Source organism: Cyanistes caeruleus, chromosome 16, assembly GCF_971803275.1.
Source record: "Cyanistes caeruleus chromosome 16, bCyaCae1.hap1.1, whole genome shotgun sequence".
Lineage (NCBI taxonomy): Eukaryota > Metazoa > Chordata > Aves > Passeriformes > Paridae > Cyanistes > Cyanistes caeruleus.
This window is the reverse complement of record NC_141716.1, coordinates 2,994,626-3,065,036: the sequence shown is the minus strand read 5'-3', so window position 1 is coordinate 3,065,036 and position 70,411 is coordinate 2,994,626. Positions and strand designations below refer to the sequence as shown.

At 48.6% G+C, this 70,411-nt stretch overlaps 1 protein-coding gene across 4 annotated transcripts; it reads left to right on the top strand.

Moving 5' to 3' along the window:
• The first annotated feature begins 27,137 nt into the window (after window positions 1-27,137).
• PMEPA1 (prostate transmembrane protein, androgen induced 1) lies at window positions 27,138-69,957 on the top strand. Of its 4 annotated transcripts, none has more exons than XM_023939590.2 (5): window positions 27,176-27,337; window positions 42,252-42,290; window positions 61,054-61,208; window positions 67,028-67,081; window positions 67,174-69,957. In XM_023939590.2, the coding sequence occupies exons 1-5, from the start codon at window positions 27,235-27,237 to the stop codon at window positions 67,729-67,731; spliced, it is 909 nt and encodes a 302-aa protein (XP_023795358.2). In that variant the 5' UTR covers window positions 27,176-27,234; the 3' UTR covers window positions 67,732-69,957. The 4 variants fall into 4 exon arrangements, with proteins under 4 accessions (XP_086708768.1, XP_086708767.1, XP_023795358.2 ...); XM_023939589.2 differs by having other exon boundaries at window positions 67,171-69,957; XM_086852642.1 differs by lacking the exon at window positions 42,252-42,290 and having other exon boundaries at window positions 27,138-27,337.
• Window positions 69,958-70,411: the final 454 nt, after the last annotated feature.

Sequence of the window (70,411 nt, the reverse complement as noted above, 5' to 3'; positions counted from 1 at the left end):
AGTCGTGTATGGAAAAAAAAAAAAATTAAAAAGGTGAAATGTTTTTGAAGGTATTTTTAAGCAAGCTGCCAGTTTGCAATTTCTCCTTTATAAGTGTTTAAAACCCACTTAAAATATAAGACCCTTTTTTTATTTATAGTCAAACTGTATCTTTTATTTGACCTTAGATCTGTTCCATTTTTGACAATCATTTAAAGTTTCTCTGAAATGGAAATGCAGATGGGAAACCAAGCAGCTGGGGCTTACTGAGGAGTCAGGGAGTCTGCTGCAGGTAATGGATTCACAGTCCCCCAAACATCAGTCCAGCACCACTGTCATAATACCCTTTTCTTCATGCAGTTAAGATGAAAAATACAGATGATAAATTGTACTCCTACATAGCAAGGGATGGTGGGGTCCTCAGAGACCAAGCATTGGTTGAAATGCAAGATATAACTTCTTGATTCCCCACTCTGTTTTATGGTGTGGCAAATTTATTATGGAGATAATATTCAATGCCCACACTTTTCTGAATTTAAATCAAGGAGAACTTATCCAGGTCAGGGTTTTTCTTTTTTTCCCCCCTCATCACTTTTAATGTCTGCAAACATCCTGTCTGTGTGAGTGCCTGGAGCAGCGTGTCCGTGTTTGCCAAGGTACAATGGAGGGAACACTTGGGTGCCACACGGTAAATGTTTCATGAAAAGAGTATCTAAAACCATCCGAGACTGTCTGCTCTGCACTCAAATGCAGGACATTATTTCATGATTCCCTGTGATCCCTTTGGCATTGTAATTCTAAACTGTGCAAAGAGAAGTGGATGAAGGTGGATTACAAATTCTAGGCCGTATAAAGAACCTGTAATTATTTGTTAAACTGCTGTGTTTAGTCTCCTGTTCTGCTGTCTCCAGGCTGGAGTGTTTTCCAGTTTAACTCCCTGGTTGTTTTACTGGTGTACAAGGACACCATGTGCCTCCTTCTGCTTTCTCACAGGCCTGCAGATAAGATTTCTCCTTCAAATCCCAGGGATGGCCTGAGAGTGTCTGCAGGCAGAGGATAATTGCCTGTGGGATACAAGCTCCAGTCCCACGCTGGGCTGATTGGACACTTTTTGACCTGCCAGCAGACATTTCTGTATGAGCACAATGTCTCCAGACATCTTCTCATGGTTTTTGTTGGATTTTTTGTTGTTGTTGTTCTTGTTTCCCCTTAGACACAATTGAATTTGTTTTGCTTCAAGGTAGAATTTCCCCTAAAATGCAAAAATAAAAAGTATCTGCTTCTCTGTCCACCCTTCCTTTCTCACACCATGAGTTCTCTGTTTCATCTGGAGATGTGTGTGTATGTATCTATACCTATGTATGGATTTACCTACATGTATATTCTTTCTTTACCCTGTTCCACTGTGATTTAAAATAGCAACCCTTTGCCAGTCTCTCCTCTCCCACCAGAGACAGGTAGGGTTATTTTGGAAGGTGCGAGGGTTGTTTGTTTTAACTTTTCTTTAAGTCACCAGAATGGTGTTAAATATAATTTCCATGAAATGCTCCAAACCCACTGCATTTGCCTGGGTGTATTGTTTTTCAGGCTCTCTCCCACCTCTAATCAGCTATGATTCGGCACAGTTGGCAGTCTCTGCTCAGCAAGCAGACTGTCTGAATCACAACTCAGCCCTAGAAAGGATGGTCTTTCTAGGTCAGGGCTAAATATACTGACTATGGGGGTGAGCATGGAAAAGTTCCCATTCCAGCTGCTATCCTGCACTGAGTCTGCAGGGATAAAACTCCCCACCTCGACAGCATCTTGTGAGGCTTCACTCACTGGGGTGTGAAAGGGGAAGAGGGAATGTCCTGTGGAGTCCCTGCCCCACAGCAGCGAGGGCCTTTGGGGCCGTGGCATCCGGGAGCGGCTCCCAGCAGCCTCGCCAGGGCTCTGAGCTGGGTGGAAAAAGGGCATGGGAACAGTCCCTGTCACCTTGGCATGAACTGGGCCCTTGCCTACACTTTACCTTGCTCTTCCCTAGGGCTGACAGCTGGTGGGCTCAGCAGGGCTGGGTTCCCCTCCTGTCTGTGCCCTGGAAATGCGCTGCCTGCGGGGTGTTCTCCATCCTCAGGCAGGGAGGGACAGCTACCAGAGCTTTCCCTGATCTGAAGGACACTCCCAGGATGGCAAGGGAATGAAGCTGTGTGCTGCACAGGGGGTTATGGTGACATCCTCGGGGTGAGGATGGCCCGGAGCCGGGGCAGCGCTTCCCTGGCGGCTGAGGGTGCCCGGAGCCCCGGCAGCTGTGGAAACAGAGCGCTCAGCACATCTCCTCCAGCCTGCTCCAGCTCCTCCTCCAGCCCAGGGCTGACACTTGGAAATCTGGATGGAAAAATTAGAGCGCAAATCCATGTGCTGTTTGAAGTCAGTAATGAAACAAACTCCCGTTTCCAGGAGCGGGGCTGCATTTCCATTGGCCCCTTCCTATTAATTCTGTAATACCATCTTTCATTTTTATATAACACAACCAGCCTCCTGCAAGAGTTTTCTTTCCTTTTAGAAGATGAAGCTTCAAGATTGTTACAGTTGCTAGAGGCAACTATTCTGCAAAATCTTTTTATAAAATGTATTTATCTAATTAAAAATCTTTTAACAGCACCATGCCTGTAGGATCAAAAATCTCATTTATACTGTGCAGGACTGGAGCAAGTATTTGCTGCTTCTGTAAAGCCACAGATAAACAGGGACTGGAGGGGCATAAAATGACTGCTCCAACCCAGCTAATCCTAATGCACTTTTTCCAATAAAAAAGTGGGCTCTAAGACCTCTCTGGTTTATTATTGGAAGAAAAGTAATGGGGAGGGGGAAGGAGTAAGCTTATAATGGAGTCAATTCAATGTAGTTGGCAACAAGAGTAGAACAGCCTTACATCAGTGACATTTTCCAGTGAAACAAACCTGTTGTACAGAGAACAATTTTTAATTAACTCTATATCTCATGTGTCGAGGAACGTGAGCAAACTTCTTTATGACTTTACTTTTGGCTGCAAAGTATATCCCAGTTTTTATTCTCCAGGAATAGATCCATGAGGTGAGTGGCAGGGAAGAGAGGGTTTCTAAATATGCATGTGAGACGGTACAAAGCAACTTTGCAGGCACTTTATTGATTTTATCTGTTTCTTTTTCATGAGGCAGAGCATTTATTAAGCACTAAGTGGTACTCAGAGAGTCTTTAGGAGGACAAGGCTTGTTGAAGTTAGGAAGGAGTTTGGACAAACCAAGTAGTTGTTACTCAGCCTTGACAAGAAGAGCCCAGGCTGCACAAGTTGGTGGCCAGGGTGGCCCTGTGATTGTGGCAGTGCCACTGACCTGCCATGGTGGCTCTTGTGGTTCTAGGAGTGTCCCAGGAGCTGCTGGTGGCCATCCCTCTGCTCTCTGTGCCCACTGCAGAGCCCACTCTGGACTCTGATCTAATCAAGGGAGCTTTTTCCTTGTGGTGTCATCACCATGTTCTGGCACTCCTCTGGTGGGGTAAGAATGATACCTGGTAAAATGGGACAAAGTTCAGGTGGGGAACCAGAGGAGATGACTCTTTTGAGTATTGGGTTGGCATGAGAGACTTCTCAGGGGAAATCAAGAAGAGACTGGAAGTGTCTGTGCCATGTCTGTGCTGTGCTGCAACCACACCAAAGCTCAGTGTAATGTTTGGAGATGTTTCTCCAGAAACCAAAGCTACCAAATCACAAAATTAAACACTTGCTCGGTGTATTTTTTAACCTATCTAGTTAAAAATAACTTCTGCTCTTAATTAACTTACCCAATCAACACCATCAGCCAGCCCCTGCCAGCTGTTTGGCTGTGTTTCTTCTCGGTGCTGGTGAAGATGTGCTCAGATCAGGGCAGGGACTTGCACTGGCTGCAGTCTGAACTGGTGTGAGACAAAAAACCAGAGAATGGGTGTAAAAATGAGCATCTCTTTGGCTTTGCCCATGTTTTGATTCCAGGAACTTTGTTCAAAATAGGCCACCAAAGGAGCTTGATGATTTCCAGTCAAGCTGAAGAAATGAGTATTTCATGGGGAGTTGAAAAGGAATTTAACAGAGCTACCTATAAACCAATTGGTTTCACTTCTGGTCCCATGGCTCACCAGAGCTCAGGTATTTCTCTCAGTGGGGGTCCCTGCTTGGCCTGTACCCCCTCACTGCTCCTTCCACTGATGTGCAGAGATCAGAGCAGCGTTGCAGACAGAGGAGTGGGGTGTTGAACAGCATAGATCATAGGGGAGCCGAATTTGTATGCTTTAGCACAAATTAGATTGCATTTCTAAAATCCTAATAAGCATAGAGATGGATCCAGTGGGATTGTTACAAACCAAAGCAGAATAATAAGCTCATCCAGAATTTAGCTAATGGACAGAAGGAGAGACAGTTCTCAAGTAATGGGCACATCAAATGAAGCAGAGAGCATCTCTCTAAGAAATACGATCTATTCTGGGATGCTGGGGCCTGCAGTGGGACATTGCAAATTGAAGCTGTGCTGGGGAGAGGTGCTGATGAGTGGGGAGCAGAGTCTCACTCTTAAATATGAGAGTCAAAGAAGTACTTTAGGTATTGATGAAAAATTGCTTTTAGGAGACCAAGTTCTTCATTGAAACTAATGGAGAATTTGTCTTTGATTGCAGTGGGATCTGCACTAGACCTGTAACAAGAAAATAATAATGGTCTTGTCTGAGAAATAAGAAAAAAAAAAAAAAAATAAAAGCCAATATTCAGAGCAGCCAAGAGTGTTCTGTGTGGCTGTAGGAACACTGTACTTGGTGAATCATTTCTCTGTTAGATAGAGCATTTGTTCGGCTCCTGATTTATCTCCAAGCAAATTTAGACTCCTCAAAATCGATTTGCTCGTTATAATTTTTCAATGCCTATAGGCAAACTCTTGGCTTCTGCTGTTCCCTGTTGTTGTTGCTGCTGAGCATTGGTTGCCTGGCTCACGTGGGCCTGTGCCCCCTCCCTGCTGTGTGATGAAATGTTATAAATAGAGGCTGGGGAAAATCACAGCGCCCCATTTCACAGGGGTGGCATTCATGGCTCAAAAGGGCTCTGTTACACCACTATTAAATGGTTAACCCCAAAATTCTGATTTCCTTTTTTTTAGAGTCTGTTCAAAGCACCTGTTCTTTAAAAGAACTGGGTGCACATGTTAATGGGCAATAAAGAAAAGCAAAGCACGTCAGGCAGCAGCTAAAGAGACCTTAAAAGGCTTCCCTGAGAGCCATTGAGCCAGGAACCTGCAAATACCCATTAATGAAAGTTATTTTGCTGATGCAGGTTTCTCACAATAATTTGATTGGGTTGGATTGCTGTTTGGGAGGAGGGGACCTAAGGAACATCCCTGGACATTATCCCAGGGAGCCTTTTAAGGCAATCCCAGCCCAGCACATTTTATGGACACTGCTGCAGCTCCTCTAGCTACTCGCTGGATGGGATTCAAGCAGTAGCCTGGAGGGGATTTTACAGACCTCTGGCCTTTTCTGTTGAAGCTGCTGCTTACCCAGGATCCTGTCCAAATTTTATTTAGATATTCCTATTTGGCCTCCCTGTTCAGAATTTTAATTACGTTTGGCTGTTCCGCATGCCGTCAATCCAGTTTCGTGCTTCGGTGGGTGCTCCTCAGCTCTGAGAATTCATTACCTGTGGGGGCACTGAGGGATCCTTCAGCCTTTAGCACTTGCACTTCCTCTGAAATTCTGGGGTTTGCAGCCCTGCCTGTCCCAGAAGAGCTTTCACAGGAGCAGATGTGCAGGTTTTAACCTGTGTAAGCTCTGTTCAGCTGCAGGAGCAGCCCAGGCTGAGCTTAGCTCTGTTATCAGGAGATTCTGTGATCCTCTGTACAGGAAAGCTGCTGTTTCTAACTCACACAAGTGACACACAGGTTTGTCTCACGTCAGACTCAGCAGCTCCTCCGATGTTGGGTTTAGCACTGAGCCATCCTTGCCTTCACTGGGATCCTTTGTTCTTGCAGCACCTTACACCAAACGCATTTTTTGGAAATGCTAAGAATTTGCATGATATTAAAATGCATGTTCCACTGGGTTTTCCAGATAATTCTTACACTTTTTTTTCTTTTTTTTTTTTTTTTTTAACAAATAGGGACTCAGTTTTACCATTGTTCAATTTTTTTTCTTTTATTTAAGCAAAATCTTCAGCCATTCAGTGCCTCTGTTGAGATTTTTTTCTTTCATTACTTTATGGCAGATGAAAGTTAAGAGGTCCAATTACTAACATTTTATGATAGCACAGAATATTATTAAAGCACTTAAGAGGTTATTAACACCTTTTATGTACCTCATTATTTAAAAGCCTGCCATATTTAATCATTTTAGCACCATTAAATTGGCATTAACAACAACCCTATGACTTACACTCAGAAATGTCACCATTTGACAACACTAATGTAATAAAATATCTCACAGAAACCTGCAGGCACCAGGTGAACTATTAAAAAAAAAAAATTGGGATTTTTTTCATGTGTTCCAACCACAGAGATCTGCAAGGAGAGGCACAGGGGTGCCCACCCTGCTGGCTCCCAGGGAATGTGGTTGGCAGGAAAAGCTGGGTTTGCTGTAGGACCCTCTGCAGAGGGTGGGGGACACTGGGGACACTGAGACCTCCCTGTGCAGAGGAGCTGATCCTCAGCCAGTCCTCCCTGGAATCCAAGTGCAGCTGAAGGTCAGGGGTCCTGCCTGGGCAATGGGAGTCCTGGCAATCCTTCTGTGTCCCCGTGGCTGCTGGGGCACCTTTGCTGTGTCGCTGCCACAGCACAGGCTCAGCCTTTGAGAGCCTGAACTCAGTGACTGTCACACTCCTCCCTGTGCCTGGGGATGGGTGAGCCCCTCTGACAGCTGAGGGAACAGCAAAGCCCTTCTTCATTCCCTGTCCTGCCAGGGCCCCTTGTTCACAGGACTTACACATGTGCTGTTCCCTCTCAAAGCTGTGTAATTATTTCTCCTGTGACTCTCCCCTTGGATCTCTTTCTTTTTTCCCCTCTGTCTGTGCTGGGGGGCTGACTGGTGACTGGTGATTGCACACTCAGCATCTGCCTCTGCCCTCTGATTACCAAGGACAAAACCCAACAGCAGACTGGAACATCACGTTAATCAAGGCAGAAATATTATTTTTACAGCCTTCTGATTATTTCTAACAACCTGCTAAAAGCCAGTGGGACTGGGTGGGTCGGAAAAGCTCTGGAAACATTGGGAGTGTTCCAGCCCCTGGAGTTTTTCCAGCTCCTGCAGTTTTCAGCTCACCAGCTGAAGGTTCAATCCATGTGGGACTTTTCCACAGCAAAATATGGGATGAATTGTGTTTTCTCTGTAAGGTTTACAAATAAATCCCTTTCCTATAATCATTATTTTCATAGACAAGTGTTATTAATATATTTTGGCATTTTAAAGCACATCCTTGAATTTACCCTGGCAACTGCTGTACAGCTGAACACACAATCAGGGAAATCTATTCCATGACTTTAGCAGTGTTCGCATTCTTTGCGATGGTCTAACAAGGAAAAAAATGGAAAAAGTCCCAAAAGCCTCAAATTTAGAGCCATAAAAGGCCTCCTGAGTTATTTTTCAGATGTTGGCACTCAGACAAGTGACTGTGTCAAAAACCCCAGCAGGTCCATGTACAAAACCATCTGCTGGAAGAGCGCCAGCAGCACTATCAGGATATTAGTTCAGCCTTTTGGGGAGGGTAAATGTCAGTGTTTGTAGCTGGGAAGGGTCGGGGTGTTCGGTGTTAATGAGGCTGCCTGTCCACAGCCCAATCCCCCCTCTCTACATGATCTGTGGGATCTTCCCTGTTTCCATTGCCCTTGCAGGGATGGATTAATATTCCAGCCCAGCCTCGCTTGGGTTTGGTTTGCTGTTTGTAACACATCGATGTCTGCAGCAGTTAAATGCTGGTAAGTATTCAGGTCTGTTAAACAAATGATGGGAGCCTTTCAACATCACTGCACTGGGCTTCATCCCCCACAGGCAGCATGCAGATCCCTGAGGTGCGAGTGGAGAGGAGGGAATGGGGCTTCCTGCCAATCCCCCTCTCCAGCAGAGCCAACTCCCTCCTTATCTGGGCAGGAGGGGAGTTAATCAGCATGTCTTGGTGTAGGGTTTAACAGCAGTGCCCCGGCCCTGGGGATAGAGCTGTGTCCTGTTTTCTCCCCCAGGTCTGGGTCTATCTCTCCAGGTGTCTCTGCTATCTCTCGAGTTCCCTGGCTCTCCTTCCTCCTTCCCCACTCTTCCCAAGGGTATTTTTGTGTGTTTGTGTGCTGTAGCACCCTTCCCTTGAAGCTCTGCCATGGGGATGGAGCCAGGCCGTGTCCTTGGGACCTGAGCCACGGTGTGCACCCCTGCAGGACCCTGGGGAGAAGGAAGGCTGTGGCTGGCTGTGTGTGTGAGAGCTCCCTGCCCCAGCTGCTGCTGCCAGCTGGGCTGTTTGGGACAGGAGTGTCTCTGCAGGGCCAGCAGCAGCTCCCCTTGCCACGGGCAGTGTGGGTCTGATGCTCCTGCAGGGGCTGTGCCAGCAAAGTGAGTGATCACACTGGGCAAGGGTGGGCACCAAGGGGAAGAGCTGCTATACATTTATATATTATGATGCTATTCTGAAAATGGCAAAGCCCAGATCCTGCCTATAGGAGCAAGTTTTATCTGTTATATCAACAGAGTTGCAGCAACAGGTAACTATTGCATTCAGTGCTGTGGAATAGCTCCCAGTGGCTTTTCTTACCAAGTCTTCACTAGCAAAAGAGGTGTGACCTTTTTTTTTTTTTTTTTATCTTTATGGGCAGATAGCTAAAAAATAAAATAAATATATAAATAAATAGATAATTTTGATAAATAAACAAATAATTTAAAGTATTTGAAATAATAAACAAATAGATAAATGAATAAAAAGGTAACTATTTCCCTGTAACACCAGGGGGTGATGAGACTCCAGACCCAAAGGCCACACTGCTGGGTGACAGTAGCCGTGGGTCACTTGGCACTGGCCAAGGGAAATGGTTCACTCCCCGTGGTTATTTCAGACTCACCACTGCTCTTTATTTGCTGAGTTAACTTAAAAACCTTTTTTCAGCGCTTGTTCTGCTCGTGCCTAGGACCTGCCCTGGAACATTCATGCCAGCCTGTGTAGCCAGGCCAGCAGAAGTTTCTAGCTTAGCCTGCCCTTCCTGGCCTGAGGGGACCATCTCCTCAGCGAGCAGAGCTGGACAATTTGGCTGTGTTTTGCAGAGCATCATCAGCCCAGGCTGGTGCAAACCCAGGATCATTTATCATCGGGGCTGTGATGGATGAGGTGAGGTGAATTGGTGGCTTTGCTCCATTAGTGTTGGAACCAGCTGATCTCCTTGTTGGCAGCCTCAGCTGGAAAGACTCTTGGTGCCCTGTGGCACCTCTCCCTCTTTGGAGAAGGCCTCTGTCCTTCTGGGGGGCTGTGAGCCATCAGCACGGTCACCCCTGAGATTTTGCTGCCTCTGCTTTCTGCAGCTCTTTCCTCCCCTGCCAGGGCTGAGTGGATTCTGCAATTGCTGCTGCCAGTCTGAGTCAGCTCCCTGGGGACAGTGGCCAGGACCCCCAGGCAGGTGAGGCAGGTCCCACAGCAGCTGCAGCAGCCTGGGATTTGCGTGTCTGCACCGTGGCTGCTCTGCAGCACCGAGTTATTTGAATTTGTGTGGGGTTTATTTTCTGCCCCAGATCCCACAGCGAGCTCTGCTCGGAGCTGCTGCCTCTCGCACGCAGCCCAGCCCAGGCTGGCTCACTCCTGCTGCTCACCTGTGCCTGCCACACGTTCTGCAGTCCAACTTAAAGTTAGCCCTGGCTTTTAAGGTCTATTCCAACCCATTTAACTCCTCGGCTTTGTGTGAAAAACGAATGGGAAATATAAAAGCTTACATCAGCTCTTGCAACTTGCAAAGTGAATGGGAAAGCTGCAATAAATTTACAGTCAGAAAAAGAACTGTGTGTAAACTCTCACTTTGTTCAAAGACAGTTTATTATCAAAGGATAATTTTAGGTGACAGTTGTTGCTGGGGCATTTTGTGCTTTTTTTTTTTTAAATTATTACTACTTTTTAGTTATACAGTGTAATTCTTGAGCAGATACTCAAACAAGCGAGATTGGCTCATCATTCCTCTTTAATTCCACATCATGTCACTTTGGAAGGGAAATGGCTTGGTAAAAGCCAGAGAGTTCAGATACGATGCTGGCAGATCGTTATGAAATATTCACAAGACATTTAGTTTAACTTGGTGCTAATTGAACACTGACAGCACAAGTTACTCCTGCCTGCAGCAATAGTCTATCACGTTTAGGCAAGTGGCATTCCTTCCCCTTTGATGCTCTCCGAGACTGGAGGCTGTGAGGGAGCACAGTAACATCCAGCAAACACTCGGGGGGCAGCACTGGAGATCCTGCATGGAGAATCCTGCAAGAAGTGGAGGGAGTTTATCTGCACAGGGGCTGCGATAAGGCTTCCACTTTGTCAATGAGATTACTCAGTGTTAGGTGAGGGGTGACTAAATTGACACAGTTTTATATTATTTTTTTTAAATATCCTCCTGAGAGGATAAGACACTTAAAAGAGAGACTATTTGCAGACTACCTAATTTCTGGAGCTGTGGCCCAAAAGGCCTCCTTGCCCTGAGATGAGAGGTTTCCAGGGCAGTTATAGCTGTACTGGTGTAAGTAATTTGCTATGGAGACATGGCCTTGTTTACTTCTTTCCTCTTTATTTCTATAGCTAAACATGCTGTTTACTGATACTTGTGAATTTGTTTCTTATTTGTCATTTCAGCTACCCTGTGGACATTTAATAACAGGAATTTTCCTACCATTTTAATTGTCTCCTTTTCCAGAGCCAAGCAGAGTTTGAAGCAGAGTATTGATGCCATCATTTTAGTCATCAGACATGATGTGTGGTCTAAATAGCTTGGATCAAAACTCAGTGCCCAGCTTTGCCTGAAACCCTCTGGCCATCTGTGGCTTAGATGCAGTCATCTGCCTTGGGTGCCTCAGTTTCCCAGCTATGGAGAAAGGCCAAGTTGTTACTCAAGGACTTTTCTCATCTTCCCATTTGGAGGAGTTTGCTGCAGACTCCTCCTGTGTGGCCAGCACATGGGGTGCTCAGCAGGAATGTGCAGGAACAGCTGCCTCAGCAGGGACCCTGCTCCCCCTGCACTGCAGCCCGTGCCAAGCACATTTTGTCACTCTCAAAGGAGCTGAAGGATTGAGTGACTTCCATGTGCAGCAAAATATTAGAGAAGTGACCCAGAACATTTTTAATCTACCAGGGGAAATGTCCTGGTCTGCCTAACTCACCTGTCCCAGGGAGTTCAACTGGAGACTGTCACGTAGGAGAAGGTGTTAATGAAACTGTCCCTGAGTACTGAGGTGACAGTGGCTTTGATTTCATGAGTCCCTCTAGCACATGGGGTGGGGACTGAGCCCTTGCTGGCTGTAGAAAGGCAGTCAGTAGTGCAACCACCGTGACTGACCAAAGTAATAGTACTACAACTGGTAGTAACCATCTAAGAGCTCCAGCAGCTTGGAGTAAAGCCCTGCTGCTCAGTGCTTGCACAAATGCGAGGAAACTGGGCATCCTTTTCCCCTAACCCTGATGGGAAGCTACAAGTGGGTGTAAACAGCCAAGGAATATGAGTTAAAATGTGAGGAACATTGCACAGGCAGCAGCCACACTGGTGATGAGGCTGTGTTTTTCCCTTTTGAACAGAAATCATTAGAAATTGGGAGTGCTAAGAAAGGATTTAAACGAGGTATCTGTGATTTCTTTGAAGCTTGGGGTAGGGTGGAGGGTGAAGGATGGTATCTGAGCTGGAAACAGCAGCTGAGGACACTGCTCAGGGTGATCCCCACTCCACTTGCCTCCAGTGCCAGTCATGGTGAAAGAGGGATCACCCCAGAAGAGCTTCTTTCTGTCTGAGGTGGGGGACACCCAGCTGGGATTGAGAGGAGGGACCAGGTAAATTTCAGCAAGTAAAAAACCCATAATTTGATTAGCAGGAGGTTTTTCAGATTCTGGATATGAGGTCATGGCTGAGCTGAAAGCCATAGAAAAGGAGCTTTCCTGCCCTGCAGTTTTACACAGCTTGGTTGATGGCTGTAGATAATGATCTGCTGGGAAAACACACCTTGCTTTCAACAAAAACTTATTTTCAAAAGCCAAGGATGCAACACTGGACTAAAAGAGCTCCCAGACTTCCTTTCCATAGATCCCACGTCCCTGGATTGTTGAAAATCGCTCTCCCAGTGATTCTGTCCTTGGTAGGCTTGAATAAACGAACAGTCTCCCTCTGCAGAGAAGCAGCAGCAGAGGGAGGGACATGAACTGTCCCATCCTCCCCACAGTCCTGCTCCAACTGGCTTCCATAAGCATTGCTCCTCAGGAGGGAAAACAAATGAGGCTTTCAAAACTGTTTTACTTAATTCATTTCATTCTGGGCTAGAGCAAGGCAAATAGACAGTGGGAGGACCTCACTGATAAAGTTTTTTGGTTTTTTTTCAAAAGCTGAGAATACCAGAAGATAACACAACAGCAAATTAATGCATATTTTAAACCCTTGTAGCTAAACATTCCCTTTTGGGGCTGTGCCAGGTATCTCCTGGTGCCAGTGAAAATGGGATACAGATGTTCACTTGTTTGGATGGAGACACTGCAATAATTCATGCCTGCTACAAATGATCGGCTGCCTCGTGCTCACAAAAGAATACTCTGATCTTTTTGTCAGGAATAAGGAAATATATCCCCTGTGCCTGTCTTAAGGAAAGTAAGGCCTGTAAGAGCTGTGAAATGTGTTTTTCAGTTTTCAAAATGTAATTACTGTGTAGCACCTCAGCTTGTGTTGCTAGAAGTGCAACCAGCACGATTCCAGTCCAGGGGTGTCCTCAATCCAAGGGGAATGAGTTGGTGTCTGGGACAGGTATATGGAGCATTAAAATACCTGATTTGAAATGTGTGTTCACAGAGGAGCTTTGGGATGCTGTCCCTGAGACTTTTTCCTTTGCTTCTCATTTTACAACTTCAGCTTGAAATATTTGTGTCTTTTTGTAAGATGAATTTCGGCGGTTTGAACGTGTTTTACCTCTGACTTTGAACTCCCTTGTGGTTAAAATAACCTCACTCAAGTCCACAGTAACAATGCTCAGGAATGTGTCTGTTTTAATGGAGATGAGATGGAAAAGGGAGCTGCATCCCCCAAAAACACACAGAGATGTGAGGAGGAAGAGCTGAGCCCATCAGGCTGCAGCACAGCAGCAGGGCTGACACTCACCTTCTGCTTTTCCATGTACAGCAGAGCACTGCAAAACTGGCATCTGCCAGAAGGATTTGTTCCATCCCTGAATACCTGCACCTCTGGTTTCCCCCCATGCTGCTGTCAGGAGAGGTACAAACAGGTTCACACCTGCTGCATAGCTCGGGGTTGAAGGAATGCATGTGCAAATTTGGCAGGTAGGAATTGCTCTCTTCGAATCACTTCTTGAAATAGGAGCTCTCTGCTTCTCCTGCCTGCTGTTCTATTTTTCACTTTCTTCTTGCAATGCCCATATTAAAATGAAGATTTTTTTTTTTTAAAAATCTTCTTAATTAATTTTCATGGTGAGGCCGTAACCAAATCCAAACTGGCACTTCTGGGAATCCAGCCCCAGTGTTGTATGAGGGTTTTAAAGGTGTTCACAGATTTTTGCTCTCACTCCCTCAATCTTTTTTTCTCTTATTAATTTTTGTGGTGTGGATTTGGACCTGACACAACTGGCATCATTTGGGATGTAATGACTTTTTCTCCTGGTTTGTTTGGGAGTTGTTTAACTTTTTGCTTACCTTTCTCAAGTTGAAGGTTGACTTCTAATTGAAAAATCCCATTTAGAATCAAAACCCACTGAAAATCTTTGGATTCAGTACACTTAAATGCAGCGCTCTATTTTCCTATTTTTTCAACTGTTTTTCTTGGCTTAAATGACTCACCAGATTTTTATTTTTTTTCTTCCAATTTAATGAAAAGTTTTGGCATTCTGAAAGGGCATTTTTTTCAGGACTGTTAACTGATTGTTTTTTCCTGTTACTGTTTACTACATTGTAATTGTAGTTTTTCACATCAGTGTAGACCATGGACAACCCCAGCTGGGCACATATATATATATATATATATATATATATATATATATATATATATGCAGACTATTCCAAACTTTCCAAGGGAACTGTGGATCCCTGGATAGCAAATTTCTCTCTAGCAGCTGAATACCTTTTCTGATTGTGCTCCTCGAAGTCCCCAGCCCCCAGAAGTTCACAGAGCACAGCTAAAAACTGTTTCAGGTTCATTCCCACTTGCTCACAGAATGTAGTAGTTCAGCCAAGATGTGCTGCCCCACTGGTGTTGCTTCACTGGAGCAAGTCATAGCCAGAAATAAAGGCAGGGTCTATTTTTTTCTTCTCTAAGTATGTTCAAAACATGAATTTCCATGAGTTTCCAACATAAGACCTATATCTGCATGGTAAGTAGAGTCACTTTCACTTGCAAATGAGGTTGGATCTGCTAAAAAATCTGCTAATTTGCAACAAAAATAGCATCCATCTTTGCTCTGCAAATATAGTCTCTTTGAAAACTGTCCCATTTTCAGAACTGCAGAAGCTTGTAGGATGGGAGAAAGGGGAAGGAGGAAATACCTTGCATTTGAAGTCACTTCGTATTTCTCCAGGACTATTTCACACACCTTTAGTCATTATGTTGCGTTTTGTGTTGTCACATTAATTTTCACAGTAACAGGCTGATACAAACAGTGTGACTGCACTGCAGAAGCAAAGGAAGCTGGATTGATTGGGAGGGAGAAGGATTTGTTCAGACATAAATATCTCCTGCCATATTGAGGGGAGTTTAAAAAAAAAAAATGGCCAGCCAAGAAATTGCTTTTTTGTAGGAACGTTCTGTTTCTTTCTTTTTCCTATTTTTTTTTTCTTTTCCTTTTAATACAGGCTTTAATGTGAGAGACCAGGAACAAGGGGAAAGCAGGTGGCTATTTAATGAGTCTGAGGTGCTGCTCTTTCAGAGGGTGAAACTGCAAAGAATGGGAGACAAGGAAGGTGATGTGGAAATGGTATTAAATAAGGAGGCCTGGTCGTGTAAGGTCTTGTTGGGGAAACTGCTGACTTTCTTGCAGGTTAAATGCTTGAAGGAATTGCAGACTCAGGCTCCTAGAAAATAAGGGCACACACCAAAAAATCAGCACCTCAGCACACAAGCAGGTGAGAACATCAGGTGCAGGGAGGAAAGCCAGTGCAAGGCCTTCTATCCCAATCTCCCTGCACCCCAGGAAGGATGCAGAGATTGCAGAGAGGAGCAGGTACTGCTGTCCCTGTACCTACCTGGCCACCACTTTTATCCCCTGGGATGGGGTTGCTCTGTGCAGCTCTGCCCAGACTTTGAGAAAGCTGTTCCAGCACTCACATCTGCTGGCTTGCAAATGCTGCTTTTGCCCTGCCACGGCCCGTGGGATGACTTTCAGTGCAGGCTGGAAGCATTCCCTGGGCTCCCATGGCTTTTCCTTTAAGGGAGGAGCTGAGATGTGCCTCAGCTTTGGAGCTGACTGAGCTCTCTGCTGGCACTTGTCACTCCTTGAATATTCTGGGCTAGAGCTTGTGGTCTGGTGTAAGAAAATAAATCCGCCTCTGAGGAAGCTTGAAGAGAAGTCCCAGTATCTGATCAGAGGTTTTGCTATTAAGGATGGGATCAGTTGCAGCTCTAGGAATGCCTTATTCCTCACACTTCTGCTGTGCTAAGGGCAGCTGGGATGGGTCACTCTGTCCCTTGTGCAGCATCTGAGCCCTCAAATGAGGTTTCCACTCTGTATGTCCAAGTTTCTGACACCAAAAGCCTTGGGTGGAAACTTGCTTATGTCTGGCTGGTTGGCAGCAGGCAAAACTCTTGAAGGAAGAACAGCTAATTGCATATTCATAATGGCACATACTTGAGAAAAGCCCTTAATTTCTGCTGTGGTGGATCTGGAAATTCACCCCTGTCCATGCTCAGCAACACCCACCCCCAGTCTCTGAAGAATGTGGATCAAGCACAGCTTTTTGGCCCTTTTCCTCTGAGAAAGAACCACTAATTTCTTCAGTTGGAGCACATTATTTTTTTTAACAAAAGAGCATGATACAGCTCTATACACCAGTTGGAAGCAACGTGATTTGTGTCATGAATACTAATATGCATTTGACGGTATCCTATAAATTCAACACGTTCTGAAGAGCGTTAACAAGAGTTGTAGGAACCATACTTAAATTCTTCCCCTACTTTTTTGTCAATTAAAGGAAAAGGAAGCTAGTGAGAGTCTGTATTTGTATCCAAAACAAATATGGCTTGGGTCACGACAAGACTTCTGCACGCCGTGCTAGACCTGGGTCTACAACACATTCATTGATTTTTGTCTCCATGAATCACCCTAAAGCTATAGGCAACAAAAGCTGAAGCTATGTAGATGTGATTTCTAGTTCATTTGTTGTTCATTAGAAAGATTTTGTCTCTCTCATTTGCAGCACCCCTGCTGCTGCGTGTTCATTAGGAGAATGGAACGTATTCCAAATATTTCCTAGCTCTGGCAGGGCAGATGGTGGAAAGTAATTATCCAAACTCTTCTGGAAAAGGGGGGGTGGGGGGGGAAACACACCCAAATAACCCCAAGTCACCCCCTACATGCCAGAAGAATTTGGTATTTCTGAGTGCAGACGTGCCGTACACTCTCTGTCTCTCTGGTTGTACAGTGCAGCGTGTCGGAGTGGTGGGAAGTGTGTATGAATGGGAATGTATCACATTACATGTGGGATGTTAGCAGGGCTGGGATTTTTTTTCACAGGAAACTGCATTTGCAAAGAGCACACAGCAACACGCAGTACCCTAAAAGATGTGTGTGAAGGAGTGAGCAGGATTCATTTCCCTAAATCTTCTGGGCAACCCAATGCCTGAGGGAATCCCAGGGAGGGAGGACAGAGCCTGGGCCCCACTCCAGTTTCCAGAGGCAGAGGCGTGAGGAACTGGAAGCTTCTCAGACATCCCATTGCCATCGCCTGCCCTTGGCCGGCGAGGGCAGAAGGATGTCCCAGTGCTCAGACAATGGTGCAGGAAGCGGCTCTGGCCGCGTTTCCCTTCTGCTCCCTGGAGAGCCGGGGGAGCACACAAGGCAGGGCCAGATTTAGCTCTTGGATCCACATGAAACATCCCAGTGCCGACTGCTCCCTTCCTCCGTGCTGGGGCTCTGTCTCGGGAGTGGAAGTGGCGCACACAAGGGGAACAGAGGGGCCGAGCCCGAGTGCAGCAGCAGGGCCAGGGACACAATGCGGGGGAAACAAAGAGCGGGGCTGTGTTTGCTGCCTTCCCAGAGCCATTCACTTCTGCTCAGAGCCCGTTTCCTCTTTTCAGGAGCCTCTTGACCTGCAGCTCCCTCTCCTCGGCAGCCAGACCCCCAAGCCCCACGGCTGGATCCTAATGCCTCTTCAGATCAAACCAGCAAAACACTCGGCACACAGAGCTGTGTGTTTGCAGCCAGGCTTTAAGCTCCTTGGCGCTGGCACCAGGGGTTCCTGTTTGTTTTCCAACTCCTGGGGACAGCAATGGTGCTCTCGAAGTCACTACAAACAAACCGGGAGAGGCTTCGGGCAGTGCCTTATCCAGTGCATTGTCCAGTGCATTATCCAGTGCATTATCCAGTGCATTATCCAGTGCATTGTCCAGTGCATGATCCAGTGCATTGTCCAGTGCATTATCCAGTGCATTATCCAGTGCATTATCCAGTGCATTGTCCAGTGCATGATCCAGTGCATTATCCAGTGCATGATCCAGTGCCTTATCCAGTGCATTATCCAGTGCATTATCCAGTGCATTATCCAGTGCATTATCCAGTGCCTTATCCAGTGCATTATCCAGTGCATTATCCAGTGCCTTATCCAGTGCATTATCCAGTGCATTATCCAGTGCATTGTCCAGTGCATAATCCAGTGCATTATCCAGTGCATTATCCAGTGCATTGTCCAGTGCATTACCAGTGCATTATCCAGTGCATTATCCAGTGCATGATCCAGTGCATTATCCAGTGCATGATCCAGTGCATTATCCAGTGCATTATCCAAGTGCTGCCGTGCCTGCACTGGGCTTTGCTCCTGCCAATGGAAGGTGCCTCCATCACTGACCTGGGCTGTCAGCTCAAGCCTGCACGCCCCAAATCTCACACAAGGAAACACGACAGAACACAGAACTTCCTCAAAACAAGGGGGCAAATCGGCCCATCCGTGCCAAGCCACCCAGCCTGGGAGGGAGGTGATCTGACAGCTGCTCTAAATCCCCATCAGATTTCCAGAGCTCGCTATCAGTGATGGATTTTCAAGCCCCCTCTTTCTTCAGGCACTCCTGCAGTGCAGTGAGTGGGTACAGGTGGAGATGTTGGGGGCTCTCACTCGATTCATTCCATAGAATCACAGAATGGTTTATGTTGGAAAAGCTCTCTAAGGTCATCAAGTGCAACCATTCCCCCAGTGCTGCCAAGGCCACCACTAAACCCTGTCCCTAAGCACCACCTTTCCACACGTTTGACACAGAGCAGGAGGCAGGGGATCCCTCTGAGCCCGTGTTCAGCTGTCAGGCAGCTCCATGCCCTGGCATCCCATAGTTCAGTGTCAGTGCCTACACGTGCTGCAGGCTCTGGGGAAGCAGGATGGGAAACGGATGCATCCCAGAGCCGCCGTGACCTTAAACCCCACTGCTCGGTCAGGCAGCAGGAAAAACCGGAGCGTTCCTTCCCACCAGCCAGGTCCTGTGGGAGCTGCCCTTCCTCTCGGGCTGGCCAGAGCTTCCTCCAGCCGGGACTGTCCCACCAGCCGAGATTCAGGGATTTGTGGATCCCACATCCAGCACCTGAGCCTGTGTTTCCCACAGCCAGGCTGAGTTTTAAGCTCCTCTCCATCAGCTACATCCAGTGGCCTTCAGAGATGAGCAGGGGCTGTAATTGATTAGTCAGGGCTCCTGTTAATTGGGCTTTGCTCAACTGTTGTGATATATTTTGTTCCCGATTATTACGCTCTGGAGCCAAGGTTCCTTTAGGTAATTTACGCTGTAGCCTACGTATGTGTAAAAAATTTATTGCAATCATGTTTTTAATTAAAATGCATGCGATAATACTAAAAGCAGGGAGGGAGAGGGAGGGAGGAGAACGCAGATTAAGTTTTTAATTGTTTTAATAGTGAGATTTGTTTCAGAGAGAACAGGGCATATTGGTTTCCTTGGAAACATTGGCGATGTATTAGCTGTATAAATCTAGCATAAAAGATTTGAGAAAGTGAAGCCTTTAGGTTTTAACTGATGTTATAACTCTTTTCATTTGGAAAATCAGATTCATACATGTTCCCAGGAGTCCTGAAACAGTGTCTTTTTTGTGTTTTCTCTTAAACCTTAGAATTTATAATTTCGTAGATTATCAGAATCATTAGAAATCCAAAACTGCAATAACAACAAGAAAAAAAACCCTTCAACAATTCAATATCCCTGATTCATACGATTTAATTAGATGTGCCTGTAACTTCTCTTTGTGCCAAACAGTACCAGGCTCAGGCAAGGCTCCACGTGATTTGAGAAAGAAGTGCAAAAAATTTGGCTTTTTTAAATGTTCCAGTAAAACTAGAGATTGTTGGTAATGGACAGGGGATGATGATTATATACATCCTGTGTTATTTTATTGTACAGGATGTACAATATACAATGCACAGACAGGTTCAAGCTCAGGGAATCACTGAGGCTGCTGCTGATGGTCTGCCCTCACACAAAGTCTTCAAGGCCTCTGTTTTTCCTGGCTTATATTTTAGGAACCAGAGGATCCCCAGAGAGCCTCATCCCCAGAAACAGCATGTCAGGTTTGGGGCTACAACAGCACTCCAAGGCAGTACAGGAGGTCAAATGTACATCTTAAAGATGTTCTCATCTGAAGTTAAAACACTTTCTCATCATTCTCTTTGAAAAGCAGGCTCTCAAATTATCAATTTTGTCTCTGTGAGGGAGGATTCAGCTCTCTGCAGCCAAATGGGGCTGAAACAACGACTTTTAATATCTGTGATTCACCTCTGAGCCCAAACTGTGATGATACAGTGCATCTGGGGATCAAATACTGCAAAACACTCTTTGAAACAAAAGAGGGGGGTGGAAAATAGACTGCAGACAAAGTACCAGATGTAGGATTTTGGACCATCAGAGAATGGATGGCTTGGTTTTAGCATGTAAGACTAATCACTCAGTTGAAATCATTTCAGCAGCTGAGTAAATAGACTTATGGAAAAGACATTTATGGGAGCATTTGTGTTCCAGGATCCTCCCTCTTCCCTAGCCCTGCCGTTTGTTTGCTTTTCTGTCTCGCTGGTGTGGCAGCCTCTCCTCTCGCAGGTTTACGAGGCCGTGCCTTGTGCGAGCACAGGCCCCGGGCAGCCCCGGCTGTGCCAGCGGGCGATCGCCGGGGGCTCACGGGGAGCCACCGGGGCCGCGAGGAACGAGTACAGCCTAAAGGAAAGCCGAGTTTAAGGGCACGGGACAGGCAGGCTCGGCCTGCACAGGGAACGGGGGACCTCATGGCCCAGCCCTGCCTGCTGGCCGTCTGTCCTGCCCGGCCCGAGCCCTGGCTGTCTGTCCGTCCGTCCGGCTCAGGGCAGGGCACGGTCAGCGCCCGGCACCCCGCAGAGGTGATGCCGTAAGTCCCAGCCTGCTGTGCCGGTTCATGACCGGGGCAGGAAGCGCTGGCAGGGCCGCGGGTGCCGCGACGCTCCCGAGGCGCACGGCCCGCAGCGCCGGGGGTCGGGGCGGCCGCGGGCCCGCGCTGTCCCTTTAAGGCGGCGGCGCGGGAAGGCGCGCGCTGCGCCTCTGTCACGGCCCCGGGTCACGGCGCGGTCACGGCCCCGCCCCACGTGGCGCCGCCGCCCGCATGGCCGCTCGCCACGCCCCCTGCGCTGATTGGCTGCCTCGCGCACCGCGGCCGCCGCCGCCACTTCTGATTGGCTGAGCCCGAGCGGCCTTTACCGGCGGGGGCGGGGCCGAGCCTGCCCGTGACACCGGGGCCATCTGGGGCTGCCCCGCGGCCTCCGTGCGATTTAAAGGGGCCGCGCCCCGCCGGGCTAGGCGAGCTCGGTTCTGGGGGCACGGTCCCGCTGGGTTTTCCATGCGACACCGCTGGCGCATTCCTGGGGATACCCTTATGGTACCCCGCGGGTGATGGCGATGGCGGGAGGAGGGCTCGGGCTCGCCCTGTGCTGCCGCTGAATGGCGACTTAAGGCATCTTCAGAGCCTCCTCCTGCTCCCCCCGAGTTTCCCTGCGGCAGGCGCGGAGGGGCTCCAGGGATGAATCCCGAGCTGCTGCCCGTGTTGGGCCCGGGCCGTGAGCGGGGCCTGCCCGGCCCGGCAGCTCCAGCCCAGCCGTGTGAGGCCAGGCGGAAAAACGCAGGGCAGAGCCTGCGTCTGCCCGAGCTCACCTTTCATGCAAGAAACAAAAGCGCCAGAGCGCAGGAAATGTGTTTTGAGAAACGCCAGCGTGTGTAGTGTTTTTACAGTGGGTGTAGATGGGCATCGAACAAGGCCAGGCCCATCCGGGAGCTGCTCCAGATGCTCCGGTTCCCAGAGCGGTTCCGGAAGCAGTTCCCAGAGCGGTTCCCAGAGCGGTTCCGAGAACGGTTCCTGGTTCCGAGAGCGGTTCCTGGTTCCGAGATCGGTTCTGAGAGCGGTTCCTGGTTCCCAGAGCGGTTCCTGGTTCCCAGAGCGGTTCCTGGTTCCGAGAGTGGTTCCCAGAGCGGTTCCGAGATCGGTTCCTGGTTCCCAGAGCGGTTCCTGGTTCCGAGAGCGGTTCCCAGAGCGGTTCCGAGAGCAGTTCCAGGAGCGGTTCCGAGAGCGGTTCTGGGAGCGGTTCCTGGTTCTGAGAGCGGTTCCCAGAGCGGTTCCCAGAGCGGTTCCGAGATCGGTTCCTGGTTCCCAGAGCGGTTCCGGGAGCGGTTCCGAGATCGGTTCCTGGTTCCGAGAGCGGTTCCGGGAGCGGTTCCAAGAGCGGTTCTGAGCTGCCTCCCAGCATCACTCAAGTGCTTCCTGGGATGAGCCTGAAGTCTTCACTTGGCTGTGGCAGAGCTCAGGGTGACCTTGGTTTGCTCTCCAGAGCGCCATTCCCCTCTCCACAGCGCCTGGCGTTCCCTTAAATCAGGGCTTATTTTATGTCCATGCAGTTGGAACTCTTCCCTCGGCGCTGTTTTATTTTCCATGTGCCATCCCGGTTTCTCCAGCACAAGGAAATGAGGTGTGCTCAGGCGGGGAGCTGGGAATTCAGAGGGTGATGTATTCACTACCAGTGCCTCAACAAAATGTAAAGGTAGGGTGGAGGCTTTCCAGTGATGTCAGCCGGAGTTATATCAGGCCCCTGATGAGACAGAATGGCTTGGAATTACATTCTGGTGGCTTCAGTGAAAAATTTTCATTTCAAATACTGACTTTATCCCTCCTGGCTGGGAATAAAACCTCCTGAGTGGGACCCTTGACTAAAGCTGCTGAGCATCCGTGTCCCTGTGGCATTGTTCTCCTCTGTGGCAGCAGAGGTCCTGTTCTAATTGTTGGGAAGAAAACCTGAGTTTCTGGTACCAAGCAGTTAAAAAAATAAACTTAAATTGAGAGTTAGTCACCAGAAAGTGGAAACCATGTCTGGAATTGTTAGAAATAAGGCTTGCTTGAAAATAAATATAGAATTATTCACCATGGTAACTATTGCCCTATTGCGTTAGTGTGTATCGATTTAACATTAATCCAAAGACTAATGCTGTGAAATATTTGGGCTCTTTAATGGACAACTGTTTAGTTAACAAAGCTTTGGGGAGTTGTGGAGTTTTTTTTGTTTTGTTTTTCCTTAGGTTGTCTTGAACACGATTTGACTCGTAAGGTTACTTATTTCTCAGATGGATCTTGCTTTTCCATTACATTTTGTGAATTTATCCATAGTGCTGCACTGTAATGATCTAAGTGATGCTGCAGTGAGGAATAAAAGGAAAGATTTAAATGTGACTGCACAGGCAAATGCCTGACTTCTGGTCTGGCACTGAGTGAAATTACGTTACAATCCCCGACTAGCCAGAGCAGACTGATGTGCCCATGCCCTTCAGTTTGTCCAAGGATCCCAGATGATCTCAGAGCTCCTGTGTGTCCCTTTCCATGGCTGCAGAGCCGGAGGCCCTGGGAGCAGCCTTGGCTTTCCCTGAAATTTTACGACAAACCCAGGAAGCGAAGGGAGATCTCACAGTTCCAGCCTCATCCTGGAGCCGTCTGAGGTGTCTCCAGGGAAAACATAAAAAGGAATGGAAAAAAGCTGATCAGTGACAGAATACAGGAGCCAAAATCAACAAGAGTGTGTTCTGGAAACGTCCCACAGATGAGCAGCACTCGCTGCTGGGACAGAAGCTCTGACAAATGCATTGGGCTGGAGGCTGGATGGTGTCATTACAAAGAACAGGGTGAAGCATTTAAGTTAGCTGATGTACTTTTAATTTTTACAAGCCCATCTGGGATGACTTTAATTATTTGTTCTTAAATCATGGCGGAAAAATGCTGATTATTCTTAAAGCCACATGAGTCGTTCAGATGAAATGGGGATGGTGGTAAACAGCATTTTTAAACCAGCATCGACTTGCAAACAGTTATTTTTTCTTTATTTTTAAAAAAGCTTGGAAAGATGTGTGAACTTGCAGCAGCCTGCACCTGAAACGGGAGCCTTTATCCACCAAAGCTTTGTGAACTTGTAAAAACTCCCCCCAGAAGGAGCTGATTCATGGGGCGAGGGCGGGCACCTCTGCCACAGCTCCAGGGCAGCCTGGGCACTGGGTTCTGGCAGTGCCAGTGCTCAGGCCACCCCATCTCCTGTCCCTGGGCCCAGGGTGATGCCTTTTGAAAGGCAAAGCCGTGCCTGTTGCAGTGGAAGTTGCAGAGCAGGACCCTCCACTCAAGGAACTGTCCTGCCTCAGAAGAATAATCCATTGCTTAGAGCTGCGTTCGCTCTCTTGAGACCATTTGAGGGTGTCCCAACTGTCTTAAAATCCAAGAATTCTGAATCAAACGTGAAATGTGGCCTCATCCAGGAGGCTGAAGAGCTCAGAGGGCACGGCAGGGCTGGTGCTGCCAGCTGGGATCTCACACGACACAGGGACACGTGCAGTCTTCACCTTGACTTATTTATGGCAATGCTACGTGTTTTAAGTGCAAAAGATGTTAGTTGCAAGCTGGTAGGCTCAGATAAGCTTCCAGCCACCTTTTCTGGCCAGTCAGGCAAGATCCTTTGGAAAAGTGTTACTAATATTTGACTACCAAGTGTTTTAAACATAATATAAAGATATGTTACCAGATAAATAATAATAAAAGTCATTTGATTGATAAAGCATATCTGAACTGGAATTTGTCTTCAGAATTTTGACTGTGTGTGTGCCTGGCTTTAACTTTCTTGATATTCTTTCTGGGGCTGGTGGGCCCAGTGTCCCTGGAACAGGGGTAATGTTTCTTCACATTTTCACAAAAAAATCTAAATTTTCATTTCTAAAAATTTGACTGCCACAATATAAGCTGAGCCCCCAGAAATAACCTGAAGGAATCAAGATTACCCCTCCTGCGTTACTGATGAGGAAACTGAGGCAGGGAACAAAATAGAAAATAGGATTGGAAATGCTTTGTCTCCAGTTCTAGCACAGATTTTTTTTTTTTCCAGTAATTGTCCCTAAGCTCCCTGCATACCAACTCCCACCTCTGGTGCCACCCCAGCACCTTCTCTTGCCTTTGGGAATGGCACTTTTTGGATAATTCATGTCTGCCCAGTGCTGGGAAGCACAAACTTCCCAAAGCTCATTTCTGTCCGAGCCACACGATCCTCTTCCGTGTTTCCTTTGGATTAGTAATTGTGGGGAGTTACCGTCTGTTGAGTGGCAAAGAGTAAAAGATTAAACAACCTGGGAATTCCTTGTTCCTTCTCTCCAGGCATTTTCACAGTATTGGATGGGGCTGCAGGAGTAAAGTACAGGTGTGTATTAACATTAGTTTGTAGTAGTCATGTAGAAAGAAATTCCTTTTTTTGGGCAGGGAAATAAAGGTAAAACCTTACCAATAAGTGCCACTGTCTCTGACCCAGATTTTGAGACCATTCATCTTCTGTGATTGCTTCAGCTTTGTAGGAATAGGATTTCTGCTGGCTGGTTGTCTGTCCCCACCTCGGTGCATCTTCCCAGCAGCATCTCTGGGGAATGCCTCAGATACTCCCAAATCCTAAATCAGAGCTATCAACAGTTGTGGGGAAATGTGCTTTCTTAGGAGATAACTGAAGCTGCCTTTATCTGCCAGTAACAGGATTCACCAAGTATTATAGCAGCTACTTCACACCAGTGTGGTTAAGCTTGTTTCAGCATTTTTATTATAAACCTTTGTTTTACGGGTTTATTTCCCAGAAAAAAAAAAAAGAAAAAAGTCTGTCTTGACTAAAGCTTAGCACATTGAGCCCTTAGGGAAGAGAGGATGTTTTTTCCTTTTACCTGTCTTGCAGTGAATGGGGTCACTCCATTTTACAGCATGTGGTTCGAAATAAAAGTGGGAATGTGTCATGAATAGTTCCTGAGCTCTGAGCAGCACCCCTGGCACTACCACGGGAGCTAATGGTAGAATTTTCACTGAGCTCAGCCATTGAGAGAGGGAGCAGACTGGTCGTTACAGGTTTATCCCCCACATTTCTTTTCCAGTCTTTCCCACTTTGCTGTCTGAAATGCTGCACTGGGGTTAGTTAATTCACACTGGGGCTGTGTGAAGTGAGGATGAAGCCCTGTGGCTCAGTGCGGTGGGGCTGGGGCTGAAGGGGGTCCCCAGAGCTGGGTGGGTGTTGAGGGGTGAGCCTGACTTTTCCAGCAGGATACACAAATCCAGGTGCTTTTGGAGCTGATGTGCAAAAGCTCTGCCAGGTCCTGCTGGAGGCTGGGGGTGCCACTGGACCCACCTGGCTGGGCTCAGTGCAGGTGGTACTTTGAAGATGCGCTGTGGGTGGGTGGGTGCAGTAAATATGACTGGAACATCTCTGATGAGGGAAGGCTGAGAGAGCAGGGTCTGTTCGGACTCAGGAAGGGACATCTGAGAGGGGACATAATCAATGTGTGTAAATATCTAAAGGAAGGGTGCCAGGAAGATGGACCAGGCTCTGCTCGGCGATGCTGAGCACAGCACAAGAGGCTACAAAACCGATGGCCAGGAATTTCCACCAGAACATGAGGAAGAACTTTGTTCCTGTGCAGGTGAACGAACACGGAACACATTGCCGGGAGAGGGTGTGGAGTCTCCCTCGCTGGAGATATTCCAGAAGTCTTCCGGACACAATCCTGTGCCCTGTGCTCTGGGATGACCCTGCCTGAGTCGGGAGGAGGGACACAGGTGACCCACGGTGGTCCCTGGAGCCTGACCCGCTCTGCGCTCCCGGGGGTCCCGCGACCCCGGCAGCCGCTGCCCGGTCCGGGCGGAGCCGCACCGAGCGCTCCCCCGGTGCCGGTGCCGGCGGCGGCGCGGGGAAGGGGAGGGAAGGGAAGGGAAGGGAAGGGAAGGGAAGGGAAGGGAAGGGAAGGGAAGGGAAGGGAAGGGAAGGGAAGGGAAGGGAAGGGAAGGGAAGGGAAGGGAAGGGAAGGGAAGGGAAGGGAAGGGAAGGGAAGGGAAGGGAAGGGAAGGGAAGGGCAGTCCCCGTCTGGCGCTGACGTCACGGTCCCGCCCGCGGCGGCGGCGGCGCGGCCGCGTCCCCGTGGCCGTGAATGAGCGCGGGGGGCGGGAGCGGAGCGGAGCGGGAGCGGGCGGGCCGCGCTCCCACCGCGCTCCCACCGCGCCTCGCCCCACAAAAGTGCGGGGCTGCCGCGGCCGGGCCCAGCGCCGCCGCTTCCCGGGCCGGAGGGGCGCGGAGCAGCCGCGGGGCCGAGCGGAGCCGCTGCCGGGGGCGCTGCGCCGCGCCGGGGTTTTTTATTTCCAATTTCTGATCGCAGCTGCATTTCCCTCCCTCCGCCCCCCCGCGCCGAGGAGGAGCCCCGGCTTTATGTGGTGCTGCCCGGGGAGCGCTCGGCGGCCGGGAAGTTCTTTGTGTCGCCGTCGCCTTCCCCCCCTTTTTTTTTTTTTTTTTTTTTTTTTTTTTTTTTTTTTTTTTTTGGTGTGTGTGTTTAAATGTATAACTTCATGGGGCTGAACAGCACGGCCGTAGCTATTCAGCCCAATGTGTCCTGCACATGCAACTGCAAAAGGTCTTTGTTCCAGAGCATGGAGATCAGTAAGTACCCGTGCTGTGCTCCGGGGGAGGGTGCGGGAGGTGCCCGGGATGCGGGGGTGCCCGGCGGCTGCCGGGACCCTTGGCTGCGATGCGCTTTCCTCCCGGAGAGGTTTTCCTCCCCGCTGCGTGCGATGCCCCCGCTCTCATCTGTTGCCGCTGGGATGTCGCTGCGGGTGTGACACGGCGCGGGCCGGGCTGGCGGAGCTGCCCGGGATCGGCCGCTCCCCGCCGGCACCGGGGCTGAGATCCCCGCTCTTCCCCATCGCCGCTCCATCACCGCCCTCTCCCCGCCGTGCCCCGGTGCCTCTGCCCCGCGCCTGCCCCTGCTGCGGGGGTGATGCTCGGGGACCCCCGAGCCTCCTCCGGGGCTCTGCGACACCCCCGTGTAAATCACCGTCCCCTCGCTACCGGACACCCGAGCAGGCTTTGTATTTGGAAACCGGTTCTCCCCGTCTCCAGCCTCTCGGGGATTTTTGTTCCGAAGGGCGATTTGGGTTTTTTTCATTAATATTTTTCAGCCCTCGCAGAGTAGCGGTGAGGGCAGTGCCTGACCTAAATATCCACCACTTCTCTATGTGCTCTTTCCCTCTTGGAAATGAAGTGCACGGAGGTGAGAGAGGAGGAATATCCCTGGTGAGGGGAGAGGAATGAGTTGGGCTCTTTGGCAGTTTTAAGCAAATGGTATTTTCTGTAAAGGGAAGGTTTTCAAGGCATCCCAGACCGGGAGGGTTGTCAGGATTGTACCCTGCTTAGCACCTTGTTCAGTGCCATGAAATCCAAACCCTGCACAGACTAATGCAAAATGGCCCAAGAGGAAAACTTGGGAAAGAGTCTGGATTTTGCATATATTCCTGGCACTGCGACGGGGCAGGCTGGCGCTCAGTGCGTGCAGGGAGAGCCAGCTGAGCTGTGCCTGTTTCTGCTAGCACAGGATCTGCCCCGTTACCTCCAGCGGGGCTGCAGAGCATCTGTCCCTTGGTGTTTTAAATGGCTTTGGTCCAGTGTCATCTGTCTTCTCCTTCTCCAGCTTCATCCTTGTTTAATTCAGGTGTCTGAGTCCCGGAGAAGGTCTGCAGGCATTTGTATACCGGGTACTAAAATGTGTTCATTCTGAATTTTAGCATAAACCATACCCTTTGTACTGTATGCACTTTTAATCTTGATTTAATCTCATTCATGTTCAGACAAAACTAAGCTGGATTTGCCTGATTTTATTAACACTACCGGTACTGAATAGACCATTATTCTTCCCTGACTTTAACAGGCCGGGCTAGATGTGCATACCAATAGCAGTGTATAAATAATGAAGATACAGTTCTTTTTTGTGTCAGCCAATTGCTGAACATAAACTGTGTCCCACAGAATCCCAAGGATGAGAGACTTTACTTTATGTCTGATCAAGGCTCATGGTTATGATAAAAGTTGTGAATTAAAATGTGTAATGTCTTTTGAAGAAAAATCTTCTATTCTTGTCTAACTCTTGGCATGAGGTTTTGTTGGAACAACTCAGGCTTTTAATTTCACTGCCTGACTTTTCAGAAATAGCATAGTTTATCATTTTCCCCCCCATTTTTGTCAGCATGTGAAGGGCTTGGTAAGAGGCAGGTGCTGCTTATGGATGGGGTGTGTGAGAGACAGGGAGCAGGGAATTGCACCGGAGGGGACCTTGCCTGGGTTCGGATGGATGCTGTGCGAGCCTGATGCTCCCGAGGTCCTTCCCTGACTTGTGCCCTGGCCTCTCTCGGCTCTGGGCTCCTGACACTCAGTTCCCATCAGCTCCTTGGGCTGAGCTCCCTTATTGCTGCCCTTCCTTATTTCATGTTGGGGTAGGTTTCTTATCACCAATGTTATTATTTATTTCCTGCTGATGGCGGGCAGCGCTCACTCACCTCTGTGCTACAGGAGAGCTGTGGTGCCACTACAGGGGCTGTTACCTGATCTTCCTCCACCTGCCTCCGGTGGAAAGGGCAGAGCTGATAAATAATAAGAGAGATAAATTCATTCTACAGCGTTTTTCCTCCTCCAGCGGCTTGATCTTGTGTATCTTTCTGATACGACTTAAAGGGAACCTCAGAGCAGCTACCACCAGATGCTCCTTAATTTTTTCAGCCAAAATGTTCAGTTACCAGGCAGGAATGCCTCAGGAAAGGGAGGAACACACAAACTCCTCTGGTTTACAACCCTCTAAATAGGTTAACTGTCCAAGCCATGCCCAAACCCCTTTTCCTCGCAGGTTTTATTCCGTCTGGCGGCTGCGGCGCTGCGGTGGAGGGAGCAGCTGGTTTCTGTGTGTTCTCCCAGATTAGGATTATAAAAGGGTTTTTTTTGGGGGCGGGAGTCTCGCCGGGCTGGAGTGCCAATATGCCGGGCGGTGCTAAGCAGCCAGACGTCTGCAGCAGTGGGCTCTAATCGCCTCGGCTGGGTGAAGGAGGTCAGGGGTGAGCGGAGTGCTGGAAGAAGCTGTAAATAACTAATTATTTGGCACGGATAATTATTTAATTATCCGTGCCTGCCTCCCCCCCTGCCCGCTCCGGCCATCCCGCGGGCACCTGAGCATCCCTGCATCCCTCTCCGCGCTGGGCGGCTCTCGGCAGAGGCTTTGCTCCTGCAGACACTTTGTTCGTGCACAGGAGTGATATCCGAGGCTCTGGGATTTTTTGGGAGGTGTTTTTGCATCTTCCAGGAGTCGAGGCCGATGCTCCCAACTGCAGCGCCGTGTCCGGCTGGACCGAGCGAACCCAGAGCGAGAGCGGGTTCCTGCCCAAGCCAAGACTTCCAGGTTTTCACATTCTTTGGTTTAATAACAAACCAAATGCATATGGCTCAACCAGGGATCACATCTCCTTTCCACTTTCACACTGCTTTTCTGGCAAATGCATTTCTTTCCCGACACTGTCATCGGCACTTAGGGTTTATTCCAGGGCAGGGTGGATAAGAACTGCGTGCCTCTTTTATTTCCCCCCAAAGTTTTCCTCGTGGAAGGAAGCCAGAGCTGCTCCCAGCATTTCAACAAGCCCAAAAGTGCTTGCACAGAGGATGTTCAGTTGTGGCATCTCAGTTTGACCTCAGCCAAAGCGAGGAGTTCCCTGTGTCTGGCTCTGGGCGGTGTGTCTGTGACAAGCTCTGCTTTTTGCTGAGGTCAGCGTCCCAAGGTATGATCCTAGAGGAGCTGAGCACAGCTGGCTTTTGCTTATGGTGGCTCCAGAGCTGTCTGTGTGTGCCTTTGGTCATTTCAGGGGACTCAGACACTCTGCAGCCCCAGCCCTGTGTGTCCCCTGTCTCATACCCTCAGCCTGGACAGCACAGGGGTCTTCATTAAAATTACAGTTTATTTTGTGCCCTGGGGTAGTGATTTTAATCTTAGTGTTTTATAATTGATGTCAAATGGGAGAATGAAAAGACACAGAGAGGGAAATGCAGGGAAAATAGTCAAACTTTGGTTTTCTTTTTCCTGTGGGTGAACACCTGCATTGTGCTGTGCTGCACAGCGGGACTGGCACACGGCACCAGAGGTGATCCTGTATAATCGGAGGTGATCATTTATAATGCCAAGTGGAGGCAAGACATGGTTCATTCTTCCTTTTCAGGCAGTGTCAGGGTGTTTTCAGAAGAGGGTGTTTGCTGCAGTAAGTCCTGTTACCTTCTGGCATGGAAGGCATCCTGCACCCCCGAGTGTTTGCTTCTGTAGAGTGTTTTTGGATCCTGCTTGTGAGAACACCAGAACTGAAGGGTGTGTGGGGATTAGCAACCATATTCTTTTCCTTAAAGCCAGGAATTCCCGAGGTAGGATCTGGGATTTCTAAATTTTTGAGATATTGAATTAGCTGCTACCACTCTTTCCTTTGCAGATGGGGTGAAGAGCACCCAAAAATACATGTTCTTACTTTTATTTGCTGTTGCTCACCAAATGTAGTAATAATTTTAGATTTCCCAGGCTGAAGTTGGTGGTTCGATAAATCCGGTTTTAGAATGAATTTGTAAACCCAAATTTTAAGTGGAGAGACTTGAGGAGACCTTTCCAAGGGAAGTACCAAACTACATGGTGTCACTAAGAGAGGGTAATTACAATCCAGCTCCTTTCCTGAGTAACTCAGTGTACAGTCATATCTGTCAGTGTTGTTTCATTCAGGTAGCAGCAGCCGTCAGAATTTGCTAAGCCTAATTAGTGAAAAAAAAGGTCATTTATTTGCAGTGTCGTCTCATGTGAAAACTGCCAACCAGTTTGCTTCCTGGAGGAAGATCCCGTACTGGTGTGTGGTTTGTCTTATCAGATCCCTCCTGTTCTCTGCTACACGGTGCATCTGTTCCTGGCAGGTTCCATCAAAGGGATGGAGCCTGGCTGGAGAGCTGCTGAGCAGGGAGGTGCCAGGGCCACTTCGCTGCAATTAAGTGGAAACTTCCTTCACGCCATGAGCACGCTCCCAGACGTCCATAAAGCACAGGAATCATTGGTGTCAACGGGGATGTTTTTATGCAGTGTTCTTCCTGTCTGTGTGGCTGAATTGCTGGGTGATTATTTTATAACTATTTTGGGTGACAGGAGGTAGGTCACTCGGGCAGGTCCCAGGTGAGGAAGTGCATCCCAGACCTGCTCGGTCGGCGAGCGGCGCAGCCGAGTCCGGCACAGGGAGGAATGGGCAGGAATTCTGTGGCAGCAGGACCTGACCCCTCATCTCCGTCTTCCAGAAGTGATCAGTGGCTGCTGTGTTGCTGCTTCCTTGTGCAGGGAATGCAGTAGTGGTCTGGAAGCTCCTCCAGGAGCGATGGGTGAGTGCAGGGTGTAGGGGTACAGGTCAAGGGTGATCCCAGCGCTGAGCATGGGAGCAGCTCCCTGAGTGCCAGCACCTGGAACCAGTGCTGAGAGCTGGAGAAACCCTGCACACACACCCTTCTGAGAGCTGGAGAGACTCTGCACACATGCTCCACCAAGGGCTGACAAGTTTTCAATACTTGAGGAGGTCTCGGGGTACTGTGTGTGTGCGCACGCAGGCATAAACACATCCGTGAAACTTAATTTAGTAATACAGGAAAGTGGCTCCAAATGAACTGCTTAATGAAGTAGTTGGTAACCAGAGAAAGGAGTTTTGGGGTTTGGGCTTTTTTGATTGTTTTTGTTTTTTGTTTGTTTTTTTAAAGCAGATAAATTTCAGTTGTAAGAATTTATCATTGAAATCAGAGGATTTTGGGGAGCTATTGAGAATAAAGAGAGCTTTGATGATTTGGCAAGAAATACAGCTTCTAAGGCAGCACTTTGATCTGCATTTTAAATGCTTCTTTGTAATGACAGTTTCACAATTTCTTTTCTCATTTTGAGTCAGTTTTGCAGAGGTATGTTTTGAGAGAAAATAGTAACAGCACACATTATTCTTGTTGGCTTTGGAGCCAGCTAGAACTTGTAGCTCATCCCAGATCTTTTGGCTACTGTGGTAAATTTATGACTGCACCAAAAAGGAAATTAGTAAAGATGTTAAATATTATCAAAGCTTTGCAAATCTTCTGAAATCTCTCCGGTGTGAAAACTAAACTTGAATTAGCATTTCTGCTGTGGTGTGTTGAACAGTGTTTATCCAGGCATCCACCTAATACTGCAGGTTCCTGATTTAGCTGGGTTTTTTTTCCCTTCTGAAGGACACGCTACTGTTTAGCACATGCATCCTTTTAGTCATGCTTTGCACCTGAAACCTTGGCTCTAATGACTCCAGCTTTCTAAAGACAGCCCTACTGGGAACCTTTTTCCTTCCCTTCTATCTACAGCACCTCCTCAGATAAACTCTTGTTGGAGGGAGAAGGTCATTGGTGCCTGCGTGTTCTTATAGGAGAAAGCTTGTTGCATTAATTCATGTAGCATGGAGTGGGGTAGGAATTTGGAATGTTTGTTAATGTTTTAATTTAAGTTTTCTATGGCATCTTGATTCCAGTTTAGGGAGAGGTTTATACCTCTCATTGGAAGTCAACAGCCTCAAGCTTGAGAACAAATAAGCAGGTTTTCCCAAATTGGTTTGGAGATGTGTGGCAGCTCTTCTGCTGCTGGTTTTGGCCTCTCCTGTGGCTCTGATGAGCTGTACCAGGCTGGCAGCTCTCTGCTTGTGGAGCAGGTGTGTAAAGCAGGACACACATTTCATTTGCAAGGTAAATTTGCCCAGGAAGTTGGGTCTTCAGTACGTGCAGAGGGTACTGGCAGGCCTTAGATAAAGAATGCTGTGTGTACATTTGACTTGCATCCCTCCCAGACTGTCAGTGACTGTGCTCAGTGGGGCGTTATCCCTGTTTTTGGATCTCTTTGGTACAGGGTGCTGATTTTTGGAGCATGTGGCCCTGAGACATGTCAGTCATCCATCCCACTCAGAGATGGTACAGCCAGGACACTGTCTGTTTTCAGGCTCAGGTTGGCATCAAGTCCACCTTCACTTTTAGCTTGTTTTTAACTAAACGCTGCTTTTTCACTGCGTACAGTGAGGTAGCAGTGCTAAAGCTGTAATCCCTCAGTGTCTCCTTTTTCTCCAGGTAGTCAGACTTGCCATTTCTCACTGATGCAGGACTAGGCTAATGCTCCATTTAGAAGAGGGTGTGTTTTTCGCTGTGTGTGGTGTGTGTGTTCGCATGTCCCAGACTGTGGTGTTACATAAAGACACCTTGCACATCTTTGGAAACTTGCCTCACAAGTTGTCAGTGTTGGTGGATGTCCACAGTGCTTTCAAGTGGTTCACACATTTGTGTTTGGTGTATTCAGTCTCGCACATCTCTTTAATAAAGTGCCTCAGACTGGGTAATTTTTCACTTGCAGTATACACTGAAAAACGTGCAGTTAGAAAGGCAAGTGCTTCTGCACATGGTGGTTCTCTGAACCATTCCTGAGACCCTGCTGATGCCTGCAGAGCTGAGGGATTGTGCCTGTGATGGTTTGTGCTCTTCAGCAGGTGCAACAGGATTTCCCACATTTGCAAACTTGGCCCAAGCAACCCAGCAAAGCAGAATTTAGCCTTGGCAAATGAAAACTGATTAACCCCCAGGCTTGGAGCGTACCAAGGATGAAAAAAGTTACTGGCACAAAAATCAAGGCTACTTTTCAAAGAATATGTGCAAGACATGGCTTGGGGATTTTTTTCCATCTCTTCATTCTGTCCAATATGTAAAGTAGCTGGTTTGTTACTATAACCCCCTACAAATGATTGTCAGTAATAATTCTGTAAAACTGTGAATCAACTCTGCATGACTTTGTGCAAATAGACTGAGTAATTTCTTTGTTCTTTTCTTCTTACTTTGTAATTGGAGTCTGTAAAAGCCCAAAGGTTTGGTCTTGTGGAAAGCATGATTCATTTATTGGTGTCTGTGCCGACTAGTTATCTTTCAGTAATTCCAGAGTGCTGCTACAAGCCAAGAGTGATTCATACATGGCTAAGTGCACAAACAAATGGGGTCATGGCCATCTGCAGAAACTTTTCTAATCTATTTATGGTATCGGAGAAAGAAGTGGGTGTATTAAGGATGATGGAATAGGTGTCAATTACATTAGTGACTATAACTGGTTAAGTAACGCTCACCATTACTCAAAACCACATCTGCTCCTTGCTAAAGATCACAACAGCAGGTCCTGTTTAAATGTTAATGCAGGTCTGATACGAGAGATGGATTGAGTGTCTAGCCTGCCTCCTGAGGAGCTCTCCATCCTCACAGCTCTTCTGCTTTCCTTGAGATTCAGACAGGGATCAGGAACTTGCACTGGGAATATCTGTAGCTAAGTCCATCTCTGCTGTTGCATACCTTGGTCATTGTAAGCTTTACACACAGAATTTGGCTTTAACTTGTGTTGATGTTCAGGGTAGGGTTTGTCATTGGCACACCAGGCAGAACGGGCTGTGCTGCATCTCACAGTGCTGCTCAGGTGGTCAGTTTTCCCTCAAATGCATCTTCAGTGGTGTAAAATCTTGAGGGAACATGACCAGCATCTTACAAGGTGGCCTTTCTCTACTTCTGTCTCTTTTTACTAGTTGTGAGAACTAATTCTGCCTTTGTAACTCTGATAACAAAACATCCTTGGCTGCAGCTTTGTCAGAACTGCGCTCTGGTCAGGCTTTAGGCTTTTACTCTGGGGGAGACCATTTGTTCCTGCCCTGCTCAGGGATGGAGGAGCCAGGCCCAGGGCTGGAGGTGATTGTGAGGAAGAGAGAGCTTGGGACCAGCGATAGGAAAGAGCAGGGCAAGAAGCACTCCAGAGGTCTATGGTTGGGGGTCTCTGGGGGGCTCCCTTTGGCCCCCTGACTGCCAGAGCCTGCCTGCTCATCAGCCTTGGGTGCTGTAGCTGCTTTTGCACCTGAGATATGCATACCCAAGGAGATCTTGCCCTTGCAGAGCATGGAGGGGTCTCACAGTCTGTTAGAAGCGTCCCACACCTGCAGGATGGATGTTCCTCATGATGGGGTTTGGAAGTGGCCATGGCCTTGTCTCCCGAGCCCTGGGAGATCCTTACAGTCACTGCTAAAATTTTGATTTTGATTCTAATCAGAGGACTTGATTAGAACACAGAGCTCACAGACTCCAGTTTTTGTGAACTGAATTTAAGCATCAACACTGGCCAAAAATATGGAAGAATTTGGCAATACACTGTTGTTGTCCTTTCACTGATGTTTTGAGCACTGTGTTCTGCTGCACCCTCACTGCACGTGCTCCCATGAAGGGAGACAAGGCCTGGCTGACTCCCTGTGAGTTCTCTGTGGAGGGGGAAGTGACCCAGACTTTTGCCCAAAGGACTGATGAGCCTCTCCTGATGTCTGAGCAGCTTTCTTCTCCTGCCCTTGCTTTACTTAAGTCAACAGATTGTGTAAGCCACATGCGAGATTTACCTGCAGGGCAAGTGGGAGAGAAGCAGTGCCATTTGGATGAATTCCCAAGAGACATCTAACCACTGAGTGTTCAGACTCACATTTCCAAGCCCGAGTCCTGAAACAGTCCTGAGTCTGCTCGTCGCCTCTTCCATCCGTGGCTTTGGCTGCCGAGGATGAGTCCCAGGGAATTTGCCGGCTGCAGCCGCTGGCTGGCAGCTCCCCTGCGGGCTGGGCTCTGTGCTGAGCAAGCTTGGAAATTCTCCCCCTTAGTGGTTTCTGTTTAATGTTATTATTAACGTCGTTGTTTCTTACAAAAACAAGAGATCCCCCCAAAGCAGAGTGGATCCCCGCGCTGCCCGCACCCTCCCGCGCTGTTTCCCACGGTGCTCAGGGTACATGGGGCTCACCCTTGCAGCCCTGAGCTCTCTTCACAGAGAGGAGAACCCACAGCTCTGAAACGAGCCAGGGTTGGGCTTGTCCTTGGTGCCTGGTCCAGGCCTGAAACCAGGCTGGATTTCCTTGTGCTCTTCCCAGGTGTTGGTGCAATGAGACCTCGAGTCAGTGGTTGTCGGTGTCCCCTGCGCTGGCTTGGCTGCAAAGGGCTCACTGGGGGCAGATGTCTTTCCTGGAGGAGCAAGTCCTGCTCTTTCTCTGTTGTTTTCATTATTTCCACCATTATTCCACTTTACCAAGGGTGGTCTCTTGGCTTCAATACCTCAGAATAGCACATACAGATTAGGCTGTTCATCACTGAGCTCTGAAAGTACCTTGGCCTGCTAGGTGCTCTCATTAGGACACTGAAGGAACAATGATTGATGGGCACTTGCTTCACACAATTCAGGGGAAAATTATCTTAAATTGCAATTATTTCCTACGTAATAAGCAGGAATCTCATTTTTGTTGTTACACTTACATTACTGTAATGGGACTTTGCTTGAATGGGAAGATGTGTTTTCAAATTCAGCATTTCCCTCTCCAACTGCTCAGACACACTCAAGGTGTGTAACACTTAATGATACTGATCACTGGTGTGTAATGCAATCAGGGTTTATGTTTCTCTAATGTGACTTATTCATAGCAGTATATGCACACTGCACCTTCCTCAGCTTTTTTTCTGGGAATGCAGGTGCTGGCTGTCCTGTCAGCTGATGAGCCAGAGATGGGCTCAAGGGGAAGGGGCAGAAATCGCTGATGGGGGTCCTGTGTGAGGTGCAGAACAAACTGCAGTGTTACAAACACCTTCTGTCCTGCTGATAGCTTTTAATCCTCATTGCCTCATGGGTTTTCTTGATAAATATACTTCTCAGCCTCCACTGAGTCGCCATCCAGGCCTGAATTGTAAGGAACAATAAACATAATGGACAGACTCAATTTAATAGATTTCGCTATGAGCTATTTATTAGTGCAGCTTTTTAAAAAAATAAGGCAAAAGAGATGACTGCATTTATTTACTTGAAGTGCAGAAAGCAGCTCTTGGAAATCCAAGGGAAGCGTGCCTGAGTGGGCTCAGTTCAGCTGGTGGCTGTGGAATGAGGGAAGGATCCATCCTGCTGCGGAGCGCCGGCTGCTCTGGAATGGGTTAACAGTGCGTGCAGATGTTCAGGAATTCCTCTTTTGACTTGACCGTGGGGTTTTGCTGCTCTTCAGAGCACAAGTGCACTCCAGTCACAGCAGGTTCATGGGTTTGGAGATGCCTTTCATCCTCTCCTGTTCTTGCTGCGTGCTCGGGAAGGGATCACGCCGTATCTTGCAGCCATGTGTCTTCCTTGGTTGCCTTCCTAGAGATTTGCAGACCCACATAAAGCATCCATTAAATTAAGCAGAATGGCCTTTAGAAAGCTACGTTTCAAGTGGAAGAAATGCTTTATGTAACGTAGGGGTATGTGAGGGGACCTAAATACAAGCTTAAATTGGCTGTTACGAAAATAGGTATAATTGGGTTTTTGCACAGTGATTTTACAGCTTCTGAGTTTAATGTCCTGATGAAATCCTGCATCCAGTCCACGTGCAGCCGAGGAGATGGGGGGTTGAGGAGCCTGAGTAATGGGACTTGTTCTAGGAACAGCCTTGCCCTGGATTGCAAAACTGGACATACCTGTCATTTGCTGTGTCTGAGAGGTGTCTGGGGTGGTGATTCCCTGTCACCTGTATTTGCCCTTCGGTCTCTCCCCTCAGCCGCCCCGTGCCAGGGGAAGGGGCATCTCCAACCGTGCTTGTAACTGCTTGCAGGTGAAAAATGCAGCTGTACCCTCCTAACTGGGCACGTGCCAAGAGCTGCAGCTTTGTTTTCCAGCCAGATCAATGCAGTTCGTTTAAGTCGTTGGGTAATTTAGTAGCTGGAGGCACTTCTGTGGGCTTGGCGTGAGAGCGACTGCTTCACTTCCCCCCTCGGGAGGGATGGGAAGGGTTTCCTTCTGAACCCAGGCTTCCCCAGCTGCATCTGGGCACAGGTGATGCTGTGGGGTCCTTGCCCAGCCATTCTGGGACCAGGAGCCTCAGGAAGTGGAGGATATCACATTTTGACCTTGCATCCTCATATTAGTCCCGATGGTTTTTCCTGTTTTATTATTTAAAGCCTTTCCGTTCTTCTGTCTGAGGAGACAGGGTATTGGCTCTCCTGGGTAAAGACTGACCCATCCTCTTTCAGAAAGCTCACCCCAAAGCAGGTTTTCTTCATGGAGTTCAAGGTGCCTTCAAATCCTGTTGGCAGGAATTGGAAGAGTAATTTTTTTATTCGGTCTTCCTTCAACCAGTTAGGCCTGAGACCTGGTTTCCTTTCTAGCTTACTAAGGTCTTGCAAGGATGAAAAAAACTCTGTTGCTTTCCTTGGAATCTCTTAGCCAAGGCATGGGAAGAAAGCCTGGTACTGCAAGACAGGGTGGAAAAAGCTCAGATAGTATTTGCTGCTTCTTTGAAATGATCCCTTTTTAATTGTCTAAACAGTGTTTCAAAGAAAATCTCTGCTCTTCTCTATCTTCTTCCAGCATTATAATTTTATATAATCACTTTTCTTTCTCTAAAAGAATAGAGCGTGATTTATTTTTTTTTCAGAAGGGAGAAGGGATAAATTCCAGATGTTACTGGGATACACTTTTTGCCTATGTTTAATGTTTAGTGGCTTTCAGTAAATATGCTCTAAGAGGTGGGGCTGATGTTTTTATTCCAGGACAAATCATCTACAACAAATCCCGTCTGCCAATGAAGGGAGAGTGTCTCTTGGGTGCGACCTGGTGGGCTTAGAGCTGATTCTGCCAGAGACTGAGGCTGGCCCAGGTGTTCCTTTGGGGTCTTTGCCCTTGGTCACTCATGATCTTCACGCTGCCCTTCCCACACCACTGCTGAGCTCCTGCTCCGTGAGCACGGGGCTCGGATCCCTGGCATGGGAGTGGGCACTTCTGCTCTAAACTGGCCCAGGGAATTTTTGGGAGCAGCTCTGCTGTGCAGGCAGCCCTGGCTGGGTGAGGGCTGTCATGTCCTCCGTGCTGTCCCACTTGGGATGCTCGGTTTAGCGAGACTCCCCTGGCAAGCCAGGCTTTTTGGTGCTGGTGTTGCAGCCCAGCAAAGAACATCTGTGTGTCCTGCAGCGGTGTGGGGCTGGATGCAGAAGATCCAGAAGCTGGGCTCTGCAGATGGGCAGCACTTTTCCCTCATTTCTTGCCTTTTCAGTGCATGCCATGCTTGTCCCTGCTCTGCAGCCTTGCAGGCTGAAGCAGCAGTGATTTTCCAGCATGTGCTGCTCACAGGCGTTGTGGGACCAACACGGCAGCTCCGTTCCCTCTTTCATGTTTTCACCTGTTTAGGCAAAGTACATCCCTGCTTTGTTGGCAGCCTGTTGGGTTGCACAAACAGTGTAAGACAAAACCACGAGCAGGTGTTGGTCCAGCCAGGGTAATTACTGGTTCTCTGCTGGTAGGCAGAGAGCCTGAGCCACCCTTCCCATGGAGCTGTCTGGCAGCGCTGCGGCTGCAGAAGGGCTCCGGGCTCGGCTCAGCCACTCCCTGCAGCTCTTCCCTGCTGCCGATTGCATAAAAAAAGTTTATGCATATACGGAGGGAGGGAGGAGAGCTGAGGGTGGCTCTGGTCAGGTTTAAAGCACCGACTTTATGTGCCAATTCTTATTTGCATTTAAAAAGTTGGCAAATGCGTGGCTGAACCTAAAGGGCAGATGTGAGGATGGGAGAGGCAGGCTTGCTAAGAGAGAGGGGAGAAGCAGCATCCCAAAATCTTGCCTGACTTCAGAGGGTTCAGGCTGGTTTCTGCCACACAGCCCAGACCATGGCCAAAGATCTTGGATGAGACACGATGGGAGCACATGTCCACACACACACAGGGTGTCACGCTGTGTCGCCTGGGCTGTGCAGCAGGGAGGGGACAGACATTGCTTTCTACCCTCTTGGAAATTTAGCCAGAGAAGAGCTGATCCTGATCCAGCCAGCTGCATGCACAGGGTTTCTTTTTCTGAACCTTTCCATTCCCTTTGGACTCCCACCCTTTTGGGTCTCCCAAGCCGTTTTGGCATCCCCTTTTTCTCCGAACCTACATTTTACTTTTGGGACTCCCACCCTTTTTGGCCTCCAGTCTTTTGGCCTTTCACTCCTTTTCAGCCTCCCACCCCTTTTCAGGCTTTGTGCAGTGAGCTGGCTGAGCAGGAGGAGGAGGATGAGGTCCAAGCTTGTTGCCACACGTCGGTGTTTGGCTCAGCAGAATTCCTTTCTTTCCTTTCTTGTCACGCTCGGTGTCGGTGCCCATTCCAGCAGGGTGGTGGTGCTGCACATGGGCCTGGAGGCTCTTGGCTGCCTGTGGGCATTCAGGTGACACCTGATGTGTGCAGGCCCACTTCTGAACCCCCTCATGTGAAGCATCTAAATCATCCTGACTTCACATCAGTGAGCCCAGCCTGCGACCCCTCGTTATTTAGCTGCTGCAGTAACTGACAGCGACTGCTCCTGAATCTTTTCCTGGGACTAAAAAGTTGCTTTTCCCAGGTACATGGAAAGTAACTTTTTAAAGCTTTATTTGAGAGCAGTGATGTGCTGATATATTCCCTTGAGCCTGCCAGTCTGCTGTCTTGCAGCAGAGGCAGGAGCAGTGCGAGGAGCGGGCGGTGTGTCCGTGGCCTCAGCGTGCTCTGTCTGGCAGCCACAGCCTCCCTTGCTCTCGGGTTAAAGGCCACTTTTATAGGCCAGTAGGACTCCTTCCGATCAGACTGTAGTAATTAGTAGCAATTAACCATTATCAGTGACAGACAGTTCTTACAGGCTTCATAAAAGAGTCCTGTGTACACGTGTTTCTCTGGTGAGCATCCTGTGGGATGCAGAGCTCCCACCCAGCCCAGAATGTCTCAGCTTGCCAGGCACTGGGAAGGATCCATGTCCTGTAATCCTTTCAGTGTTGCAGGCAGTCACACATTGATGGCTGAGAGAGAAGCCATGAGTTGTCTTTTGTTGCAAACTTCTTGCTGCTTTGCTGTTCTCACTTGAGAATACATCTGCTGGGCATTGCTCCCGGGGTGTCGTGCAAGATTTTGCTGTGGCTCTTCCTTTTCAGCACTCCACAGTGCTGTGGGCATGGGGTGTCAGCGGACCCTGAGCTTTCACCAGGCTCAGCAGCGTGTGGGGCTTAGCTCTGTGTGTTTGCAGTGGAGACAGTGTGTGATAAACAGTCCACCAGTGCCTTGAAGTGCAGAGTGCTGCCCTGGGCCATGGACAGGCAGTCTGGCACTGTTGGATGTGGCAGGGAGGTCTCTGGGGTGGGCTGAGCGATCCCAGAAACTTCACAAACCTCTGTGAAGCTTTGGCATTGCTGTCAGGTGAGATCAGGAGAGCAGTCCTGAGGAGGAAGCAGGGCAGAGAGGAACGGGACCTTGTGTGACCTTGTCTGGTGTGGGAAGAGCATGTGGGGTCATTAGCCAGGAGTGGTGGCACCTCTGGTGGTGCTGGCCCTGTGGAGATGGTGGGAGCAGGTGTCTGCTGGCCAGGGGGAGCTCTGCCAGGACGAGTCCCCTGGAGGGGAGCTGGGGTGTGTGTGCAGCCGCTCGGACGGGGCTCCCATCACTGACGGATCCTTTCTGTTTTTCTTTCAAATGTCTCCAGGCACTGAATGTTTAGGTCGCACCTTTCCAGGTAAACTGGGTAAGTGAAGTATTTCAAGAGTTGCCAAGATGTAATTACAAAAGGCTGATTGCATGATTGCAGCTGCTGTGCCGTAAACACCCCGGTTACTGCTCCACGGGACGGGTGGGACATTGCCGGCCCCCAGAGCAGCAGGTACCTGCTCTCCTGCTGCACAGGGGGATGCAGTGGTGTCTTCAGAGGCTGACTCTGCAAACCTGCTGGTTTTTGTCTATCCATATCTGGCTGCACTTTGGTAATCCTGCATGGGATTTCTTTTTCTTCTGTTGTTCAGTGTAGAAACGTGTACAAAATCTGTCATTTTAAGCACCAGTACTTTTTCGTTTGCTGCTACTCTGGCAAACTAATGAGCAGTGTTAGTTTGAGGAAAGAGGCTTTATTCTATGAAAGTAGTTGGCATCCTGAAACTTTTTTAAGTCATGGGATGTGGGACTTCTGCTGAGTGTGGTCAGAGATGCCCATGTTCAGCACAGACAAAACCAGGTGTTGGAAGCCCTGTTAAACCAGGCTCCTGGATCTGAGCTGAACCTGTTTGCAAAAGAGTTTTTAAAAATACACTGTTATAATGTTTATGGGTCTGTCTCTCAGTTCAGAACTGAGTTTATGACAGTACCTCAAAACTAAGGTGTTATTGCTGAAATATGATGTCCCAAGCCTGCTGGGGAAGAATCAGCTAAATAAATTGTTAACAAGTGGTGAATGAATGATTTTAATAAATTGCAAATCAATTGCTGTAGAGCTTGGGAAGTCAATAGAGCTTATGACCTTGGCTTATAACCACACTCAGATCCTTAATATGCTTATAATGCCTACAAATCATTCATTAGGCTTTTATCAAGCATCAATTAGTAGAAGTCATAATCTAAAATAAGAGGAAAAAAAAGAATTATTTCAGTTCCTTTATTTCGAGCCTGGTGGCACAATTTGGCTGCACAGCAGGATAGTTCTTGCTTATGCAGAAAAGCTGTGAGACACCACCGGTCCCCCGGCAGCGTTATCGTGGTGCAGACATCAGGCAGGGGAACCGTGGGAGCCTGAGGCTGGGATCAGCCCCAGAGCTGGGACACTCACACCGGCCCGTAGGGAAACTGTCCTGCAGCAGTCAATGGTTTATTTACATTTATTTTATATTAATGCCGTAAGATCTCGGTGGGAGCCACGGTGTCCCAGTGCTCTGAGCGGCTGCTCGGGGCGTTTTCGCTCCAGCAAGAGGTGTTTGGCTGTTGCTCCATGGCTGTAAAACTCACACCCGTTTTCTTGTGCTGTGATTTGGGAAAGCGTGTGAGCGGGGATGTGTTTGAGCTGTGCTGCTCTTCCTGCTTTCCCTGGCCTTCCCATTTTGTGTGTGTGTGTTTGTGCCTCAGGGAGGCAGGCAGAGATGCAAGTGAAAACATGCGGTTTTCTTAGAATATAAATAACAGAAAATTAAGTATAATTTTTGTTTGTTGTAGAGTCATTCCCTGCAGTCTCCAGTTGTTTGCTCCTTTGCTGCACTCCTGTACTCTTTGTGTTTTTTTTCATCTTACCAGATGGATACTGTTTGGAGTGTGCTGCAGGACACTTTAGTGATCTTGCTGCGGGGTTAATTGTGCGCCCAGTGAAGAGCTGTGCTTGCAGACATCAGTGCATGCCCGGGCTTCTGAAAGCCCGGCCTGCCAGACGGGGCTGCCTCTATCAGACGGCTTTTTGCCTCGCCTTTGTTGTCTGGGTCCTTGTCTGCAGCTCCAGCCTGGGCCGGCATTCCCAGACATCGCCACCTCCACCACCCGCATCCTCCCGGAGCGTCCTGGTGCTGCCTGCAGAGCCAGAACCCCGGGGAGAGATACCCGTGTCCATCCCAGGGAGATACCTGTGCCCATCCCAGAGATATACCTGTGTCCATCCCAGGGAGATACCCGTGTCCATCCCAGAGATATACCTGTGTCCATCCCAGGGAGATACCTGTGTCCATCCCAGGGAGATACCTGTGTCCATCCCAGGGAGATACCTGTGCCCATCCCAGGGAGATACCTGTGCCCATCCCAGAGAGATACCCGTGTCCATCCCAGGGAGATACCTGTGTCCATTCCAGGGAGATACCTGTGTCCATGCCAGAGAGATACCCGTGTCCATCCCAGAGAGATACCTGTGTCCATGCCAGGGAGATACCTGTGTCCATTCCAGGGAGATACCTGTGCCCATCCCAGGGAAATACCCGTGTCCATCCCAGGGAGATACCCGTGCCCATCCCAGAGAGATACCTGTGTCCATGCCAGGGAGATACCCGTGCCCATCCCAGAGAGATACCCGTGCCCATCCCAGGGAGATACCTGTGCCCATCCCAGAGAGATACCTGTGCCCATCCCAGAGAGATACCTGTGTCCATCCCAGGGAGATGCCCGTGCCCATCCCAGAGGGATACCTGTGTCCGTCCCAAAGAGACTCCCGTGCCCATCCCAGGGAGATACCTGTGCCCATCCCAGAGAGATGCCCGTGCCCATCCCTATGCCGCTTGGGATAAAGCCCTGCACATGGTGGGTCAGAACACCAAAGCTGGGCAGGGAGCTGCACTACCTCCTGCAAGGGAGGCTTGGCTTTCTCCGGGCTTTTTTTCCTGGGTTTTTAAGGTATTCCACCATTTCCCTGATAACTCCTGGGTGTCTGTGAATGTCAGACTCTTGGATTCCTGTAAATGACTTGTGCTGAGAGGGAACAGTTTGGCTGAGCTGCAGCCTCTGCCCGGATCTGTGCACTGGGGCATGGTCAGGCACCACTGTGTCCCCTCCATGGGGAGTAAAAGAAGAGTTGCTGCAGTTTCTGGTGGATTTTGTGTCAGCTCTCCTGCTTCTCACAGAGGGTGGCTTGGAAATCAGTACAGAGGGGGAAGGAGAGAATGCCCTCAACAAACGGCTATTCATCTTAGTTAGGAGGAGATTGAACTCTGTAAAATCAAAGGGCAGGGTGAAGGGTTTGCACCAAGCAAAATTCACATAGCTAAACATGTAAGTACATGAAAATGTGTGCTTAAAAGTTTGGGTGAATTCTGAGAGAAGCTGGGTCATGCTGTGCATTCACTGTGTTGCTCCCATGTGAAAATGCCAACGTGCACCATTCTTTATTTATTGTTGTGGGTTTGGGCATTTTGTTATATTAGTCTTAAATGCGTTTGTTTCCATAGCTGCGCACTGCTGATAAATTCCCAGTGTGGGATCTCTCACTCTCCTTGTGTATGTGCACCAAAAATAAATCCCAGGCAGTTGTCAGGAGATGAGCTGCTGCCATGGCAGGTGCCAGGCTGTGAGGAAGTTCTGGCTGGACCCTGCTGAAGCTGCAGGTATGTGGCATCTTGCTCCGGTGCCACCATCCAGTGTCCTGCCACAGCTCCTGGCTCTGTTGGTGCCTCAGTAGTCCCAGGGACCTGGAGCACCTGGGGAAGGAGTTGCCTCAGCACTGGTGATGTTTTGGAGATGGGGCAGGAAGCAACCGAGGCAAGAGGAGAAGAAAGTCCTCATCCCTCACCTTTTTGTTGTGTAAGGTGTGGATGTGGTGAGGTGTGCTGGTGAAGGATTAGCATCTGGTGACTAGCAGGATACTGAAACTCCTCTCTTGCTCTGAATTCATTGTGTTCCCCATCAGCTGTTGATTTATCACCTCTCATCAGAAGGAGGTGGGGATTTAATAGCTGTTTAAACGGTCTCGGTTGTTGGGTCTGGTTTTGCTTGGTCTCAGGCTGTAACTCCAGAGCTCCAGCCTGGAGCTGGCAGGAGTGGGGGTTCCCTGCAGCAGCCTGAGGTGGCTGCTGGCTGTGCCCAGGGTTGCAGGTCCCATGTGCAGCGGTGCCACTGGTCCAGCGTCACTGATGCCCAGGGTGCCACCGTGGGTCACACTGGTTTTACATCTGTACTGCTGGGCTGGAGCACATCTTCCAGGTATTTACCTTCAGGAACAGTGAAACTAAAGGGTTTTGTTTTGCCCAGAGCTCTGATCTGTGGGTTCCCAGGTTTGTGTGCAGCCCCACTCTGTGCTGGGTGTGCTTGGGGCAGCTGCTGCTCCTGCTGCCTGTGCTGGCATGGTCAGGGCATGGGATCACCCCAAAACCTCATCCTGAGGGCACATGGGGGTGGTTGGCCAGGAGTGCCTCCCCTCACTGCTCTGCCAGGGGTGTCCTTAACCCCCCTGAATGCTCTCTCTCCTTTAATGCATCTTTTTAAGTACTGGGTAGTACTGTTTTCTTTCTGGCAGAGACGAACGAGGGCTTTTAATAGGTCTTTTATTTTCTCTTCGTGCAGTTCCCTGGCAGTAACCTGCCATTAGCTCCAGCATTTATTTAGGTTTATGTTTGTATTTTTATGTGTGGGGAGCTCAACACTGGGAAGCCAAGGGGTTTGATCAGGGTCACACAAAAAAATACGTGTATAAGGTTGGGATTTTGGCTTTTCCTGAGTGTCGAGCTGACCTCTAGGTTTGGCAAAGAGGGAACATCTTGGTTTGTCCTCCTTTGATTGAGCCGGACAGAGAAAGCAGAAAATAAAGGCTGTGTGGAAGGAAGCATATATTTTTTTTCTTTTCTCCTTCCTGTTGGCAGTGTGCACGGGGCTGGAATTGCAGCATCCCTGCGTTCAGGAGCGTGAGGATGCTGCGTGCGGAACACACAGAGGCAAAGCGAGGAAACCCGGGGCTGCCTTCACCTCCACGGGTTCCAGCTGTGCTGGGAAGTGGGAGCAGTCCTGCAAACCCTTCCAGGCGTGTTGTGGGGAGGCAGGGTGGGCTCCCCTCCCCCGGCTGCAGCGGTTGGGGCGCTGCCGCAGCTGCTCCTGCATCCGAGCCCGCCCTGTCTGAGCAGCCCCAGTGTGCCCGAGCACAATGCTCCCTTCACTCCCCGGCAGACTGCAGGTCTAGACGCTCTCCCTGCCTTTTGTTGTCAGGGTCACAGGTTAGGGGAGCGTTCCCAGCTCCTTTTCCCTCCTCCGGTCAGGGATGGCTCCCCGCATCCCTGCGCTGGGGCTCCCCTCCGGATGGAGTCACCCCAAACACACACAGCCTTCAAATTATTGTGGGGGCTCCTCTCTGGATGGAGTCACCCCAAACACACACAGCCTTCAAATTATTGTGGGGGCTCCCCTCCAGATGGAGTCACCCCAAACACACACAGCCTTCAAATTATTGTGGGGGCTCCTCTCTGGATGGAGTCACCCCAAACACACACAGCCTTCAAATTATTGTGGGGGCTCCTCTCTGGATGGAGTCACCCCAAACACACCCAGCCTTCAAATTATTGTGGGGGCTCCCCTCCGGATGGAGTCACCCCAAACACACACAGCCTTCAAATTATTGTGGGGGCTCCTCTCTGGATGGAGTCACCCCAAACACACACAGCCTTCAAATTATTGTGGGGGCTCCTCTCTGGATGGAGTCACCCCAAACACACACAGCCTTCAAATTATTGTGGGGGCTCCTCTCTGGATGGAGTCACCCCAAACACACACAGCCTTCAAATTATTGTGGGGGCTCCTCTCTGGATGGAGTCACCCCAAACACACACAGCCTTCAAATTATTGTGGGGGCTCCTCTCTGGATGGAGTCACCCCAAACACACACAGCCTTCAAATTATTGTGGGGGCTCCTCTCTGGATGGAGTCACCCCAAACACACCCAGCCTTCAAATTATTGTGGGGGCTCCCCTCCGGATGGAGTCACCCCAAACACACACAGCCTTCAAATTATTGTGGGGGCTCCTCTCTGGATGGAGTCACCCCAAACACACACAGCCTTCAAATTATTGTGGCAGCTCCCAGAAAGAAATGTGCTTTTGAAAGGCACTCGGGATCACCCCCACTCCAGTTCTTGCCGGCACAGATGCTCAGCTGACACCAGCTAAATAGAAACCTTTTAGCCCTTGCCAGTAAGTCTGGAGCAAACTGCCAAAAAGCATCGAGGACCGAGACACAAAACGAAGTCAGGCCCGAGCAAAGTACTTGCAAATGAAGGATGGAACTGATGGGTTCTGTCTCTTGATTTTTAGCACATGAGGTGCTTCAGTGTCAGAATTGTTTTTTGGTGTTTTTTTTCCTAAATACAATGGTGGCATTTTAAAGGTTTTCAGCAGATATAAAGCAAGGAAGTCCCCTAGCAACAAAGGGAAGGTTTTTCCCTTAATGCGGGCTTTTTTAACGTGAAGCGTTTGTGAAATTTTCCTTCCCCCTTAAAGACAAGTTTAGAGAAGGAGACATTTTTAGTGGCTTTTAGACATGTTTAGAGATGGGACTGTGATGTTGCCCCTGTCCCAGCCCACCCTTGTCAGCCTTGCCCTGGCCAGGAGCTGCCTCCGGGCTGCAGCCCCCTGTCTGGAGGAGGGAAGTGCAGAGGGGGGAATGGTTTGATAAAGAAGTTTGGAACAACTTTTTTCTTCTTCCTGGCAAGAAGACATAACAAAAAATTGGCAGGTTCATGCTTTTTAATATTGAATTAAAATCTATTAAATAGTCACAGAGAGCCAAAACCTGGAATTGCTGTTAGGCACTGCTTCTTGGTGAAGTGAAATGCTTCTGGATCTGGCTCACTTTTGCATTTTGTGTGTGTGTGCATGTGTATCATGTGTGAAGAATGAGTCTGTGAAGCTCAAATAGAGGTTTTAAATAGAAATAATGCTGGCAGCTCTTTCTCCCTGAATCCAGGGCTATTATGTGTCTGGCTCTTGCCAATGTGAGTTGCAGAGGAAGTTCATGTGAACTCCATGGCTGATTTGACAGCTGCACAGCCACAGTGGGTTCAAAGCCCATGCACTGTTGAGCAGAAGAGATGACATTTTTTGGTGTTTTTTCTTTTCAGAGGGTGAGGGCAGACCAAGAGAGCCCCAGTCCTGGCGCATGCAGGGATGGGCATGTTGAGCAGTGGTGGCCCAGCTCCTTCCCCAAAGCTTTAGCTGTGGTCCCAGATGCTTCCATGCTCCAGGGGATGTCACTGCTCTGTGCTGCCTGGGGGACACGAGGGGGACACAGACCATCCTGCTGGCAGTGGTGGAGACCACAGAGCCCCAGAGCTGTCCCTCTCACCCCTGTGAATCCCCATGCACCTGTGTGCAGTGGGAACAGTTTGGGGTTAATTCCTCTGCAAACCCGCAGTGCAGTGAATGATGCTGCTTGTATGGGGCGTGGGGGGAAATAATGTTAAATTAAACTCTCCGTAAAGGAAGAAAAGCATCCAGCCCCATTCTTTACTGCTCATTTTAGTAATTTCTTCCAGATAACCTACACATCTGTGTCAGTGCAATTAAAGCAGAAATTCTGTCTAATGAACAGTTGTAGCCCTTGGGCTATTGCGGAATGAACAATGAAGTTGGAAACAGTCTTACTAAAATAATAATTAAGAAACAAGGGTTGGGAGACAGAGGGAGGTGCAGATGAGGTGGTGGTGGGATGCTATAGGGTGAGGAGCAGAGAAGAACTGAATTCAAGCTGGTTCTGCACTTCCAGGGGTGACTCCCACCGTGGCCCTCCCCTGTAGAAGGGACTGGGCAGTGAGGTTGGAGCAGGGGCTGGGCACAGGGTCATGCCAGGGCCATGTGGTCATGCCATGTCACAACAAAACAGTCTCAGGCCAGTCCTGCCCTGGGAGGTGTTGGCCCAGGGATGGCTGTGGCCTGGCCCTGTCACGGGCAGTGTTTGCCCTCCTCTTCAGCAGATCAGCGATTTCGCCTGTGTGTTTTATTTTCAGGTTTTTTGGTTCTTCAGCTATTGATGAAGCTCAGAGAGGAAAGAGAGTGTTTCTTTTGTTAGACAGGATTATATTTTGTTTTGCTTTTCCCAGAAAACTGTATTTTCTCAGTAAAAAAAAAAACACTCAGCACACCCACATAGTTTGCTTTAACTTTCTTTTCTTTTTTGCATTCCTGAGGACTGGGACTGAGCAGGCTCAACTGTGTAAGTGATGGGGACTGGCCTGTTTTTCTCATGTGATACAGTTTATTCTTTTGTTTCTAAATAAATAAAAACAAAAAATTCTTTTTCAGTGTTGTTAACCCTTGGGGTTATAATAGTGTTTCTCCACAAGTCATCATTTTATGCAAATAAATCAGTTAGAACTTGGAGCTAGCTTTTTCGAACTTAATACACTCCTATTTAGAAATGCATGTGCTGCAGAAAACTACTGACATCTCAGATTAGTAAAATAAATTTTTTTTTAAAAAAATAGCAAATGCCATAAAAAAAGAGGCCAGACAAATCCCACTGGAATGATACATTGGAATGATTTTAGTGGGATTTATATCTATGAGCTGTGGGGGTTTTGTGGGGTTTTTTTTCCCTTTTGAAATGGTTGTGAACCAGAGTGATTACTTATCATTTTCATTTTAACTCCGTCTGACAAATCGTTTTAGATGGAGAAAGCAATACTGCGTCTTTAAATGGCTACTCTGTCAGCGCATCTTGCAGGGCTTTAAATGCCCTTTGTTATCGCAGTCTAGACAGGACGCAGGCGGAATATTTGATATGTTATAAGGCAGAGATGTGACAAGGTTGAATTAATTTACTGGCTTATTTAAAGCTGAATTTCAAAACATTTTTCCTTACAAACTTGTCTTTTTCTCTCTCTATCCTATATATATATATATATTTTTTTGGAAGTTCGTGCAGTACGTTTCAACTGTTTAGACTGGGAGAGGAGACATTGGCTTACTGCAGCCTGCAGTACTTTAATTGCCCTTTTTATGACTGTCTAGACATCATGCAGATGCATGTTTGTGGTGAGAAGACATTTCCCCCTCTGGTTATACGATAGTCTGAAACCTTTACATTCCCTATCTCCTTACCCCCTCTGCCTTGGAATGCGCTTTACTCCCTCCATCCCCGAAAAATCACTTTTTCCCTCACTTTTATTTTTCGAAGGACACTTGGGCCCCCGTTTTCCTGCTCTTTTCCACGTGCTGATGTGCAAGCGCTTCTCGGGGCTGGAGGTGTGAGGAGGGAATGGCTCTGGGGTGTCCCCGCACCGGGGGTGTCCCCGCTGCCCTGTCCCCGCCGTGGCTGCGGGTCCCCCGTAGGAGCGAACACATCGGCGGGAGTTTTAGTTATGCAAATTGATGCATTAATTAACCCCGTTGCTATAGCTACTGCTTTATTGTTAAATGCAGTGAAAAGGGGACAGGCTGTGTCCATGGATAATCCTCCCGTCGGTGCTGTGCCCTCTCCCGCCCTGCGCCCGGTGCGGGGCAGCTGCCGCATCCCGCATCCGCATCCCGAATCCCGAATCCTGCATCCCGAATCCATATCCTGCATCCCGAATCCCGCATCCACATCCTGCATCCCGAATCCCGCATCCACATCCTGCATCCCGCATCCCGCATCCTGCATCTGCATCCCGCATCCGCATCCCGAATCCCGCATCCCGAATCTGCATCCGCATCCCTCATCCGCATCCCGCATCCCGCATCTGCATCCCGCATCCGCATCCCGAATCCCGCATCCCGCATCTGCATCCATATCCTGCATCCCGAATCCCGCATCCTGCATCTGCATCCCGCATCCGCATCCCTCATCCGCATCCCGAATCCCGCATCTGCATCCCGCATCCGCATCCCGAATCCCTCATCCCGAATCCCGCATCCATATCCTGCATCCCGAATCCCGCATCCTGCATCCCGCATCCCGCATCCGCATCCCGAATCCCGAATCCCGAATCCCGCATCCCGAATCCCGCATCCCGAATCCCGCATCCCGAATCCCACATCCTGCATCCACATCCCGCATCTGCATCCCGCATCCTGCATCTGCATCCTGAATCCCGCATCCCGCATCCGCATCCCGAATCCTGCATCCTGGCGGGCAGGTGGCGGGGCAGGGCTGGCCCCACAGATGGGCCAACCGGGGCTCCATCGCCTCCCCCCGCGCCCATTGTGGGGGTTAACCCGGGGGTCGGCTCCCCGCAGCCCCCCTGCCCCGTGTATCCGGGGATGGGACGGGGGAGCGGGACAGTGGGGCTGCAGCAGGGATACAGACGGGCTGGGATGGGCCGAGAAGGGGCAGAGCACCCTGGGGTGGGGATGGGGATGCTCGGGGAGGGCAGGGATCCCCAGGATGGGGATTGGGTTTTTTGTGGAGGGCAGGGAGGCCCAGGATGAGGATGCTCAGGGAAGCCCAGGATGAGGATGCTCAGGAAGGACAGGTGACCCCAGCCCTGTTCTTGGCCCCAAACCCCATCTGTGCCTGGCCTTCTCTTTGTGTGCATCCTAAAACCTGCACATGCAGAACTCCCCAGCGAAACAGACTTCCCAGCAGATCTGCTGTGGGAGTTAAAACCTTTCTCAGGCTGTTGCTGCAGCTGAGGTGGAAGTAAATTTATTACCTTTAATTTTGTCAGATTTGGGGCGGTTGTACTCACCTCCCCCATTCACTCTGGTGTGTGTGTGTATATATATATATATATATATAAAAATATAATTTTTTTTTCACATCTCTGTGAGAGTGTGCACATGCATTCGCTCCCATCTGGTGGTAGCGACCAGTTCAGACCAGTTCAAGAGCTGAACTTGAATCCTGCAGTGACCAGACACAATGTGCCTTGTCTGGGCATTTGCATGCATTTTGCATATTTTTTCCCTGCAATGCATAATTTTGCCTATAACTTAAGATTGTCCTTGTTCCCTGGGAGTAGCTTGCCTTGTGAAAGGTCACTCCTCTGGCGAGCAGGAGAGTGGCACAGATGATAACGGCGCTTGGGAAGAGGCAGGGCAGGGAGTGTTCCCTGTTTTTTGGCCCTGGACCGTGCTGAGGAAATCCGGTCGCAGTTGCAGCCCTGCCATGACCTGTGTGGCTTTGGCCAGCTTGCTCAATCTGGATTTCAACACTGTCTGCGAGCCAGGGCAGCCCCTGTGGCACTGCTGCCCGGGGCTGCGTGTCCTGGAGCCCCTGGGGGAGCTGCAGCCTCAGGACACGGGCACGGCTGGGACCCCAGCACCGTTCCCAAATGTCAGGGGGCTCCTCAGGGCTGTGCTGGTGGATATTCGAGGTGGTGTGAAGGAGCCACCCTGGTATGGAGTAGAAATGCTGGAGGAGCACAGGTTACCCAGCCACAATTTGGGGTGCTTTTCTGCACCTCAGTCATGTCCCTGAGGGGGGTGCTGGGGGTGAGCTGATGGTGTTGTGCTCGTGGCAGGGAGGCACAGGCACTGCTGCTGTCAGTGTCTCCCTCGAGGTGCCCCTGGTCCCGCAGAACTTGCTGGGCACTGTGACAGGGGCTGGGTGATGCCACCAGGGCACCTGGAGCTGCGTTGGGCTCCAACAGGGTCATGGCTCAGCGCACTGGGAATTGACCAGTGGGTGTTTTCCCCAAGAATAAGTGGAAATTTAAACTTTCTAGGGGACAGCCAGGGTGGAGAGACACCTGGTGAAACCCGGTGTATGCAGCATTTGTTCAGCTGGGAGAGGCTGTGGTTGATGCCGATGCCATCCACAAACCCCCATGTGCACACCCCCTGTGCTCTGCGGTGTCCCATTCACAGGACAGCCTGTCCAGCTCCCTGCCCTGCTGCTGCTGCCTTTCTGTGTGCACAGCAAGTGCAGCCTGCCCGCTCCTCGTGACCTCCAGAATTCAGGGCGCCTTGCTGTGCTGGGTGACAAATGAATCCCATGTTCCCTGGTGTCCCCATGGCAGCAGGAGGAGGGAGCGGGCTCCGGCACTGCCGGGTGATGCTGTGGCGCAGGTGGATGCAGCTGAGGGAGGCTGCAGGTGCCCTGGCAGTGTGAGGCAGCTCTGTTGCAGTGGGAGACAGGGCTGGGAGGAAGCTGGAATCAGAAACCCAATCCCTGTAATTGCTGTTAGCTTTCTGGAGAGGGGCAAATCCCTCCCTGCATGGAGCACTTGCTCTCCTTGGAGCGTCCGCGTCTGGCAATTTGTCTGTCGAAACAGATGTGGGCAGCGACAAACATCTATTTCTATAACTAGAAACAAATTTGGTAATTGCCTCTTTCAACAGGACTTGCTCAAGCAGGAAATGAAATTCCTAAATGGCAGTTAGCAAAAGTATTTATAGCTAAGTTCATAAATGAGATGTGCTTTCCTTTGTCATGAATTTCTGCTGGGTGGAAGGAAAAAAAAAACCCTCTACAGTAGCAAGCCACATATTGATCAGGAGTGTTTCCAGGCTATACGAAAATACTTATTTATTAATGTGTTTATTTTTATTGGCTGTTAGAAGTACCCCTGACAAACAAAACCTGTTTGGTCTTTCAGGGCCAGCCGGTGGGGTTTGATCCGGATATTGTGTGCTGTGTTTTTTCACTCATTATTTGGTAGATTTTTTTTTTTCTTTTCTGGTTCAGTCTATTTATGATTGCAGATGGTAAACTCTTTATTCTTGTGTCCCTCTCTTTTGGTTCTCTTGTTCAAAGGGGTGGGTGATCTGCCCTCACCCCCTGCCCAGACATCATCCAGGCCTTTTTGGCCTCCATGCTTTTGGGAAGCAGGAGATATTTTGGATGTTCTCAGCTTGGTGGGGACCATGAGCCCTGCTCAGCATTTTCTAGTGAGCAAGCAAATTTACTTTTCTTTTAAGTGCAAAATCAAAATGACTTTATTCTTTTAATCCAGTTCAGCTGTTCTCACCCTTGGGAATAACTTCAAAAGCCATGTACTCCCAGTCATCTCGGTAGGCTGGGATCAGCCTGGCTGTGTGTGAAATACCTTGTCTAAAAATCCTGGAAAAGGGGAGGGTGAGAGAAATAGACACAGAAAAGAGAGAAGGGGTTGGCATATGCGAGATTTCAGAGAGTCTGTGTGTCCCAAGGAACCTTGTTAGTTCTCATTGCTCTGAGGGAGCTGTCTCGTGTCTTCAGGAGTTTCTCTAAACAAGTGGTTGACAGGTCTCTGCTCGGATCCAGGCAGCGTCCTGGCTGACAGAGCTGCTGACCCCAGCTCTCACATTTGCCATTTCCCTGTAAAACCCTGTAAAAGCTGAGTTCTGCCCTGCTGATCCTGCCTCTCTGGCCCTTGGATGCGTGTCCTGCTCCCCACAGCTGCCTCTGAGCTGGGTGAGCTCGGGGAGGTCACCTTCTGAAAACAGGCCCAGTGGCACGGCCAGGACAGTTGCTGTGTTTTTTAAGCGCTAAAAAAAGTTCTGAGGCCTAACCAGTCTGATATTTCTGTGACTGCAAAGCGTGAAATGGGGCTGTTTCTTTAAAACAAACAAAAATGGAGGTGGGGGGTGAGGCCATCATTTGCCAGTGACTCAGAGGATGTGATGCTTGATCACCTGGGGTGACATCTGGAGAAAAAGAACTATATTAAACACAGTTATGGCCCAAGGCTTGGCACTATGAACAGGACTTCTTGAGGCCCTATCCCCTGTTTTCCAGCAATGTTTTGTTGGGTTTTTTTTTCAACTGGCTCCTTTTGTAAGTCTCACTTGCTCCCTGCCCTCCTGCCCCATCTCAACCTGTCGTCACTGGCTCGCACGGCGTCATCTCTGCTCCCTGCATCAGAATTGACTCTGCTGGTCCAGAAATAAAGTTTATCTGTTCATCTGTTCCTGATGATACATGATGCAGGCCCAAAATGATCTCTTCCCAGCTGTCCTGCCTGTTGTCCCAGACCCGGTCCTGGCCCCTTTGATGCCTCGGTGTTGCTGCAGCTGCAAGGTGCTGCCAGTCAGTGCCAGCGGCGGCACTCTCAGTATTGAGATCATGTTCTGTGTCTATCTGCTGTACTTCCCCTGCTGTCTTGTAAACAAACACAATTGTTGACAATCTGATGGGCCCTTCCTATCTGGTTTTATGGAGGTATTAGAAGATAAATGTAGCAGATGCTAATACAAAAATAGTGCAGTAATGACTTTGCCTGCTCTGATTGTTTCTAAGATGACCTAACAGATGAGCGAGGGTGAGTAATCTGCCATCTGAAGTTCTTTGTTCTTTCATCTCTTCTTTGCTGTCCACAGCCTCTGAGAGGAAGAACACTCTTTAAGGAGAGTAAGAGTATGTGTGAGTGTGTAAGAATGTGTAAGAGTGTGTGTGTGTTTAATAGTGAGCGTGTTAAGAATATATAACTGTGTGTGGGTGTGTAAGAGAGTGTGTGTGTTAAGAGTGTGAGGTTTTTTTTAACTTTTTTTCCTTAGGAGTTATGGCTAGTGCAGCAACATTTCTTCATTTTAGCCATTATCTCCTGAGTAACTTCACTTCTTCTCATCACTTCTCACATGATGCACAATTCCAGTACACATAGAAATTGTAACTGAAGCTCAGGGATGACTGGTTTGACCTGCAGATGTGTGTTATACCTGGCTGAAAGCACAGGTCATCTTGGCTGAGACCCTGCCTGTAAGCTGTTCTGTCCACCTGTAAATGATAGCTGGAGTGTCTGGAATGATTGCAGCAAAATACAGGTTTTGGTCTGTTGTTTTTATTCTCTTTTATACTTGTGGTGGTTTGGAGAGTTTGTCTTCTGCAGAGATACTCTGCGTGGAAAGAAGAGCATTAATAAAGTTTATAGGAAGGATTTTATGAACTGAAATGTAGCTGTAAAAGGCAAGGCAATGCATTTAAAGTGTAATACAGCCTCACCTCCCCTACGGCTGTGAGGGTGCTCCCAGCATCACCATTGACTCAAATCACTTCCCTCCTTGTAAATATATTAATTAATTTGAACTTGTGGGTGCCAGTATTTTGTTTATAAGGACTCAAGGAAGCTCCCAGATGTACCTTCCTGCAGCAGCTTTTGTGGAGCCACGAGTGTGGTCTGCAACGGGAGGAGTGTGGCTGGCACCTCAGTGTAGGACCCACACATAAAATCCATAAATTTCAGACACTTCAGAGCTTTATGGTCTTGATGACTGGGCAGCAGGGTGGGCAACAAAGGCATGAGCTTCTTCTGAATACAGGAGAGTGGAGTCCCCAGGCTTTGGGAAGCAGGATATCTTTATCCCTCATTAATCCACCTCCATAATCCACTGCGAAGCCCTTGTCCAAGGCCACGCGTGGTTTGAAGTGGCAAGCGAGCGGTGAACGTGAAGAATGGGACGTGACAAGTGCTTCTCCTTGGTCACGAATATCCCCTTTTAGGGTGGTGAGAATCTGGGGGGGAAAAAAAAATGCTTAGTTGCAAAACAGTTGCACGCACGGTGCCCGGCTCCCGGAGCTGCCGCGTCTAGACAGAAAATACGGAAAAGCAGGTTGTGTCACTTAAATGTGATGTCTGAACCTGTTAGTTTGAAATGTATTCTGGAATAAAAATTATGCAAAATTAAATTAGTGTGACCTTGCTTTGCATTTGGAGGCGGAATATGCCCATCTTGTAAAGCCTAGTGCATTTATAACACTTCCCTTGGGGAAAATTACAGAGAGAAATGGAATGAGGTCTCTTCTAATTGAAAAGTGACAATGATTAGGAAGCCAAATACAAAATGTGTTGAGTATTTTTTTTCTTGTTTTGTTGTGTGTGTGTTTTTAAGAATACCAGTAGAATTATAAATTATGTGCTTTGCAGTTTGGCTTGTTTTTCATTCCCCAAAGGCTTTTTATTAGCATAGCAGCTGAATTGCACTTGTATAATAACATATTAACTCAAACTTTGGGTTTTTAATGATCTTTCTTCATTAGTTTGACTGAGCTGCTTGGATAAAAATCTTACTGAGTATATCCAGCTTTCCAGTGTGTTGGGTTTGTTTTCCCTTCTGCAGAAAAGAAGTCCATGAAGACAAGTTAAAACAGAGGGAGAGTTGGCAGGAACTTTGGTGCCTTGAGTGGGTATGAGTCTCTTGAAACATGAAAAGCACAAATTGAGTGTGTGGGATTTTTTTTTTTGTTTGTTTGGTTTGACTTTTATTTTAATTTTTTCCAAAGGCCAGATTGGGCAACCTGAGTGTTCTTGGGATTAAAGCTCATCTCTGCATACGGGGTGGGTTTGCTCCTGGGCATGGGAAGGCTGGGCTGCTCCTCAGAGCCTGGGCTTGGGGTAGAGATGGGGCAGGAGGAGCATCCCTGCTGGAAAGCAGCATCCCCTTTGTTCTGGTAATCATCCTGTGCCTTTTCAGCTCTTGGTGAGCGTTGTGTAATCCCCAATTACAGCAGACTCAGAGCACTGAGGGATGGAGGAGACACTGGTGTGTTTTCACAGATGCTGATGGAATTCCCACCCTTTCTTCTGCTTCAGACTCTGTTGATTCTGTGTCTGTGTGTGCAGGAAGCCTGGTTTAGGTCATTTGTAAGTGACACATCTCGTGTGTTCCTTCCTGGGAAGGAGTTGGGGCAGCACTTCCCAATGGCCAAAACTTCACCTGTGTCACTGAGGCACCAGGACCAATTTAGCAAGGTTTGCTTCATTTAAGGGATCTCTTGTCCTAGGAAAGGAACTTTTCTTTACTACTACTCTGGCCATGGTTTTCTTTAGAAATATAACCCCTTTTAACACAAAAGGAAGTTTTCCATCACTGGCTCCATTTATATTTTTTCTTGTGTTTTCTTACCGTGGCCAAAGCATATGCTGCATTTTGAGGCTGAAGTGACTCATCTTCTTAAAACATTTGGGGGTTTTTTTGCTTAGTTTTTTCTTTTCCATAATGATTTGTGCAAAAGATGAGCTTTGCACCCAGGATGGGTGGCTGCTCTGCTGCCCACAGGGAGGGCAGGCACAGGGGCTCTGGGGTCTGGGGGGAGACCAGGGAAGCACCCAGGGGAGCTGTAGGGTTCCCTGGGCCTGCCTGGGGTGCTGGGGGGATGCTGTCAGTGCTCAGTTACAGCTGGCACCAGGACATGTCTTTGGGATATGTAGGGACACCCCTGCACAGTGGGGGTGACATGGGAAGAGTCACTGTTCCATTTTTCTAAATGGTTTTGCATCGTCCCTTTTCCCAGCCCTTTAGGTTTTGGTGTGTTTGTGCCTGTGGCCAATCTGGGTTCTACTCAGAAGCTCTTGTTCCAGCACAGGACACCAGGGACAGCTTTTGGGTCCCACAGATGAGCTGTGTTACTTTGGGGCTGGATCAGATTTTTGGGAATGTGGTTTTCTTCCATGCTCTTCCTCTCACAGTGGCATTGGGCAACTTGTTGGAGTTGCTGTGAAAGACTCAGAGCTTGTCCTTTATTCTATCCAAAAAGCATTTTTAAGGCAAAACTCCTGTACAATGGTTGGCTTTTAATCCCTCTCTTCCCACCCTGTGTGCCACCTTCCAGAGTAGAGACAGCTGCATTTTAAGGGTGCTGGAAGGATCTGGGCTCCAAGTCTCTCATCCATCCAGCTAGAAGTGCCAGATAAGGCTCCTGCTTTCAAGGCATAATTCTGCTTTCTGCAGACAGTGGGCAGAGCTGGTGGAGCATTTTGGGCAGTGGCAGAAATAGCTGCTGTTAAGCAGAAAGAGATCCAAGGTAACTGGCAGCACTCACCACCTGGACTGTTTTCTTGACATTTATTTGCTTTTACTGGCACTCAAATGCCACCTGTCAGGAGAAAACTTTCCATTAAAAGAAAGCCCCCCCCCAAAACCCCAAACAAACAAAGAAAAAACACAAAAAACCCCAACCAAAATTGTAATAAATTTGCCTGACTCAGCAGAAGCCAGCCCAGCTGGTGTGAGTGGTGCTCTTTGAGGTCTGGTGGGCCTTGCTGTGTGTCTGCAGACGTATATGTGTGTCTGTATAGATTAAATATAGATGGCAGCATCCATGATATCTTAGGGCATGGCTTTCCCAAACTGGATTTTATAGCTGTCACTGCTGAGAAACAAAGTGCAAATCCCTGGAAATGATTGAATTTTGCTGTCTGGCCCCTCCTTTTTGCTGGGCACTGGAGTTGCTGTTGCCCAGTCCTGGGCATTGCTGGTGTGAAGGGAGGTGGGGGGAAGGACTGAGCAGTTTGGGAATGGCATGTACTCCCTGGGCACCAAATTCACGGAAATAATGACCCAGCACAATGTTTGCCTCCAGTACTCGATTTTCCTAAGCCTCAGAGAGGTGTGAGGAATTATTTCCTTAGGAAATTTTAGGAGCGCCTTCTCACTGCCTCCTGCCAAGTGTCTGCAGAGTTAACCGGATAGTCTGTTGTTTGCTTGTTCTTGTTTGTTTGGAGGGGTTTTGGCAGTTTTCCTCTCTGCCAGTTGAAGCCACTCAAGCTGCCGCTGTCAGCTGGCCGAGCCCCGAGCTGGGGCTGTCTGGAGCTGCGGGATGCGGGACCGTGGCAGACGCATCGCACCCATCTGGTGTCTCACCCAAAAGCAGGAGGTCTCCTCGCCTGCTTCCTCTGCTGGGTGGGCAGCCCTGAGGATGGGGGCTGCCACTGCCTGCTGTGCTGTGCTGTCCCCTGGGCCACCACTGTCTGACCCCTGGGACAGGAGGGACGTGTGCTCGTGCAGGGGTGTGCTGAGGAGGGCTCAGTCCCGTCCTCCCAGGGGGAAGGAGTGGTGGTGATGGGGAGAGAGCTGCAGAAATTCAGCTTGCATTTAGCTGACCTGTTCCATTAGGATGACTTCTGTTGGTTTATGGCTCTGCAGCCCCCAGAGAGGCACGTGAGGCACTGGGATGCTCCTGGGGGACATCCAGGAGGTCTTTGGGAAGTCCAGTCTGTGCTGTAGCCAGGAAACACTCTGCAGTATAGATTGTCTGCAAAGACGTCTCCTGGAGACTCTTCTGTGACACTGAAAAAGTGAATGAATGAGGTTTTTGTGGGTTCAGGGCACACAGAGTCCTGTGAGAGCTGTAACAGGAAGGGCTGTCAGTGTTGTCTCAGCCACTTCAGTTGTCCTTGTGCTCGGTTACCTGCTGCTGTTCCTGATGGCTCAAAGTCTGTCTGTCTGTCTCTCTTGCAGCGGAGTTGGAGTTTGTACAGATAATCATAATCGTGGTGGTGATGATGGTGATGGTGGTGGTGATCACGTGTCTGCTGAACCACTACAAACTCTCTGCACGATCCTTCATCAGCCGGCACAGCCAGGGCAGGCGGCGAGACGAGAACCTCTCCTCAGTAAGTCACAGCCTGCTCTTCCAGACACACATGTCATGTTTGGCCTTGGCATCATCTGTCCCTGTTATTGGGTGTGGGGGGTCTTTTAGGGGTGCCTCTGTGTCCATACACACCTTTTAGGGTGCTGTGTGTCTGGACAGCCATAGCCTCTGCCTTTGCCCTGAGCTTTGCATTTCAGGTTTTACATCAGTAAAAAATAAATGACTTCAGGAGGCTGTTCTTGGCATGTCCTGTTCCTGAAACCATCACCCCCAGCTGCTTGGGGTTCACATGCCTTGCTTTAGCAGTCCCAAACTATCCAGTCCTTTGGGCCCCAGTTAGAGTCTCCAGTGACTGTGTAAAAACTTCCTGCAGAGAGCAGGAAATCCTGGCTGTACTGCTTCCATTTTCACCAGCGCTGCTGCCATCACTGCGGTGGAAGGGGCAGAAAACACTTGTCAGCCAGACAAGCAGAGATCTCTCCAAGGGGATGTGCGAGAGGCTCTCTGTAACCCTCTGTAGCTCTCTTTTCATAAAAGCCTGAGGAGAAACGTGTGAATTGTACCTCTGACAGGGATTTGAGGGACGCCTCGCCAGCCTCGAGGCAGATGCTGGTTCATGCAGTTTCCTCAAATATAGTGGCTCAGAGAGACTTAGGAGGATGTATAGAGAAAAAGCATTACATTTCCACTGCTGCCTCCATGGCTCTGTCTTCAGTGCAGGGATGTCTTGTACTGATACTTGTCTTTTTTAGCATTCACCCTGAAGTGAATTCACCCTTTAAATAGGGCTCCCCAAGGTCACTGCTGCCAGTCCCTCCTCTGCAGGCTGCCAGGGCAGGCTGGACACACAGCTGGTGCTGTGGGGTGCTCTGTGTGGGGCTGTGCTCCCCTGAATCAAATCCATACTTGCTGCAGGGAAAAGATCGAATACAGGGATTGCTTGGGGTTTTTTCCTTCTGCTTTTCCATTTTCTTTCCTCTATTTTTTTTTCCTTTTGAGAGGGATAGCTGAGCTCTTTCACTAAGCCAGCCTTCAGGTGCAGCTGCCCGGGGCTGTCCCTCGTAGCTGCTGTTTTTGTCACACACAGCAGACAGAGGTCCCTTCTTGGCTGCTTTTCGAGGGGGATGCCCCGTGGGGAGGAGAGCTGTGCAAACCCCAACCCCATTAACCCCTCCTCGCTCCGTGGGCTGTGGAGCAGCTCTCCAGAGGCACAGCGTGATCCCAGCTCGGGGTCAGCTGCCATTGCCACAGCGGGATCCGAGTGCTGGGAATGCCTGATCCCACGGGATGCCTGATCCCACGAGATGATCCCACGTGAAACCAGCTGGTGTGAGGGTGGAGATGGCTCAGGCACCTCCTGCTTGGGGGATCAGAGCCCAGCTCCCCACACAAATCCCAGCTCCACCCGGAAATCTTTATGGTCCCACTTCCAGCAGTGGCAGAGTGTGGGCATCCGAGCACATGAGTTATTTAAAATAGCAGAAACTTTGTTTTCCCATTTTCAGATTCTTTCACTGTATTACCATGCCTGGAATGTTTTACCTGCACAATGCCAAATGTGTTGTTTTACGTTTTCAAAGCATAGTTCAGATCAAGCCCTCTTTATTTTAATACCATAATTTCTCTTTTCTTAAGTGGCCTGCATTTATTTTCTTTTAAAAGAGTTAAGAAGGCTAACATGGAAAGAAAAGAGAAAATCACATGGAGATTGACCCAAAATTTCGTGTTGAATGAAAAATTGACTCTTTAAAAAACAACTTCCTTTTCTCCTTTATTATTTTTTTCTATTTTAAATTTTACCAGGCCAAAATTTCCAGCCATTTTTTTGGCTCAGCTCTGTTACTTATTCAGCCTTCAGACACATTAGTGATTAAATGGCTTTTCATCAGTGTTTTACATCTGCACCTCTGCTCAACCCCAGTGAGGATGTGGAGTCTTTAAAACCTTTTTTGAAGCTAAGGAGAGAAATAGGAATGTCTTGTACTGATACCCATAATTTTGGGTATTTTTTTTTCACTTTTTCCTGTCTTTATGGTTGTTCCCCATCTCCCTGCCCTGTCCATGCTGTGTGTGCAGCACTGATGGAGTGGAGCAAAGATTCCCTGTGGTCCCAGCAGCCTCCTGGAGGGACAGAGAAGCCCCTCGTGTGCTAACGAGCGGGGAGCTCGTTACAGTGGGATCCAGCATCATAAAGACCTTACAGGCAGCACCTCTCAGGCTCAGCACATCTGTCAGTGGAAAACACTCCAGTCTGAAGGAGGGCTACAGCCTGGCAGGGAGAGGCCTCACTGGGCTGGATACTGGTTTATGCAATCCATTAAACTTGCACTGAACTGGTGTTGGGCTTTTTTAAATCCCAAACTTCATTTTGGTGTCGTGACCGCAGACGGGCACTGGAGCTGCATTCACGCTTTTCATCTGCTGAAATATTAAAGCAGTTCATCCCATGGTCAGGATGCTGCTGGGTCTGCTGGAGTTGTCCTTTTTTGTAGCTGCAGCTCAAAAATTACAGCTGAAGGAGAAATTAATTTCCCTAAAGGGTTTTTTAATGCGGCTCTCGCTGGCAAGCAGTTTTTGTATTACTTCATGCATTTCTCCATCACCATTCTCACTGTACTTAAAAACTCTTGTCTCCTTATGACAAGTACCTTTTATTTTCCAGAACTAAGAATATTTAAGAAATGCTACTGATAACTTTTTTTTTTGCTATAAGAATAGCATTGTCCCTGCACCTTTGGAACAGTGGTATCCCACTCTCCCCAGAAGACGTAGTGTAAGTGCAATTTCTGAGCACACCTTTGTCCCCCAAAATAGAAAATGAGTCTTCCTGAAGGCTCAGAGACTTAATCTGTACCATGCAGCTTTACAGAGCAAATTCTCTGACATCACTAAAACAAGTAGTTCTAAAAAAGTTGAAGATTGATGTCTAAAAAGAGATTTTAAAGTAATTTTAGGTTCTGCAGCGAGTCCTGCAATACTTGCGGAGGCTTTTACAGCTGTGTTGCTCACCAGACAGCAGAACCTCACCTTTCATTTCAGAAACCTGTGGCTTTCTAGACTGTTCATTGTTGAGATGGATTCAAGTCCTAAATACTCTGAAAATCAGAGATGGTTGAGGGGAGGCTGAGGGTTTGCAGTGATGTTGCTCCTGCAGTTTTCCTTGGCTCAGTGGGCCTGTGGAGCCATCCCAGGGCCAGAGTGAAGGGTAAAAGCAGGGGTGTATTGTGTCCCTGAGGCTTTGCCCTCCTCTAACTACTGATTTCCAGCAGTTTTAATCTTGCTGTGGAGTTTTTATGGGAGCTGAGCTGCTCCCCAGCTGGGTTTCATGGCAGTGTGTGAGGCAGAGGTTGGTGTTGGGGAGCACTGGGTGCCTGTGGTCGGTCAGCCATGGGCACAGGAGCGTGGCCAGGCCCTGGAGTCCTGGGAGAGGTGGTCAATAATGGCTGCAGACATCCAGCTCCTACAGAAAATGAGTTTCCTGTCTGCTCCTCCTCTCTCTGCACATCCCATTTGAATGCTGTTTCTGCTGGTTCGCTACTCTTGCATCCACGTGTTGCCCAGGGCATCATTCCTGGACCTCATCTGTGCAAACAGATGAATGGTGTGTGAGCCAGAGCTTTGATTCCAAGCACAGGGGCAGGATCCTGGGGCAGGCTCCTGGGGCAGGCTCTGGGTGAGGGGGCACAGGGCAGGGCACGGTTTGGGTGGATCAGCCCTGCTGGGCTGTCCCAGCTGAGCCTGGCAGGGCTGGGAAGCACCAGGCTGCAGCCACCCTCGTGGGAGCTGGCTGACATCACTCCCGGGAAAGGGGGGAGCAGATGGGATATTGCCATGGCACTGCCCACTGCCAAGTTAAATATAAAACATCTAGCAGAAGGCAGCAGGGTACTCGCTGCTCAGGAAGTCTGCCACGGGGGCACGGCAAAGTAAACACAATTTTGGGAGTGCTTCCCGCTCCTGCCCACTGCTTGGGCGTCCTTTGGGGTGAGGTGACAGGCTGGCAGCGCTGTGGTGGCACTGGGAATCCTCCCTGGGCCCTTTGGTGTCAGTGCCTGAGCACAGAGTTGGAGGTGAGGATTTGTCCTGTGGCAGATGCAGTTCCTGTGCTGGGGGAGTTTGACTGCAGACTCTCCCTGCAGGCAAGGAATCCATGTAAAATGGACCAGCCTAAACAGACGATGCCTGTGTAAACAGTTGCACGCTGGAGTCTCGAGGTCTGGAATGGAACAGGGCTGTCTTGCTCGGGAAGGGCTGTGGGGCTGCAGCTCAGCCAGCACATTCCTCAGCGGTGGCCAGGGAACGTGCTGGCATTGCAGCACTTCACCTCTGTTCCAAGGAGATGCACCTGAAAAAGCCATGGAGAAGGGGGAAGACCCTGGGCAGTCTCATTTCCATTTAAATCACCATTTTCCTTGCACTGACACCAGCCCTGCCTTGAGGTTTGTGTGCAGAGCTGAGCTTCAAAACCCAGAACCTGGTGGATTCTCTTCATGCCTGAGACCATGTGCTTTGCCAAAGGAGAAAATACATTCCAGGGTTGGGGAAAGATGAGAAAACAGGAGGGTGGGGGATATAACAGGTGATTTATTTGGAGATTTTAATGTGGTGCTGGTGCTGTGTTTGGGGCAGGTAAAGAAATAGGAATTCTCATAGGGTGAGTGTGTGTGGTTTGCTCAGACCAGGCTCTCAGTACAACACTTAAAGGGGTAAAGGGGGTTTCTTTTTCTCTTGGCATTTTTTTTCCCACTGGTGCTAAATACTTCTTCCTGTGCCTGGCTTACTAGTGCCAGAATTGGAGATTCACCTGCAAGGAACTGGGAAGTTCCAAGTTATAATTACAAGCCTTCTGGCTGTTTTCCTCCAGCTCTGCCTGCCAGAGGGATGTTGCTATATGTGAATATTAGCAATATTTAAATATTGCAGTTCCTAAGGCAAAAAAGTCTGGGGTGAGCTATGCGTGCTCAGAGTATCACCAGCAGATGGGAAGAACCTTTGTTTGTTTGTTTTGATCATGAATTGTAAACTCAGGGTTTGGGGGAAATTGTGGCTTCACCATGCCTGGGGTTGTTGGCACTGAGGTTTGGATCTCAGGATCAGGGTGATGCTTGCAGTGTAAGAAAACCTCTCCCAGTTCAGTCTATTTAAGCCAAGGACCACTTACTCTTTGGGGAAAAATACTCTGAAACCATCCTGTTGCTACAGTTTTTTTCTTTTTACTTTTTTTTTTTTTTTAAGCCAAATCAAAATTAGACTTAACATTTGGTTATTCGCTTATTATCTTTATTTTCCCATGATGGCCGTGGTTGTGAGCATCAGAATGTGGGTGTGAGGGTTTTTATTTTTTTGGTTTGGTTTTTGTTTTTGTTGTTGTGGTTTTTTTTTTTAATTTTGTCATTATTTCATGGAGCATTTTTTGATGTCTTGTGAATCACCCACGGCTCATGGATCACAAATTGAAAAGTACTCCTCTGGCATGTTTGAACCGGGGAAAGAACCGTGCTGGGGGTGTGGGGGCGGGAGGGGGGAGGTCTGCAAGCAGGAGAGGGTTGTTTGCTGGTGCCATTCTCATCATTCATTCTGCAAACGATCCATTAAATGGAGATGGAGGAGCGAGGGGAGGGAAGTTTTGATGCAAGGGGTGTTTTCAGTGCTGGTGTGGTCACACTCGAGCGTGCATCCATGTGATGCCCAGCGCTCATGATGGTAGATGGAGATGGTGCAGGGACGCGTTGGTGGCAGTGTCTTCTCTAGGTGACACCTGCCACGAGCTGTTTGCAGAAGGAGCTTGACCCCCCTGGCATCACCTCACCCTGCCCTCTCTTCTCCTTTCCCGTGCAGGAGGGAAGCCTGTGGCCTTCGGAGAGCACCGTGTCGGGGACCGGCATAACCGAGGTGAGGTTCTGGAGGTTCCGCCGCCCGTCCCGCTGTCCCCCCGCGCCCTCTCGCCCCTCTCACCCTCTTTTCTCTCCCGTCCCTTCCAGCAGCAGATCTACACCCCGCGGCCCAGCGAGCGCCTGGCAGTGCCCTCCTTCCTGCAGAGGGACCGCTTCAACCGCTTCCAGCCCACGTACCCATACCTGCAGCACGAGATCGACCTGCCGCCCACCATCTCTCTGTCGGACGGCGAGGAGCCCCCACCCTACCAGGGACCCTGCACGCTGCAGCTGCGCGACCCCGAGCAGCAGATGGAGCTCAACAGGGAGTCCGTGCGAGCCCCCCCAAACAGAACCATCTTCGACAGTGACTTGATAGATAACTCCGTGTTCGGGGGGCCGTGCCCCCCCAGCAGTAACTCTGGCATCAGTGCCACCTGCTACGGCAGCAGCGGCAGGATGGAGGGGCCACCGCCGACCTACAGCGAGGTGATCGGTCACTACCCCGGCTCCACCTTCTACCAGCACCAGCAGAACACCAACGGGATGCCCCCCATCCTGGAGGGCAGCAGACTCCATCCCTCACAGATCAATGGCCTTGAGAGCACAACGACGACGACGACGGCGTGGAACAAAGAGAAAGAGAAACAAAAAGGGCACCCCTTTTAAAAAAAAAAAAAAAAAAAAAAAAGGAAGAAAAAAAAAAAGGAAAAAAGTTTTAAAAAAAAAAAGGCAAGAAATTAAATGAAACACTCTGCACTTCTCGTTGAAAGAAAAAGGAGAGAGAGAGTTGAGGAAGATGAGCAAAGAAAAGAAAAAAAAAAAAAAGAAGCCCTTCCCCATCTCTCGTGTATAAATATTTACTTGTTATGTCTGGTCTGAATGCACAAGCCTACCAAGCTTGCAAAAACATTTCTTTATTGAGCTGTGTCTAGACGTTTAAAAAGGAAAAAAAAAAAATCAACTGTAGTCTTTTTTTTTTTGTTTGTTTCTAGTTGGGCTGTGTGTGAATGCTTTTCTTTTTTTTTTGTTTGATTATTTCACTTATCTTTAAAAACAAAATATTTGCACAAAAACCATTTTGTTTAAAGATCTGCAATATAAATATATAAATATATATTAAAAATAAGAGAAAGTGTATGTGTAAGGAGCAGGAGTATTTTTGTATTAGAAGAGGCCTATTCAAAAAAAAAAAAAAAGTTGTTTTCTGAACTAGAAGAAAAATGGCAATTTTTTGAGTGCCAACTCAAAAAGCATGTATTACATTGTAAAAAAACAAAAAAAAAAAAAAATCAAAAGCAGGGGTTTAGAGTTATTTATATAAATGTTGAAATTTTGCACTATTTTTTAATATAAATATGTCAGTGCTTGTGTTGGTCAAAGCCTCTATCATGTCTACCATGAACCTGTTAAGGGATCTATGTGGAAGTGAAGAACAAAGTAGCTGGAAGGGGAGGAGGATCGCTGGAGTGGAGATGCCAGCCCTGGGAGGAGCGGTGAGCAAGACTGCAGCTTATGCAAATCCTTAATTTTCCAGAGTCCCTGCGCGTGGCCGCCGACAGCCACGGCTTTTATACATTCCCTACAAAGCAAGAGGAGTTGGTGTGTGTCTGTTTGTCACCCGGTGGGATTATTGGAGTAACAAGGTAAAATGAAAACTCCCTGCTTCCCTCAGTCAGGAATGACTGAAGCAGGCAAAAATTACTTGATTTTTCTTTTTTCTTTTTTTTTTTTTCCCCTTTTTTTTTTTTTTTTGGACAACCTCTAACTTTTTGGAGGGGAGGGTGGTGGGGGTTGAGAATAAACTGTGTCTGAAGGAACAAAAGTGTTTTTTGGTTTATTTCTTTCCATGTTCAACTGAAGGGCCCTGTTGGAGCCAAAGCGGTGGTTGTGGAAGTCGATGTGAGGAACTGGTAACTCACCCACTGGCTGCTCTTCAGCTGGGTTTAGATGTCTCTTTGAAAGGATGAGGTGGAAAGTGTGGTGGTGGTGAACATCATTTTCATTTTGTTTCAACCTCCCAAAGCTCAATTTGGGATAAACGGGCACAGCCGTGTCCCGCGGCTCCGCCGTCCCTGCTTGTCGCTATTTTTTATATTCTCCAGCTAGAGAGGCACCAGGCACAGTAGATGGAAATGAATCTGCTCCTGTGTTGTATTAATTAAAAGCTACAAAAATAATGCTTAAGGCTTTAGAAGCAACCCCCCCCCTTACCTCTTCTGCGACGTCCTCCCCCCCCAGGTCCCGCCTGGTTAATTTATCTCGGTTCTGGAAGCGATTTGTCTTGCTCTGCTCTTGTTTACATTTTGTGTCACCCCGGTGTCTGGTCAGGGCCTCACCCTCGCGGTGAATTCGTGGGTGACCGAGTGGGTGAGTGGGAAAGCTGAGAGGGGAGAAGGCAAAAGGGAAGAATCCCGTGGTGGGTCCGGTCTCTGCGAGCGCGAGGAAGGGTCGGTGGGGAGCCACAGAGAGCGAGGATTTTACAAGGGGGTGTGATTCCATTTCCTGCAGGATGCTATCTAGTAGAGTGACATAAATGAAAGATATAAAGGCAATAACTATTGTTTTTAAGCAACTTTTTTATTACTTGAAAAAGAAAAAAAAAAAAAAGCATAACCATGAGAACGGTTTTGAAGTTCTGACCATTTGAACAATATTTATATATATTTTAAAGAAGATGATGAATAGCTGAACTTGAAGTTTGATCTTTTTTTTTTTTTGCTTTTTGCTTTTTATTTCTGCCTAGAAATAGTCCTGTACCTTCTTAGTACTTCAAACTGCTTTTCCACAGCTCTTGAAATCTTCATAGTTTTACAGTCAAGTAACCTAAATTTCGATGACCTAAAAAAAAAAAAAAAATAGAAAAAGAAAAAAAAAAGCCACAAAAAAGAAAAAGGTAATGCAAAGGAATAAATCTAGTTTGTCATGAAAGGTACAAAACTGACGAATTTGTATGAGTTTTTAAAATGTATCTTTCCTTTATGTAACATGTCTATTTAGTGCCTTATTAAAGAAACAGTAACCCTCCCTTATTAGAGAGAGGGACACAAAATCATCCTTAGCATTACGAGTAACCAGCGTCTGGTCTCTTGCTCCTTTGGACCTTGCATTCACTTTTCCAGTCCCTTTTTCCCGGAGCAGCTCCCTGTGCCTGGCCACACCTGCTGCTCCCTTGGCCGCTGCTCTGCTCCGACTGTTCTTAGGGAACTTGAACACGTTTTATGCACATTATCCTGCCCAGGGAGGTGGGAATCTGTGGTGGATATTGTAAATGAGATACCAACCAAAAGAGAAAGCGAAATATAATATCTACTGCCCTCTTGAGCCAAAATGCGTGAATAGTGTTGTT

Coding starts and splice junctions, on each gene's coding strand:
- PMEPA1 (XM_023939589.2), top strand. CDS start 27,235: ATGTATAACTTCATGGGGCTGAACAGCACGGCCGTAGCTATTCAGCCC. Junction 27,338..42,251: donor GTTCCAGAGCATGGAGATCA/GTAAGTACCCGT, acceptor AAATGTCTCCAG/GCACTGAATGTTTAGGTCGC. Junction 67,082..67,170: donor CGGGGACCGGCATAACCGAG/GTGAGGTTCTGG, acceptor CGTCCCTTCCAG/CAGCAGATCTACACCCCGCG.